Source organism: Sorex araneus, chromosome 2 (assembly GCF_027595985.1).
Source record: "Sorex araneus isolate mSorAra2 chromosome 2, mSorAra2.pri, whole genome shotgun sequence".
Classification (NCBI taxonomy): Eukaryota; Metazoa; Chordata; class Mammalia; order Eulipotyphla; family Soricidae; genus Sorex; species Sorex araneus.
Window position 1 is genome coordinate 37089930 of NC_073303.1, and position 71237 is coordinate 37161166.

Consider the following 71237-nt stretch of genomic DNA (forward strand, 5'->3'; position numbering starts at 1 on the left):
CACAGTTATTTTCCCCTTTCCCAGCACTCTGGACTCAAATCTCAATCTCCATTTGTTGATAATCATCTCTCTCAATGTCAATGGTCTGAATGCACCAATTAAGAGACACAGAATGGCAAACTGGATTCAGAAACTGAACCCAACATTCTGCTGCCTACCAGAAACACATGTGAGCAGTCGGAGCAAACAGAGACTCAAAGTCAAAGGGTGGAAAACAATCCTGCAAGCAAACAACTACCTCAAAAAAGTTGGGGTGGCCATACTAGTATCAGACAATATAGGCTTCAGGTTGAAAAAGATTAGAAGGGACAGCAAAGGCAATTTTTTAATAATCAAGGGATATGTACGGCAGGAATTAATCACACTTCTTTTTTTTTTCCTTTTTGGGTTACACCTGGCGATGCACAGGGGTTACTCCGGCTCTGCACTCAGGAGTTACTCCTGGCGGTGCTCAGGGGACCATATGGGATGCTGGGAATCGAGCCCAGGTCGGCCACGTGCAAGGCAAACACCCTACACGCTGTGTTATTGCTCCAGCCCCTCACACTTCTAAACATATATGCACCCAATGTTTTAAGCTAAGTACTTAAAACAACTGCTAATAGATTTTATGAAGGACATTGGTAGCAACACAATGCTACTTGGAGACTTCAACACCACCAAATCTGTTGAGTGAACGTTTGTTCAGTCGGAGGGTCTGAGACAAGCGACGCGAGAGAAATGATATTTCATGTATGGCCAGGAGTTGCTCAGATCCTGTGACAAAAGGTAGATCATCCTGAGATCTTCTTTTATTACCATTCTACCTCTAAAAGGCTCAATACAGTGACGTCATTAAAGAAGTTACAGAAAGAACATTGAGGTAGCAAGGCATGTATTATTTCCTTGTGTCTGCAAATCAGTGAATTTAGGGTTCTGGAAAGAGATACAGAACAAAAACTGTAACCAAAACCTTTCCAGGACTACAAGCATCTGGGTTTGCATCTGGAAGAAAGCCAGGCAAGCATTTGGAATATATCTCCCAAAGACTAGGCTGGGCTAGCATCTGAAATATGCATGTCAAAGACAAACCAGGCTTCTGTGAAAAAAGAAAAACTGACTCTTTCAATAAACAAATTATTTACTGAAGACAGCTTAAAGGAAAAGATGTTCTGCTTCATCCAAACCAGTCAGGACACAGGAATAATCTCACCCATTTTCATGGAGCCTATGTTCCTGCCTGTGTGTAGTGCCGTCTACATGGGCTCATTCTGATGGCTCAGTCCAGCGCCCACACTTACCATCTCTGGATAGATCAACAAGATTAAAACTCAGCAAGGAAACGCTGAAGGAAGAAGGAATGAAGAAATAGAAGTGAGAGGGCTAATAGATGTATACAGGACTTCACATCCCCTACCCCCCAAACAAATACACATTCTTTTTCAGTGCACACAGGACATTCTCCAAAATAAACCACTTCCTAGGTCACAAAACATACCTCAATAGCATCAGGAAGATAAAAATTGTATCAGCTATCTTCTCAGACCACAATGCACTGAAGATAGAAGTTTATCACACACAGACTAGAAGAACCAAATGAAACACCTGCAAATTAAACATCCCAATGTTGAACAACAAATGGGTCAGAGAGGAAATCAAGGGAAAAATCAAAAGACACCTGAAAACAAGTGAAAATGAGACATGGGCTATCAGAACCTGTGGGATGCAGCTAAAGCTGTGTTAAGAGGAAAATTTATAGCTCTGCAAGCATTTCTGCAAGGAAGGAAGAAAGCGCCCAGATAGATAACTTCACAGCTCAAGATCTTAGAGAAGGACCTACAAAAGGAGTTCAAATCAGGCAGAAGTAAAGAAATAATAAAACTTACAGAAGAAATTAATGACATGGAAACTCAAAAACAATCCTAATGAGCTGGTTCTTTGAGAAAATAAAAAGATTCATTAACCATGGGCAAGACTCACAAAGAAAGAAAGAGAGAGAACCCAAATAAATTGAATTGGAAATGAAAAGGGGGACAGGAACATCACAACAGACACAAAGAAATTAAAAGGATTATCAGAGACTACTTTGAACATCTCTGTGCCACGAAACAAGAGAACCTAATAGAAATGGATAAATTCCTGGATTCCTATAATCTTCCAAGACTGGACTAAGAAGCTTTGGAATACCTGAACAGCCCTATTGCTATCAAGGAAATTGAAACTGTAATCAAAAGTCTTCCCAAAAACAAAAGCCCAGGCCCGGATTGATTCACTAGCAAATTCTTCCAAACATTTAAAGAGGACCAATTGCCAGTTCTTCTCAAGCTTTTCCAGGAAAGTGAAGAAAAAGAAAATTTCCCAAACAGTTTCTATGAGGAACATATCTCCCTAATGCCAAAAGCGAACAGAGAAACCACAAAAAAGAAAACTACAGGCATATCCCTGATGAACATGGATGCAAAGATCCTCAACAAAACATTAGCAAATAGAATCCAACAACTCATCAAAAAGATCATACACCACAACAAGTGGGATTCATCCCAGGGATGCAAGGATGGTTTAACATTCGAATATCAGTCAACATAATTGATCATATCAACAAAAGAAAAAATAACAATAGGATCATATCAATAAATGCAGAGAAAGCATTTGACAAGATCCAGCACCAGTTTAAGATGAAAACTCTCACCAAAATGGGTATTGAAGGAACTTTCCTCAATATAGTCAAAACAATCTGCCACAAGCCTATGCAAGCATTATCTTCAATGTGGAAAAACTAAAAGCCTTCCCTCTAAGATCAGGGACAAGACAAGGATGCCCGCTCTCACCACTTCTGTTCAATATAATACTGGAAAAACTTGCAATAGCAGTTATGCAAGAAAAGAGATATTAAGGGCATGCAGATAGGAAAGGAAGAAATCAAGCTCTCAGTATTTGCAGATGATATGATACTATATTTGGAGAACCCTAAAGCCTCTACCAAGAAGCTCCTAGAAACAATAGACTTGTATAGTAAAGTCGCAGGCCATAAAATCAATACCCAAAAGTCCTTGGCTTTCCTACACACAAATAATGAGAGAGAAGAAAGCGAGATGAAAAAAGCAATCCCATTCACAATCATGCCTCTGAAAATGAAGTACCTCAGAATCAGCTTAACTAATGAGGAAAAGGACCTGTACAAAGGAAACTACAAAATGTTACTTCACAAAATTATGAAAGGGGATACAAGTAAATCAAAACATATCCTCTGCTCATAGATTGGGAGAAATAACATTCTCAAAATGGCAATACTCCCCAAAACATTGTACAGATTCCATGCTATCCCTATAAGGATACCCGTGAAATTCTTCAAAGAAGTGGATCAAACACTCCTGAAATTCATATGGAACAGTAAACCTCCATGAAGAGCTAAAGCAATTCTTGGGAAAAAGAAGATGGGAGGCATCAACTTCCCCAACCTCAAGCTCTAGTACAAAGTGGTAATAGTTAAAACAGTATGGAGTTGGAACAAAGGCAGAGCAGCAGACCATTGAAACAGGGTTGAATATCCTTACACACACCCTCAAATATATGATCATCTAATCTTTGATAAGGAGCAAGTAATGTGAAGTGGAGTAAGGAAAGCCTCATTAACAAATGGTGCTGGCAAAACTGGACAACTACATGCAAAAAAAAATGGACTCAGGATTCTACCTAACACCACGCACAAAAGTCAGATGAAAATGGATTAAAGACCTCACATCAGACCAGAATCTGTGACATGGAAGTTAAAGGTATCTTCAAAGATGACATGCTACTGACCAAGCAAGTGGAGCAGAGATAAACAAATGGGACTATCTTAAAACTAAGAAACTTCTGTACCTCAAAAGAAAAAATGAGCAGGAGAAGGAGCAATAGTACAGTAGGTAAGGCATTTGCCTTGCACAAAGCCGATCCAGATTCAATTCCCAGCATCCTATATGGTACCTCAAAGATCGCCAGGAGGAATTTCGAAATGCAGAGACAGGAGTAGCTACTGAGCATCGCGGGTGTGACCCAAAAACCCATTAAAAATATATGTTAAAAAAAAACAGTGAACAGAATACAAAGACAGTCTACAGAATGCGGAAGTATATTCACCCAATACCTATTTAATAATGATTAATATCAAGGATATACAAGGCATTGGTTGAACTACACAAGAAGAAAACATCCAATCCCATCCGAAACTGGGGCTATGAAATGAACAGAAACTTTCTCAAAGTAGAAATCCCAATGGCCAATAGGCATGTGGAAAAATGCTTTTTATCACTAATCATCAGCGAGATGCAGATCAAAACAACAGTGATATACTATCTCACACCACAGAGACTGGCCCACATCCAAAAAAACAAAAGCAACTGGTCTTGGCATGGATGGGGGGATAAGGGGATTCTCCTCCACTGCTGGTGGGAATGCCAACTGATTCAGCCCTTTTGGAACACAGTATGGACATTTCTCAAAAAATTAGAAATTGAACTCCCATTTGACCCAGTGATACCACTTCTGGGAATATATCCTAGAAACGCAAAAAAGGTATAGTAGAAATGACATCTGCACTTGTATGTTTATTGCAGCACTGTTTACAATAGCGAGTGCACAAGAACAGATGACTGGTTAAAGAAACTCTGTTACATCTACACAATGGAATACTATGCAACTGTGAGAAAAGATGAAGTTATGAAATTTGCATATAAGTGGATCGACATAGAGAGTATCATGCTAAGTGAAATGAGTTAGAAAGAGAGGAACAAGTCTTTCTGGAAAACAATATGGACAGTCCTTCAAAAACTAGAAATTGAGCTCCCACTTGACCCAGCAATACCACTTCTGGGAATATATCCTGAGGATGCAAAAAAGCACAGTAGAAATGACATCTGTACCTATATATTCATTGCAGCACTGTTCACCATATCCAAAATCTGGAAACAACCCGAGTGCCCTAAAACAGATGACTGGGTAAAGAAACTTTGGTACATCTACACAATGGAATACTATGCAGCTGTTAGGAGAGATGAAGTCATAAAATTTGCTTATAAATGGATAAACATGAAGAGTAACTTGCTAAGTGAAATGAATCAGAAAGAGAAGGGCAGACATAGAGGGACTGCACTCATTTGTAGAGTATAAAATAACATCATATGAGGGTTTGGAGAGATAGCACAGTGGGTAGGGTGTTTGCCTTGCATGCGGCCGACCCGGGTTCAAATCCCAGCATCCCATATGGTCCCCTGAGCACGGCCAGGGGTAATTCCTGAGTGCAGGGCCAGGAGTAACCCCTGTGCATCGCCAGGTGTGACCCAAAAAGCCCCCCCAAAAAAAAAAACCAACAACAAAAAAAATAACATCACATGAGGCTGACACCCAAGGACAGTAGATACAAGAGTGAAGGGGATTGCCCCATAGCTGGAAGACTGCTTCATTCGCAGAAGGGAGAAGGCAGATGGAATAGAGAAAGGATCACTAAGAAAATGATGGCTGGAGGAACCAGTTGGGATGGGAGATGCATGCCGGAAGTAGATAATGAACCAAACATGATGACCTCTTAGTGTCTGTGTTGCAAGCTATAATGCCCCAAAGTAGAGAGAGTATGGGGAATATTGTCTGCTATGGAGGCAGGGGGAGGGTGGGGAAGAGGAGGTATACTGGGGATATTGGTGATGGGGAATGTGCAATGGTGGAGGGATGGGTGTTTGATCATTATGAGATTGTAACACAAACATGAAAGCTTGTAACTATCTCATGGTGATTCAATAAAATTTTAAAAATTAAAAAAAAAAGAAAGAGGGGCCGGAGCGATAGCACAGCGGGTAGGGCGTTTGCTTTGCATGAGGCCGACCCGGGTTCGATCCCCGGCATCCCATATGGTCCCCCAAGCACTGCCAGGAGTAATTCCTGAGTGCAAAACCAGGAGTAACCCCTGAACATCGCTGGGTGTGACCCAAAAAGCAAAAAAAAAAAAAAAAAAAAAAAGAAAGAGAGGGACAGACATAGAAGGACTGCGCGCATTTGTGGAATATAAAGTAACATAATGGGAGACTGACACGCAAAATTTTTTTTCTTTTGGGGTCACACCTGGTGATGCACAGAGATTACTCCTGGCTCTGCACTCAGGAATCACCCCGGCGGTGCTCAGGGGACCATATGGGATGCTGGGAATCGAACCTGGGTCAGCCGTGTGCAAAGCAAACGCCCTGCCCGCTGTGCTATCACTTGAGCCCCACCCAAGGATATTCTTTTTTAAAAAAAATTTTTTATTGAATCACCATGTGAAAAGTTACAAAGCTTTCAGGCTTAAGTCTCAGTCACACAATTATCAAATACCCATCCCTTCACCAGTGCACATGTCCCACCATCAAGAACCCTAGTATACTTCCCATCCCACCCTTCCCCATCTGTGCAGCTGGTGATTTTCATTTTACTTTCTCTTTACTTTGATTACATTCAATATTTCAACAGAAAACTCACAATTATCATTTGGAATTTTCCCCCAAAATCATACCTGCCGAAAAGGCAGCATTTGATAATTTGTTTTCCATTGCTGAGAATGAAGAGTATATGAAGTTTAGGATTTCTGGTATTTTAGTAACTAAGTCCATAGAAATTTCTGCCAGAAATTGCATCATTGCAAGCTTGTACCTCTGTTTAGTGGACCTTATAAGATGGCGTTTGCCACAACGCCACCAGAGAAAGAAAAGGCTGAGAGAGAAAAATCTTTCCACTCCGGGGTGGCATGGGGCTGTAGCTTAGTTCACAGTCTAGAGGCATTTCTGCAGGAAGCTAATGGTGCCGAAAGTAGTTAGTTGGCCTCCGGGATTATGGCTGCCTGCGTGCGGCTGCTCGGGTCACATCTGGGCGGAGATCGGCCCCCACCTAAGAATATTCTTATGCTATACCGAAAGCATAAGAATTAGTATTATTGTAACAATGTTACCTAACTACAGTGAAAACAGACAACAAAAAACTTTATGGGCTCAATGAGCAGCATTTTTGCCCAAAATAGGTTGAACCTAATGCCAGGGCCTCTCACAGCAGATTCATGTCCCTTTTTCCTCTTCACTCTGAACTCTCAGTCCAAAGTGCTGGAAACTCTGTTTCTTCCAGAGGCCAGAACAGTTCAACCACTAGGGATACCTGTGAGTGCTTTAAGCTCCAGGAGAAAGCACCAGGACAGTCCCTGGAGAGCTGGGACACTTGTAGAGAATAAGCTCCCACCTGACATTGGGAGGACCAACGTTTCCTTCCTGCTCTCAGTAAAAATTATGAAAATTTCTTTAGCTACTTCTCTGCTTACTGTGGGGGCTTCTTCATGCTCAGACAAGGTTCTTGTCAGTACAGTTCCTTCCAGTAAACTTTTACTGTCACTCCTGGCAGTTTGCTTCCCTGTTCAGTCCTGAAAAATTAACATTAATAAAGAAGACAGAAAGTCATGGCTGTTAGAAAATATTAGAATTTGAGCTAGCAAATATTTTGCAAATCATTCTAATTATCAGATGAAGAAAAATCAATTGTAAGCTCATTAAGGCCAGTAAGTGGCAAAACATGGATGCAAACCTAGGACTTCTGTCTCTGAGCCAAGTGAACTGTCCAGCATTCCAGGAGCATAAACAGAGGCTGAAAGTGTGGGAGAGCAGCGGGAGTGTTGTCTCTCCCTGACACTTTCCATCACAGACACACAAAGATCAAATGGAGATTCGGGCACTGGAGTGACAGGTCTGACACAGGTGGCTTCATCCTACAGAGCGTGTAAGTGGTTGATCACAAAGTTTAATCTACAAATTGGCAACAACTCTAATAATCTTTCCTCAACAGCTCTTAGCTAGAAATAAAATTAGAACAACATATGTCAGCTAGGACAGGAGTTTGTACGAGGTGATCAGTGCTCTGCCTCTGCCGGGTGTGAGCAGCATAATACTTTGGAGGGTCCCTCCCTGTTCAGCACTGGGAGCTGGTTGGCTGAACCCAGTGTCTTAAGACAGCCCAGAGCTGGCGGTGGAGGTGGGGGGGACTCCCTCACTCAGTGTCACTCAGTCCCCCTTGGTGTGCACGGCTCCTTGGGGTCCCAGAAAATGGCTGGTCATGCATCTCTCCCCTCCGAATCTCAGTCTCCAAGCTCTATCTCAGGGGGCAGAGATCTGACACCCCTCTCACAACAACTCTGCTTTCATCTGACATTTTCTAACACTGGTGAGAGGCTCCAGAATGCTTCACCAAAAAAGTCTTTGTTCATTTCTCGCCTCCTGTCAATATGGTTCTAACAGCAAAAAAGATATATATGATTGGTCATTTATGTTCATATACTGTTACAGATACTTTAATATTAGCATGAAATGGACTGTGTAACATCATTTGGGGGCCAGAGCAGCAGGTAGGGTGTTTGCTCTGCACACAACTTATCCGAGTTCAATCCCTAGCACCCTTATGGTCCCCCAAGCCCACCAGGACTGATTCCTGAGTACAGAAGCAGGAGAAAGTCCGTAGCACCAATGGGTGTGGCAAAGAAAGAAAGAAAGGAAGAAAGAAAGAAAGAAAGAAAGAAAGAAAGAAAGAAAGAAAGAAAGAAAGAAAGAAAGAAAGAAAGAAAGAAAGAAAGAAAGAAAGAAAGGAGGGAGGGAGGGACGGAGGGAGGAAGAAAGGAAGAGAAAGAAAGAAAGAAAGAAAGAAAGAAAGAAAGAAAGAAAGAAAGAAAGAAAGAAAGAAAGAAAGAAAGAAAGAAAGAAAGAAAGAAAGAAAGAAAGAAAGAAAGAAGTATCATTTGAAAGAAAAAAATCAGTATCATTTGAAATTTGAGAAAATAAGCCCCGAACTGCAATTGAGATCCTAGACTGGGCTTGCTGTTCCTGAAGAGATGATACAACTCTAGCTAAGAGGAACCAGTTCACCGTCTCTGATGATTCTCCTTTTAATTTTTTTTCTGTTTATTAAAGAGCCATGATTTATAGTTACTGTAGTTAATATTTCAACACCAATCTTTCTACCAATGTCAGCTATAATTCTCCTTCTTTGGAAACAAGACACTTCTTTCCTTTGGAACCAAAACAACTGAAGATATATTTATTTCACGATCACGATCACAATCATGAAATCCCGTTGGTCATCAATTTCTTTTCTTTTTTTTTTTTTTTTGCTTTTTGGGTCACACCTGGCGATGCACAGGGGTTACTCCTGGCTCTGCACTCAGGAATCACCCCTGGTGGTGCTCAGGGGACCATACGGGATGCTGGGAATCGAACCCGGGTCGGCCGCGTGCAAGGCAAACGCCCTACCCACTGTGCTATCCCTCCAGCCCCAGATCATCAATTTCTTGAGCAGGCTCGGTAATCTCTCCATTCGTCCTATCCCTGAGAATTTAGAGGCCTCTCTCCACTCAGCCTTCCCAAAGGTGCTGCATTGGAGGCTCTTTCAGGGTCAGGGGAATGAGATCCAGTTTGTTTCTGGCTTTAGCATATGAATACACTATGGGAAGCTTGCAAGGCTGTCCCATGTGGCCAGGAAACTCTCAGTAGCTTACTAATTTCTCCCAGAGGGAGAAGTAGGTTATAAAATATCACTTCTGGAGCTTGCTTTTAAGTCTCTGAATGTTGGCCGTTGATGGGATTACACACCCATCATGCATGAGTACCTTCATGCATGAGGCTTGTCTGAACGTGTGGAGAGGAGCCTTGAGCATGGCTGTAGATAGGTTCGGCTGCCGGGAGCTCTGCTCGGGGCAGGAAGGGAAGCTGGAGCCCATCCCGTCCGAGAACCCCCGGGGAAGACAGCCAGGTGTGCGGGCAAGAGAATATGTAAAAATATAAATATAAATTATATTTATTTATAATCTTGAATTTTAAACTGAGATTTTAAAATAGACCCATAGTCATCTTACCATCCCTCGCTCCTTAAGTTATTTTTCTCGTGCCCTTTAGAAAGGGTGCATGGAGAAAGAAACCATAGACCTCCCCTCCCCTTCCCATTCCTCCCCTCCCCTCCCCCACTCCCTTCCCTTCCCTTCCTTTCCCTTCCCTTCCCTTCCCTTCACTTCCCTTCCCTTCCCTTCCCTTCCCTTCCCTTCCCTATCCTTCCCTTCCCTTCCCTTCCCTTCCCTTCCCTTCCCTTCCCTTCCCTTCCCTTCCCTTCCCTTCCCTTCCCTTCCCATCCCATCCCATCCCATCCCTATCCTTCCCTTCCCTTCCCTTCCTCTCCTTTCCTCTATCCTCTACTCTTCCCTGTGTGTGTGAGTTATCTGACATAACTCAAACTATGGGGAATCGAAGTGTGGGAAATGCCTGAAAGTTAACTGTAGTTTTCCAGTCAATTACCAAGCGAACTCCTGCTCTAATAATTACCCTCCAGGCAACAAATTTTCCCCTACCCATTGCTCCCTGTGCCTGATCCTCACAAACCCATCCCTTACTACAGGCGTCCACTAACCAGCCCTGCCCTGCCCCTTCCCTCTGCTTCTTCCCTCTCCACTTTATTTGGCCTCCATACCCTAGAGTCACTATTTCCTCCCTCCTTCACTTTTTTTTAATGAAACACTCCCTGTATATTCCCAGTCCAGGGCCCTGGGGCTTTTAACCTCCTTTATCCTCCACTTCATCCAGGGATGGAAATTTAGGATTTAGAATTGATTCCCGTGGAATCAGCAGCAGCAGGAGTAAGTGACAGAGATTGGAGGCCAATATCTCATCTCAGCACAGTGAGGGCTCCGGTATGCTTCTGGGCCTGACTTTGGTCTGGGTAGCAGCAGTTATGAACTGAAGTTGTTGTTGTTATTGTTGTTGTATTTTTTTAATTAAAAAATACTGATTAAGATTTGCCGTTTACAATATTAACAAAGGTCTGTCATGTACATGTTGCTTAATCACACGTGAAGCCAGTGCTCACAGTTATATGTGAGTATGTTTAGGGAAACTATTCAGACACAGCACCTGACGCCGGATAGGGCGCCCCCTAGTGTGTACAGCTTGTCCTGTTGCTGGGAGCCCTGGAGAGCAACCTGCTAGGAAGCACAATTTGGACTGAGTTGTCTTTCAGCGCTATGGCCACACGGGGGCGCTGCTGCTCTGCTCGCTCCTACTTTGCAGGGGCGGGACTATGGTCTGACTCAGGCTGAGATGCTGACCTGGAGGAGGACATCCATGGGATGAAGGTGACTTCAGAGCGGTCCTGGGGTCAGGCTCGGGAGCCGGGCAGAGAGTTGCAGAAGGGAAACCTCTGGGGCCTTGTGCTGGGTCTGAGGTTCCATCATGGTCCCACGGCCTCTTGATGCCAAACCTAGAAACTGCAAGGTAATTTTCCTTCTACTCCCTGTTCCTTTTCTTAGGAACATTCTTCATCTTTTATCGCTACCACATTTCTACAGCTAATAAGTCCATGTCAGGACAGTATCACGAATCTCCCCACACTGTATTTGGCTGTTGCTGTTATCTTTTCTCTCCTAGGATCCCACCCCAGGATCATGCACCCCGAGTGAGGTCCCAGTCATGTCTCCCGAAGGCGCCTCCAGCTGAATCGGGTCTCGGACTCTCCTTGTCTTGGAATTGTAAGGAATCTGCTCTGCTATACATCGGAGAAAGCCCCTCAGTTGTGGTGGCCAAGGCTAGGGATGTGGGGACCCCACAGACACACAGTGTCATTCTCAACAGCACTTCAGGGAGTGAAGGGGCCACTTCACTTGAACCTGCCAAGCCCCATGGCGTATTCGATATGCCAAAAACAGTAACAACAAGTTTCACAATGGAAACATTACTAGTGCCCGCTCAAGCAAATTGATGAGCAACGAGATGACAGTAATACAGTTTTACTGCATTACTGACAGAAATACAGTAAAATAAAATCCTAAAATACTTATGAAGAAATCTAAGTGAAAGAAAGAAATCTGGAAGTGAAAGATGTATAATGAAAAGTATAGAACACAGATAAAAGAAACTAGGCCCCATTCTGTATTTTTGAGAATTTAAAAATAAAACAATAAAGATGGTTATGAATGTTCAAAATATTTTCTTCCAGTCTTCAGTAGTGTATGCTGAGAAGAAAAAGTTCAGGGGCTCGAGGAGAGAACAGCAGGAAGGGCACTGGCTTTGCTAACCAAGGTTCAACCTCTGGGCACCCCAGACAGTTTCCCCTTGCCCTGCAAGAAGTGTCCCCAAGCACAGAGCCAGGAGTAAGCCCTGATCACTGCTGAGTGTGGTCCAAAATAAAAACATAAAATAAATTAGAAGGTACAAAAATTTTAATTTATAGGGAAAAAAACAAAATGAAGTTAAACTAAAAACATTCAAACTAAGAGTGGTATTTTATATTAAGGGCGTAAAACCTGAAGTTTCTATGTTGCTCCACTGTTGCTACACTTTAAAATATCTTTAGATAGATTTAAAATTAGGCAGATGGAATAGAGAAGGGATCACTAAGAAAATGATGGCTGGAGGAACCAGTCGGGATGGGAGATGCATGCAGAAAGTAGATAATGGACCAAACATGATGACCTCCCAGTGTCTGTGTTGCAAGCCATAATGTTCAAAAGTCGAGAGAGAGTATGGGGAACATTATCTACCATGGAGGCAGGGGTAGGGTGGGAAAAGGGGGGTATACCCAGGATATCAGTGTTGGGGAATGTGCACTGGTGGAGGGATGGGTGTTTGATCATTGTGAGATTGCAACCCAAACATGAAAGCTTGTAACTATCTCATAGTGATTCAATAACATTTAAAAAAAAGATTTAAAATTTCTGAGAAAAGATGACCAGGTTTTCATACTGGGGACTGATTACAAAGCTTACCCATTGTGCACTGGAGCTCTCGGATCACTGCTGCTCTTCACTTTGATCATTAGCAGAGAGAGGAGAACATAGAACATGGCCAAGCCAAAGCACAAACGGTAGACAGTTTTATAGCCAACCAGAATGTTACAAGGGGTGACACCTTTCTCATTCTCACAAAATCCAGGCAGCCACGCTCAAGGCCCCTCTCCACATGTTCGGATGAGCCTCACACGTGAAGGAACCAGCAGAGTAACCCAGGTGTGCAGAACCCGGGGCTGAGATCTCGGATCGGGACTGGGCCTCTTTTGCCCAGATTCCCCATTTTCCAGTAACTAGGCGGTCACACCCAGAAATTGCCCCCGGTGCCATATAATCCCACCAACAGCCAACATCCAGAGACTATGAAACCAAGCTCCTGGAAGCAACATCTTATAGCCTAGTTCTCCCTCGGGGAGAACCTGGCAAGCTACCAAGAGTTTCTTGCCCCCATGGGACAACCTGGCAAGCTCCCTGTGGCATATTCATATATGCCAAAATTAGTAACAATGATGGATATCATTCCCCTGAACCTGAAAGAGCCTCCAATGCGGCACCATTGGGAAGGACAAGTAAAGAGACGCTGCTAAAATCTTAGGGCTAGGACAAATGGAGACGTTACTGAGACTGCTCGGGAAAATTGACAATCAATGGGATGATGATGATGATGATGATGATGGATGTGAATAATTTTTAAACATTACTTTAAATACTTTAATTATTCTGATACTTAGAAAACAGTTGCTAGATTATACTCAAATTCTGATACTGCATTCTAGTCTCAGATCATTACCTTTCACTGAACTAAATTTTATTTGTTTTTGCAATGCCAGGATGAATCCTGCCTGCATACATGGGAGGCACATGCTTCACCACTGAGCCACATCCTCAACCTCACGGAACTAGCTTCGCTTTCCTGTCTAGAAGGGGAGGCTAGATTGAATGTCTGGAATGTTGCTCAGTGTAGGCGGCCTGACCTGCAGATACGAGGGCATCCCACATGCCTCATGTGGTCCTGGCGGCGCTGTCTGTGTGATCCCGGCCCCATAACAAAGAAGGGCTCTATCTTTAACACCACAACCAAGTGTGCAGGAGCTCCACAACTAAATGATGTTACCTTCTGAGCACCAAAACTAAAAGTATGTGAGCACTGCAAGTGTGTGACCGAGCAAGCATCACAACCAAGTGTGTGACACCGGTGAAGGCACCGACAACAGTGACAACAAAAGGAAGGAAGGGACAGAAATAAATCAGCAATAAAAGAATCTTTTAAAGCACCTTCTTAAGAGCATCAGCCCTTACAAGACGCCCAGGGGCCAGTGAGGTGCCTTAGCTCAAGGGGCTGGGGCGCAGGCTGTGTGTGCTGCCAGCCCTGGCTCACCCAGACTGCGAGGTCCCCTGAGCACCCCTGGGAGCAGCCCCCAGACACAGTCCCTGGAGTGACCCTGAACACAGCAAGGTGTAGTACCCCCAGCACCAAATGACCAGACGCAGAGAAAGGGAGAGAGATCCCACACCAGCTCCACAGGAAACAGCGACCTGAGACATGAGGGAAAGGTCTGTGTGTCCTAGTGACAGTAACTGTAGCCTCATGTCTGTGGCTACTTTGTCACACTTTCCTCTAGTCTCTTCCATGTCCTCTCCTGCTGCCCCATGTGGGTCTCTAAGCCCAGCAGAGTCCAGCAGTTCAGCATGCTGGAGTCCAAGATGTATGGATGCGAGATTAATTGTGGCTTTTGGTCTCTGTTGAGATTTATCTTGGGTCTCTGAGATAAGGCCAATAAATGAGCTTATATAGCTGAGTGAGAGGTGGTTTGTGCATGTGGCTCCCACATACCTAACTTTTGACTGTATAATTCCTTGGTAAACATGGTCCAAGTTGTTGGGATCCAGCCTAATGCACAACGGCAATTTTAGGGTGTCAGGAAGCCTGAAGACATCATCAGGCTGCTAATGCACTTGCCCCACAGGTACAGGTTGACCTGTTTGTGGCATCATACCCCCCAGGAAAAAAGATACCAAAATTCTTTTTCCAACTAGAATAAGACCCCTTAACACTGATGGGAGAATGAAAAGACCCAGAGAAGGGGAGCAAGGCCTGTGCAGCCTGGTAGCATCAGCCCTTGGCCTTGAGTTTCCAGATTTCCAGATTTGGGAGGTAGCTTGTTGCAACACATATTGTAAAATTTAGTTCAATTTGCTTGTTATAACACCCAGACTGCGGGGACTCCTGAGTACCCCTGGGAGCAGCCCCCAAGCACAGAGTCTGGAGTGACCCTGAGCACAGCAGGGTGTAGTTCCCCCACCCTGCTCCAAAGAGCAGATACCAAGAAAGGGAGAGACCCTGCAGGAGCTCCACAGATAACAGCTCCTGAGACGGGGGGGGGGGGGGGAGGGGGGGAAGGTCTATGTTCCCTTAGTGACAGTAACTGCACCCTCGCACCTTTGCCAGCTTTTCTGCACATTCCACCAGTCTGCTCCAAGCCCTGTCCTGCTGTCCCATGTGGGTCTTTGAGCCCAGCAGAGTCCAGTCCTTCCCAGTCAGTCACTCTCTCACCTCTGAGCGCTGCCCCACTTCCTCCTCCCTCTGCCAACCAGTCAGTCCCTCCCTATCGCCATGCTCAGATGATGAGTTTACCTTATATTCTATTCTGGTTTTTGGAGTTTGGGTAACATCTGTATGTACTCAGGGATTAGTCCTGGTGGGGTTCGACTATATGGAGTGTCAGGGATAGAACTCTGGTCAGTGGTGAGCGAGGAAATCACCTTATTCACTTTCCAATCTGCCTGGTCCCTATATCATTTCCACCCCGTATAAACAGAGCATGAGGAGAGAACAGCTCCATCATCTCCCCACTCTCTCATCAGGACCTGGATGCTCTTTTCCCCCAGGGAGGGGCAGGGCAGCAATGGTCCTGCCCTGTCCCAGGTCCCCTCATCTTTGAACAGGATTGGACCCTTAAAGAGACACTAAATAAATAAAAACAAACGCTTCCAAGTTACCCCACTATAAGCCCCAGGTCCTCTCCCACCTGCTGTCTCATGTCTCCCACACTGGGTGCCCAAAGGGAGCCCCGGGCTCACCCATGGGAGCCTGGATCCCCTCTGACCGCATCCATTTATGATCCTCATTAACACACCAGACTTGAGTCCATATCTCACCTACCAAATTGAAATTTTATTTTTACCAAATGGATATTAAACATGTGATTTCAGAATCCTAATACATCTATAAGGCTTTAGGTTCCAATATTCATGTATCCCCATTTCTTGAAACAACAGAGTTTTACCCTAATAATTACTGCTCATAACTGATACAATTGTTGCCCTACATATTTGGATAAAGCTTATTATTTCCATATGTCATTTAAATGACATATTAAAGGCAGGAGAAAATATGAAAATTCAGTTAGCTCCTGATGAGACAGAGAAGACACTTTGAGTAATGTCATCCTAAAGTAATGTCATCCTACAACTTTGCATACATAGAATGTAAAGGATTCACTCTTCCACAGCACCATTTATGTTTGAATTAGTTTTGTCCTTTTTCCTTCCTATTTTGGGGTCGGGGCTTCCAAACAGTGCTCAGAAGGCCTCTGAGCAAGCTCCAGGTTCTCCAGTGCCACACCTGTGGTGCTCTGAGGCCCGTGTGTGCCACACAGAACCCGGCTGCCTGGACCTCTTAACCTCTGAAGCACTTTTTTTGAGGGGAGACTTTCTGCAAGCACCATGGTTTACAAAGTTGTTTGTTTCACAGTTGCTTCAGGAAGTTCATGTTCCAAAGCCAATTCCACCACCAGTGTGACCGTCCCTTCACCAAAGTCCCCAGTTTCCCACCTAGCCCCTCAGCCAGACTCGTAAGCAGACACAAAGAAATTTAGTTCAACACATGCTTGTTACAACACATGCTACAACATAAAATTATTCCAGCATTAAATAATTTCATTATAGTGGCATTTCTTGCTGGGATGAACAAGATGGCACTGGAGTTCTAGCTCTTTGAGTTTGCACAGGGGAACTTGCTCTGATGTCGTACAGATGGACTGGCTCCCTGAGATTGAACCGGTGGCCTCGCTCTCTGAGGCTGCACACACGCTCTGTCTCTGAGGTTGCACATGCAGCTGTGGTCTGAGAACACTTGGCTGCGCTGCTCATTATTTTGGTCACACACACTGGCATTTCCTGTCCACTCACAAGCCTGACCCCGTAGGGGGCACACAATAATTTATTTTTTTACAGGAAAAATTATCAGGAAATACAACAATAGGAATCAATCTGTGATCATTGTTCTATCTCACAATGCTGCGTGTCTGAGTGTTTCCTGGGTGTTTGTGCCTCTGAGCTTCAGTGTTACTATCTTTGCTCACTGAGCTTGGGGGGCTTCGACTCGACAATTTGTTTATGTTTTTATTGCATCACTGTGAGATAGTCCCTGACAAAGCTGTTCATGACTGGATTTTAGTCACACAGTATTCCCACACCATCCCTGCACCAGTGCACATTTCCAGCACCAGTGTCCCCAGGGTCCCTCCCACCACCCCCCACTCCCCACCCCCTTCCTGCCACTATGGCAGGTGCTTTGCTTCTCTCTCTCTCTCTCTCTCTCTCTCTCTCTCTCTCTCTCTCTCTTTCTCTCTCTCTCTCTCTCACACACACACACACACACTCCTTTTGGACACTATGGTTTGCAATATCCTATGCAACATTTTTGTCAAATCTACTGTTTTCCTACTGGGCTGAGTCAGGTGGCTCAAACTACTCTGAAAGTTGGTGTCGCTCCAGAAGCTGGAAGCATTTAGTGGCTTGGCAGCTTGATGAGGTTCAGGTGTGGAGCTGGGCCATTTCTATGCCTGAAACTTTGGGTGTGGGTGGGCGCTGTTGGCCCTGGGCAGGGGAGGGTGGCTGGGGTGTTCGGGGGAATCTGCCCAACCCCATTCTGAGGAGGGCCCAGAGCCCAGCCCTGACTGGTCTACATGGAAGATTTAGAGCTTGGCGTTCCTCTCAAGATTACATAAAGAACTGGACCATTTCTATTCTTATGAAAAAAAAACTGTTGGGGACTAGATAAATAAAGGAGATGGAGAAGAGGTTCTTGTGGGACCCCTTGGTTCTTTATGGGAACTTTATGGGACCTTAATGGAACCTTTCAACCCAGAACACTTGCACCAGAGATGGAATATTGCATTGGCAAGTGGGGAGGGTAGGGGAGGGTTATGTATCTGCTCTATCTCTACATCCACTCCGGAAAGAATCATCCCTTGAGAAAGCCCATTACAAAGATGTTTTTCCCCATGAACTAAGGCCCTTGGATGTGTAAAAGTCTATCTTTATATTATATATAAATATTATATTACATATAATTCTTGGCATTTGCACAAATAATGTTCTGATGATTATGGATCTTAAGTAATAAATTTGATTCACGGAGAAGAGTCAGGCCTCAGTCCACAGGCTGTGAGCCCCTCACTGCATGCTTTTCACTCCCATTCCTGCCTCTTTCTTAGTCCTCATGGCTTCCATGGATCAGGCCTGCTCAGCTGGGGCTGGTCCCTGTCAAAAATCCAATATGACTTTTCTTCAAAAAACTTTCTAGGGCTGGTGAGATAGTATAGCAGGTAAGGACCTTGCCTTCCACCTTGCCAGAAATAGGTTCTTCTTCTTCTTCTTCTTCTTCTTCTTTTTTTTTTTTTTAGAAATAGGTTCTGTTGCCTGCATCCCATATGTTCCCCAGAGCGCTGCCCAGAGTAATTCCTGAGTACAGAGCCAGTGAGCATCACTGGGTGTGACCCCTTGCCCTCTCACAAAAGACTTCTTGTTAGCATTAACCTGTTGTTGATATTATCCCGTTGAAGTCATTTTCAGGCTTTAACTCTGCAGGAGAGATAGTACAGAAGGTAAGGTGCTTGCCTTGCATGTGGCCACCACGGGTTTGATCCAGGGCACCACATATGGTCCAATGAACCTGCCAAGAGTGATCCCTGAGCACAGAGTCAGGAGTTACTCCTGGGAGCTGCCTGGTGCGGCAAAAAGAAAAAAAAAGTCACAACCAACAATAAAGGGTCTCTAACTCAGATTCCTCACAAGGCAAACACTGACAGGCATAACCTGAAGGCACAGAAGCATCTCTGGGTCCTCAGGAACTTGTAAGATTGTGGCGAGATGAAAACCATGGAAAATCGAAAAGTCTCAGCCCAGGACACGAGACACAGTGAGACAAAGATCAGGTGAGGGAGCAGGTGAGAGGGCGAAGTCCCAGGTCCCAGGTGTGGCTCTCAGTGTCCCCAGGGTGGTATTGGGGGCGGGAGATCAGGCCTGGGGATTCCTCATCTCCCCAGAGTTTCACTTCTCCCTCTGCAACCTGTGTCAACGCCTTCTGCCCGGATACTTCTGACGCGTCCCCAATCCTCACTCCCATTGGGCATCGCTGTCTAGATCAGCCAATCAGTGTCCGCGACCCTTCCGGTTATAAACTGAGGGAACTCGCGAGGGAGTCCGAACCCGCCTGCCTCCTTCAGTATGTGGCAGCTGCGACCCCTCCTGCTGCTGCTCTCGGGGGCCCTGGACCTGACCCAGACCCGGGCGGGTGAGTGCGGGGTCGGGAGGGGAGTTCGTTGCGGGGGGAAGGGTGGGGACTGCCGGGCACTGATGTGCAGGACCCCTGAGAAGGAGTTTCTCCAGTTCCCTGCCCAGATGTCCCCAAATGTTCCTCCTTGTCCCCCAACCACCAACTCCCCCCGCGCCCCTAAGTCTCGCCCTTCTCGGACCCTTCCCCCTTCCCGTCTCCCGAGCCCCCTCTATTTCCCTCACCCTGGCCCCGGGGCGCGCGGGGTGGCCGGTCTGGCCGGGTCTCACCCCTTCCCCTCCCCCAGGCCCCCACTCCCTGCGGTATTTCCACACCGCCGTGTCCCGGCCCGGCGGGGAGCCCCGCTTCATCCAAGTCGGCTACGTGGACGACACGCAGTTCGTGCGCTTCGACAGCGACTCGGCGAGTCCGAGGATGGAGCCGCGGGCGCCGTGGGTGGAGCAGGAGGGACCCGAGTACTGGGAGCGGGAGACGCGGAACGCCAAGGGCTCCGCACAGACTTACCGAGTGGGCTTGAACACCCTGCGCGGCTACTACAACCAGAGCGAGGCGGGTGAGCGCGGCCGGGCAGGGACGAGCCAACACGGGGACGGGCCGGGTCGCCCCGAGGCGGGTCCGAGCGTCCCCGAGGCTGAGGGACCCGCCCCGGACCCTTGACCGGGAGGCGCCGCGGGGACCGGGCCCCGGTTTCGTTTTCGGTTCGGGGTTAATCTGTGCGGGCGGGTCAGACTCTCACACCCTCCAGGAGATGTACGGCTGCAACGTGGGGTCCGACGGGCGCCTCCTGCGCGGGTACAGTCAAGACGCCTACGACGGCGCCGACTACCTCGCCCTGAACGAGGACCTGCGCTCCTGGACGGCGGCGGCGGGCACGCAGGCTTGGAGAACCCAGCGCAAGTGGGAGCAGGAGGGTGGGGCTGAGTATGAGAGGAACTACCTGGAGAACCTCTGCGTGCCTTGGCTCCTCAGATACTTGGAGCACGGGAAGGACACGCTGCTGCGCGCAGGTACCGGGTCCCGGTGTAGATGACCCCTGACCACCCGGGGGAGGGTCGACTCCCCACAACGGGGTACAAAGTGGGGTTCAGTGTCCGAACAGCGCCCCTTCTTCAGTCAGGAGAGGGACGGACCCGCCTGCTTTCCACGTTCTGTACCACAGAGACCCGCCCTCCCCTCAGGCCACGCTGTGTCCACAGGGCTGAGAAGTTTCTCAGTGTGGGAGCATGGGGGGAGGGGCGAACTTGTCTGAAATAACGTATATGGCTTCCCTGGGACCCAGCAGCCATCTGTGAACTCTCTCAGGTCTCAGCTCTGACTCCTGCTTCTCTCAGTCACTCACCCTCCACCCAGGGCAGGACAGAGTCAGTGTCTCCTGAGAGACCCTAACCTCCTTCCCAAACCCTGTTCTAGAAGTTTCCAAGGAATTAGCATTTTATCCAGTTTCTCCAGCCAACTTTGTGTCTGAATTTTTACCTTCTGTTCGAAACCAATTATCCTGTTCAACCTATCGTGGAAGTGACGCAAGTTTTGAATTTTCTCATTGTTTCTCCTCAGAAGCCCCCAGAAGCCACATCACCCACCACCCCTTCTCTGACCAGGAGGTCACCCTGAGGTGCTGGGCCCTGGGCTTCTACCCTGCCGAGATCACCCTGACCTGGCAGCGTGATGGGGAGGACCTGACCCAGGACACAGAGCTGGTGGAGACTAGGCCGTCAGGGGATGGAACTTTCCAGAAGTGGGCGGCTGTGCTGGTGCCTTCTGGAGAGGAGCAGAGATACACGTGCCGTGTGCAGCACCAGGGGCTGCCGGAGCCTGTCACCCTGAGATGGGGTGAGGAGGGGGACAGGGCACAGAGCCTGTTCTCAGGGAATCAGGGTTGGCCCCTCTGGGGAACTGTGGAGGGTCAGGCTGGGGCTGGGGTCAGACCCTCTCCTTCCTCCCTTCCCAGAGCCCCCTTCTCAGCCCACCATCCTCACTGTGGGCATCATTGTCGGCCTGGCTGTCCTCGGGGCTGTGGTCACTGGAGCTGTGGTGGCAGCTGTGATCAGCAGGAGGAAGCGCTCAGGTAAGATGGGGGTGGGGAGGGGTCTCTGTTCACCATGGCAAGTCTTGAGTCTTGTCCCACTCTGGGGGTGTCCCCCGTATTAGCTCTTCTGCCTCATTAGCAGGAGCACCACCCCCACCCTTTGTGCTGTTGCTCACACTCCCCTGTGTGTGCCGCTCTCAGGCTTGCTCAGGAAAGACACTTTCACCTCCATTAGCTGGGGGTGAACCTGGTTCCCAGGGTCCCAGGTCACAGGGACTGTTCTTGTGAGCACAGAGCGCCATGAGAGTCAGTGTTCAGGGTTCTGAGGCTTCCCGGGGGTCCAGGCCTAGAGAGCTACTTTGTGGGCTCAGGACCCAGTGCTCTCCTCGACCTTCTCTGGATGTTTCCTTCCCGCAGGTGGGAAAGAAGGACAGTACACTCAGTCTGCAAGTAAGTGTGGGCAGGGCTGGGGCCCTGAAATCCTGGGGACAGAGATGGAGCCCACAGGGAGTTCCTGCACCCCTAGGTCCTCCTCTAGTCCCAGTCCCTGGGGCTCTGACCTTGGCTTGTTTGTTCCTCCCCAGACAGCGACAGTGCCAAGGGCTCTGATGAGTCTCTCTCAAACCCTAGAGGTGAGACTCGAGGCTGGAGTGGGTGGGATTGGGCAGAGGGGACAGGACTGGGTTTGGGGGTTCTTTGAGCGGGATGCTGAGAGCTTGCTCAGGATGTCACCACTTCTGTCACTCACCTGGGTCTCTTATCATTCTTTTCTCTCACAGTGTGAGTTAGCTGCCCTGCTGGGTTCATCACATCCCAATGTTCACCCAAATTCACCTCTCCAGCACAAGTTTCCTGGTAGAAATGCCATGGCCTGGGCTGGAGCAGTAGCACAGCGGGGAGGGCGTTTGCCTTGCAAACGGCCCACCCAGAACCGATTCCCAGCATCCCATATGGTCCCCTGAGCACCACCAGGGGTGATTCCTGAATCCAAAGCCAGGAACAACCTCTTTGCATCGCTTGGTGTGACCCAAAAAGGCAAAAATAAGAAAGAAATGCCACGGCCTAGAGCTGTTGGTCTCACATGCTGTGGAAACCTGGAAACCCAAGAACCAGAGCCCAGGGTTGAAGCCTCCAGGCTCCAAGGACTTACATCCCTTCTCTGGGTCTTTTCATTCTCCCTCAGTGTTAGGGGGCTTATTCTAGATGGAAAATATCTTTTCTCCTGGAGGGTATGATGCCGCCAACCTGTACCTGTGGGGCAAGTGCCTCAGCAGCCTGATGGTGTCCTCAGGCTTCCTGACACCCTAAAATTGCCACTGTGCCTTTGGCAGAACCCCAACAACTTGGGACCAAGTTTACCAAGAAATTAAACAGCCAAAATTTAGGTATGTGGGAGCAATGCCCATAAACCCCTTCACACTCAGCTATATAAGCTCATTTATTGGCCTTATCTCAGAGACCCAGGAGAAATCTCAAAAGAGACCAAAATCCGCAATTAATCTCAGACCCATGCATCACTGAACCAACTGGTGGAAATCAGAGGGGACAGGTTGGCCTGTGCCTGCCCAAGCAGAACCCCCAGCAGTCACTTGCTTCCACAACCCAAAATCGCTGCCATATCCCCAGGCTGACTCCACTGTCTCAGGACGGACCTCACCAAGATATAATCTGAAAATTCGGGTATGCGGTTTTTGTGACTAAAATCTCCAGGCTTTCACGGAGTTGGTTTGGGCTACCTCTCCCCACTTCCAAATACACGTGGAAGCACTGGCAGTCACCCCCACAAACCAATTCCAGCCCACCCTGTAAACTCTATTACTGGCCTTGCTTCAGAGACCCAGGAATACATCTCCAAAGACTTTAAAAGCCAGAGATGCATTTGAATTGCTTCATGAGCAGAGGGGAGAAGGGAGAAGGAATAGAGAAGGGATCACTAAGAAAATGATGGCTGGAGGAACCAGTTGGGATGGGAGATGTATGCCGAAAGTAGATAATGGACCAAACATGATGACCTCTCACTGTCTGTGTTGCAAGCCATAATGCCCAAAAGTTGAGAGAGGTTATGGAGAATATTGTCTGCCTTAGAGTCAGGGGGAGGGTGGAAAGGGGGGTATGCCTGGGATACTGGTTGTGGGGAATGTGCACTGGCGGAGGGATGGGTGTTTGATCATTGTGAGATTGTAACCCAAACATGGAAGCTTGTAACTATCTCACGGTGATTCAATAAAATTTAAAAAATTTAAAAAAAGTAATAAGCCTGCTATTGCCGATAAACCACACAGACACCAAAAACAAAAAAAGTAGAGAGAGAGTATGGGGACTATAGTCTGCAATAGAGGCAGGGGGGAGGGTAAGAAAGGGGGGGTATACCTGGGAAATTGGTGATGGGGAATGTGCACTAGCGGAGGGATGGGTGTTTGATCATTGTGAGATTGTAACCCAAACATGAAAGCTTGTAACTATCTCACAGTGATTTAATAAAAAAATTAAAAAAAAAAAAAAAAGCCAGAGATGCAACAGCAAGTTCCATCAGACACCACAGGGCGCCCTCTAGTGTGCACAGCTAGGAGCTCGTGGAGAGCTCCCTGCTAGGAAGCACAATTCAAACTGAGCTGTCTTTCTGCGCTATGGCCACACGGGTGAGCCGCTGCCCTGCTCGCTCCTACTTTGCAGGGGCGGGGCTGTGGTCTGACTCAGGATGAGATGCTGACCTGGAGGACGACATCCATGGGATGAAGGTGCCTCCAGAGCAGTCCTGGGTCAGGATCTGGAGCCGGGCAGAGAGTTGCTGAAGGGAAACCTGTGGGGCCTTGTACTGTGTCTGAGGGTCCAAAATGTCCCCAGAACCTCTTTCTCCAGTCCGTGATGCCAAACCTAGAAACTACAAGGGAACTTTCCTTCCACTCCTGTTCCTTTTCTTAGGAACATTCTTCATCTTTTATCGCTACCACATTTCTACAGCTGATAAGTCCACGTCAGGACAGTATCAAGAATCTCTACACTATATTTCCATGTTACTGCTTTCTTTTATCTCCTACGATCCCATCCCAGGGTCATTTACCCTGAGTGAAATCCCAGTCATGTCTCCCAAAGTTTCCTCTGGCTGAGTCTTGTGTGACGTGGCATTGTAAGGAGGCTGCTCTGCTACGCACTAGAGAAAGCCCCTCAGTTTGGGTGTGGTGGCCAAGGCTAGGGGTGTCAGAAGCCCACAGACACAGTGTCATTCTCAACAGCACTTCAGGGAGTGCAGGAGCCATTCGGTCATCAGTAATGATGGTCACCCTCACCCCCTGATGACACACGTTCATCAGTTTCTCTATTTCATGACATGTGCTTTATTTTGTACAACAAATATATCTATTGTTGTAATTAAGGTGACATGTACAGTGTTCATGCAGTTTCTGCATCTGACCACCACCAAAGTGCCCAATACCATCCACCATCTCCTTTTGTTGTCACTGTCACTGTCATCCCGTTGCTCATTGATTTGCTCAAGCGGGCACCAGTAATGTCTCTCATTGAGAGGCTTATTGTTACTGTTTTTTTGGCACATCTAATATGCACAGGTAGCTTGCCAGGCTCTGCCGTTCGGGTTCCATACTCTCGGTAGCTTGTCAGGCTCTCCGAGAGGGGTGGAGGTATTGAACAAGGGTTGGCAGCATGAAAGGCGAACGCCCAACCGCTGTGCTATCGCTCCAGCCCTCCTTGTGCTACTTATGTTATTAACATTAATTCTCCTCGTTCACCTAACCCCCTCCCAAAGAGTACCAATGCTCTTGTCCTCTTTCCCACGCTGTTTCTTTAGAATGAATCTCTCTGTAACTCTCACGCTAAGAACTGTTCTTCAGGTTGTATGAAACTTTCAGTTTTGTTTGTTCTTTTTTTTAGGTCTCACCCAGCAGTGCTCAGGGGTTACTCCTAGGGGTACTCAGGGAACCATATGTGGTGCCAGGGATTGAACCCCAGTCAGCTGTGTGTCAGGTAAACACCCTTCCTGCTGCACTCTGGCCCTGGCCTTAAGAATATTTTTAATTCTTCTGGATGTGACCAGTTTTTAAACATTACTTTAAAAACTTAAAATTTTATGACACTTATAAAATATTTTCACATCATACTCAAAGTATAAATTCCTTTCTAGTCCAGGGCCAATACTTTTTTTACTGAACAAAACTTTTATTTGTTTCTGCACAGCCAGGATGGACCCTGCCTCCATACGTGGAAGGCCTGTGCCCTACCGCTGAGCCTTATCCCCAACTCACAGAACTAGCTTAGCTTTCCTGACTGGGAGAGGAGGCTAGATTGAATGTCTGGAATATTGCTCAGTGTAGACATTCTAAGGCCTGGGAATGTTGTTCAGTGTAGACTGTCTTTCCTGCAGATAAAAGAGCATGAGTTTGACCCCGGGCACCATCCCACATGCCTCGTCTGATCCTGGTGACAATGTCTTGTATGATCCCCGGCCCCAAAACAAAAAACAGTTCTGTCTTTGACACCACAACCAAGTGTTCAGGAGCGCCACAAATAAATGATGTTACCTAAGTGATGTTACAACTGAAAGGTGTGTGAGCACTGCGAGCAAGTGTGCGACCCTGGCAAGCACCACAACCAAGTGTGTGAGCACTGGTGAAGGCACCTACTGGAGCGAAAACAAAGGGAAGGAAAGGGACAGAGATAAATCAGCAATAAAAGAATCTTTTAAACCGCCTTCTTACAAACATCAGACATCACAAGACAGTGAACCATACCCAGGGGCCAGTGAGATGCCTTAGCTCAAAGGGCCGGGGCGCAGGCTGTGTGTGCAGCAAGGCCAGCACAGGGCCCCAGGGGTTTCCCTTCGCAACTCTCCATCCGGCTCCAGATCCTGACCCTAGGACAGCTCTGAAGGCACCTTCATCCCATGGCAATCTACTTTCGGCCAACCTTCTACCTGGGCCAAACTAATTTGGGCAGATCTATATTGGACCTATCATCTATCTTGGGCCAATCTATCTTGGACCCATAACTCCTCCTCCTCCGGGTCAGCATCTCAGCCTGAGTCAGACCACCGCCGGACCCCTGCAAAGTAGGAGCGAGCAGGGCAGCGGCGCCCCCGTGTGGCCATAGCGCAGAAAAACAACTCAGTCGGAATTGCGCTTTCTAGCAGGGAGCTCTCCATAAGCTCTTACCTGTGCACACTAGGGGGCGCCCTGTGGTATCTGCTGAAACTCACTGTGGCATCTGGCTTTTGATGTCTTTGGAGATGTGTTCCTGAGTCTCTGAAGCAAGGCCAATAAGAGTTTACAGGGTGGGCTGGAATTGGTTTGTGGGGGTGACTGCCAGTGCTTCCACGTGGTGGGAAGCAGGCCAAACCAACTCCGTGAAAGCCTGAAGATTTTAGTCACAAAACCCACATACCCGAATTTTACCACAATCTGTTCAGCATGCGGGAGTTCAAGATTTTCCATGGCTTTTGGTCTCTGTTGAGATTTATATTGGGTCTCTGAGATAAGGCCAATAAATGAGTTTATATAGCTGAGTCAGAGGTGGTTTGTGGGCATGGCTCCCACATACCTAAATTTTGACTGTTTAATATCTTGGTAAACATGGTCCAATTTGTTGGGATCCAGCCAAATGCACAACGGCAATTTTAGGGTGTCAGGAAGCCTGAAGACACCGCCAGGTTGCTGATGCCCTAGCCCTGCAGGTACAGGTTGACCCATTGTCGGCATCATACCCCCCAGGAGAAAAGATACCAAAATTCTTTTTCCATCTAGAATAAGACCCCTTAACACTGATGGGAGAATGAAAAGACCCAGAGAAGGGGAGCAAGGCCTGTGCAGCCTGGTGGCATCAGCCCTGGGCCTTGAGTTTTCAGATTTCCAGATTTGGGAGGTAGCTTGTTATAACACATATTGTAAAATTTAGTTCAATTTGCTTGTTACAACACCCAGACTGTGAGGACCCCTGAGCACCCCTGGGGGCAGTCCTGAAGCACAGAGTCTGGGGTAACCCTGAGCACAGCAGGGTGTAGTTCCCCCGCCTGCCCCAAATGAGCAGATACCAAGAAAGGGAGAGACCCTGCAGGAGCTCCACAGATAACAGCTCCTGAGACATGGGGAAGGTCTGTGTGTCCTTAGTGACAGTAACCGCACCCTTGCGCCTCTGCCAGCTTTTCTGTACTTTCCACTGGTCTGCTCCATGCCCTGTCCTGCTGCCCCACGTGGGTCTCTAAGCCCAGCAGAGTCCAGTCCTTCCCAGTCACTCTCTCACCTCTGAGCGCTGCCCCACTGTCTCCTCCCTCTGCCAACCAGTCAGTCCCTCCCCATCGCCATGCTCAGATGATGAGTTTATCTTATGTTCTATTCTGATTTGGGGGTTTTGGGTGACATCTGGCTGTACTCAGGGATTAGTCCTGGTGGGGTTCAGGGGACCATATGGGGTGTCAGGGATAGAACCCTGGTCAGTGGTGAACAAGGCAATCACCTTATTCACTTTCCAATCTGTCTGGTCCCTATATCACTTTCACCCCGTATAAACAGAGTCTGAGGAGGGAACAGCTCCGTAATCTCCCCACTCTCTCATCTGGACCTGGATGCTCTTCCCCCCCAGGGAGGGCAGGACAGCAATGGTCCTGCCCTGTCCAAGGTCCCCTCAGCTTTGAACAGGATTAGACCCTTAAAGAGATACTAAATAAATCAAAACAAACGCTTCCACGTTACCTCACTGTCAGCCCCATGTCCTCTCCCACCTGCTGTCTCATGTCTCCCACACTGGGTGCCCAAAGGGAGCCCCGGGCTCACCCATGGGAGCCTGGATCCCCGCTTACTGCATCCACTTATGATCCTCATTAACACTCCAGACTTGAGTCCATATCTCACTAACAAAATTGATATTTTATTTTTACCAAATGGATACTAAACACATGATTTCAGAATCCTAATATGTGTATAAGGCTTTAGGTCCCAATATTCATGCATCCCCTTTTCCTGAAACAACAGAGTTTTACCCTCATAATTACTGCTCATAATTAACTGATACAATTGTTGCAAATATCAGCCCTACATATTTGGATAAAGCTTATTATTTCCACATATGTGACTTAAATAACAGATTAAAGGCAAGAAAAATATGACAATTCAGCTAGCATCTGATGAGACAGAGAAGACGCTTTGAATACATACAATGTAAAGGATTCACTCTTCCACAACACCATTGATGTTCTGAATTAGTTTTGTCCTTTTTCCTTCCTATTTTGGGGTGGGGACTTCCAAACAGTGCTCAGAAGGCCTCTGAGCGAGCTTCAGGTTCTCCAGTGCCACACCAGTGGTGCTCTGAGGCCCGTGTGTGCCACACAGAACCAGCTGCTTGTGCCCCTTAGCCCCTGAAGCACTTTTTTTGAGGGGAGACTTTCTGCAAGCACCATAATTTACAAAGTTCTTTATTATACAGTTGTTTCAGGAAGTCCATGTTCCAAAGCCAATTCCACCACCAGTGTGACCTGCCCTTCACCAAAGTCCCCAGTTTCCCACCCAGCCCCTCAGCCAACCTCGTAAGCAGACACAAAGAAATTTAGTTCAACACATGCTTGTTACAACACATGCTACAACATAAAATTGGTCCAGCATTAAATAATTTCATTACAGTGGCATTTCTAGCTGGGATGAACAAGGTGGCGCTTGAGTTCTAGCTCTCTGAGGTTGCACAGGTGACCTAGCTCTGATGGACACTGTGGTTTGCAATATCCTACACAACGTTTTGTCAAACCTGCTGTTTTCCTACTGGGCTGGGGTCAGGTGGCTCAAATTACTATGGAATGTGGTGTCGCTCCAGAAGCTGGAAGCATTTGGTGGCTTGGCAGCTTGATGAGGTTCAGGTGTGGAGCTGGGCCATTTCTATGCCTGAAACTTTGGGTGTGGGTGGGAGCTGTTGGCCCTGGGCAGGGGAGGGTGGCTGGGGTGTTCGGGGAATCTGCCCAACCCCGTTCTGAGGAGGGCCCAGAGCCCAGCCCTGACTGGTCTACATGGAAGATTTAGAGCTTGGCATTTTTCTCAAGATTACACGAAGAACTGGGCCATTTCTCTGCTGAAAAAACAAAAACTGTTGGGGACTAGATAAATAAAGGAGATGGACAAGAGGTTCTTGTGGGATCACTTGGAACTTTATTGGAACTTTATGGGACCTTTATGGAACATTTCAACCCAGAATACTTGCAATAGATGTGAAATATGGCCCTGGCAAGGGGGGAGGTTAGGGGTGGGCCCTTTATCTGCTCTGTCTCTACTTCCACTCCTTAAAGAATCTCCCCTTGAGAAAGCCCATTACAAAGATGTTTATCCCCATGAACTAAGGCCCTTGCATGTGTAAAAGTCTATCTTTATATTATATATAAATATTATATTATATTATATATAATTCTTGGTATTTGCACAAAGAATGATGTTCTGGTGATTATGGATCCTAAGTAATAAATTTGATTCACAGAGAAGAGTCAGGACTAGTCCACAGGCTGTGAGCCCCTCACCGCATGCTTTTTGCTCACATTTCTGTCTCTTTCTTAGTTCGCATGGCTCCATGGATCAGGCCTACTCAGCTTGTGCTGGTCCCTGACAAAAATCTAATATGGTTTTTCTTCAAAGGACTTTCTAGGGCTAGTGAGATAGTATAACAGGTAAGGAGCTTGCCTTGCACCTTGCCAGAAATAGGTCCTATTGTCTGCATCCCATATGTTCCCCTGAGCGCTGCCAGGAGTGATTCCTGAGTACAGAGACAGTGAGCATCACTGGGTGTGACCGCTTGACCTCCCCCAAAGGACTTCCTGTTAGCATTAATCTGTTGTTGATATTATCCGAGTTGAAGCCATTTTCAGGCTTTAGCTGCAGGAGAGATATGACAGAAGGTAAAGTGCTTGCCTTGCATGTGGCCAACAGGGCTTTGACCCAGGGCACCACATATGGTCCCATGACCCGGCCAAGAGTGATCCCTGAGCACAGAGCCAGGAGTTACTACTGAGCGCTGCCAGGTGTGGCCAAAAGCCAAAAAAAAAAAAAATCGTCACCACCAACAATAAAGGGTCTCTAACTCAAATTCCTAGCAGGCAAACACTGACAGGCATAACCTGAACGCACAGACGCATCTCTGGGGTCCTCACGAACTTGTAAGATTGTAGCGAGATACTGAAATGAAAACCATGGAAAATCGATGAGTCAGTCTCAGCCCTGGACATGGGACACAGTGCGACAAAGATCAGGTGAGGGAGCAGGTGAGAGGGCGAAGACCCAGGTCCCAGGTGTGGTCCAGTGTCCCCAAGGTGGTGTTGGGGGCTGGAGATCAGACCTGGGGATTCCTGATCTCCTGAGTTTCACTTCTCCCTCCGCAACCTGTGTCAGCGCCTTCTGCCCGGATACTCCTGACTCGTCCCCAGTCCTCACTCCCATTGGGCATCGCTGTCTATTTCAGCCAATCAGCGTCCGCGACGCTCCCGTTTATGAACTGAGGGAAATCAGAAGTGAGTCAGAAACCGCCTGCTTCCTCCAGTATGTGGGACCTGCGACCCCTCCTGCTGCTGCTCTCGGGGGCCCTGGCCCTGACCCAGACCCGGGCGGGTGAGTGCGGGGTCGGGAGGGGAGTCGTTGCGGGAGGAAGGGTGGGGACTGCCAGGCACTGATGTGCAGGACCCCTGAGAAGGAGTTTCTCCGGTTCCCTGCCCGGATGCCCCAAATGTTCCTCCTTGTCCCCCCAACCTCAACTCCCCCCGCGCCCCTAAGTCTCGCCCTTCTCGGTCCCTCCCCCCTTCCCGTCTCCCGAGCCCCTCCCTTTCCCTCACCCTGGCCCCGGGGCGCGGGGGTCGGGCCGGGCCTCACCCCTTCCCCTCCCCCAGACCCCCACTCCCTGCGGTATTTCTACACCGCCGTGTCCCGGCCCGGCGGGGGGGGAGCCCCGCTTCATCACCGTCGGCTACGTGGACGACACGCAGTTCGTGCGCTTCGACAGCGACTCGGCGAGTCAGAGGAAAGAGCCGCGGGCGCCGTGGGTGGAGCAGGAGGGACCCGAGTACTGGGAGCGGGAGACGCAAATCTCCAAGAATAACGCACAGACTTTCCGAGTGGACCTGAACACCCTGCGCCGCTACTACAACCAGAGCGAGGCGGGTGAGCGCGGCCGGGCAGGGACGAGCCAACACGGGGACGGGCCGGGTCGCCCCGAGGCGGGTCCGAGCGTCCCCGAGGCTGAGGGACCCGCCCCGGACCCTTGACCGGGAGGCGCCGCGGGGACCGGGCCCCGGTTTCGTTTTCGGTTCTGGGTTAATCTGTGCGGGGGGGTCAGACTCTCACACCCTCCAGTGGATGTACGGCTGCGACGTGGGGTCCGACGGGCGCCTCCTGCGCGGGTATGATCAAGACGCCTACGACGGCGCCGACTACCTCGCCCTGAACGAGGACCTGCGCTCCTGGACGGCGGCGGCGGGCACGCAGGCTTGGAGAACCCAGCGCAAGTGGGAGCAGGCGGGTGGGGCTGAGCACACAAGGAACTACCTGGAGAACATCTGCGTGCCTTGGCTCCTCAGATACCTGGAGCACGGGAAGGACACGCTGCTGCGCGCAGGTACCTGATCCCGGTAGTGACGACCCCTGACCTTCCCTGGGAGGGGCGACTCCCCACAGGGGGCACATAGTGGGGTTCAGTGTCCGAACAGCGCCCCTTCTTCAGTCAGGAGAGGGACGGACCTGCCTGGTTTCCATGTTCTGTACCACAGAGACCCGCCCTCCCCTCAGGTCACCCTGTGTCCACAGGACCCTGAAGTTACTCAGGGTGTGTGTGTGTGGGGGGGGGGGAGCGGCGAGGAGAAGGAGCGATCTTCTCCTTCTTCTTCTCGTTGTTTCAACGAATATGGCTTCCCTGGGACCCGGCAGCCATCTGTGAACTCTCTCAGGTCTCAGCTCTGACTCCTGCTTCTCTCAGTCACTCACCCTCCACCCAGGGCAGGACAGTCACTGTCTCCTGAGAGACCCTAACCTCCTTCCCAAACCCTATTCTAGAACTTTCCAAGGAATTGGATTTTATCCAGTTTCTCAGCCCAGTTTGTGTCTGGATTTTTACCTCCTATTCCAAACCGATTATCCTGTTCGGCCTCATTGTGGAAGTGACCCACAGTGTGAATTTTCTCATTGTTCCTCCTCAGAAGCCCCCAGAAGCCACATCACCCACCACTCCTTCTCTGACCGGGAGGTCACCCTGAGGTGCTGGGCCCTGGGCTTCTACCCTGCCGACATCACCCTGACCTGGCAGCGTGACGGGGAGGACCTGACCCAGGACACAGAGCTGGTGGAGACCAGGCCTTCAGGGGATGGAACCTTCCAGAAGTGGGCGGCTGTGGTGGTGCCTTCTGGAGAGGAGCAGAGATACACGTGCCGTGTGCAGCACGAGGGGCTGCAGGAGCCTGTCACCCTGAGATGGGGTGAGGAGGGGGACGGGGCACAGAGCCTGTTCTCAGGGAATCAAGGTTGGCCCCTCTGGGGAACTGTTGAGGGTCAGGCTGGGGCTGGGGGTCAGACCCTCTCCTTCCTCCCTTCCCAGAGCCCCCTTCTCAGCCCACCATCCTCATTGTGGGCATCATTGTCGGCCTGGCTGTCCTCGTGGCTGTGGTCACTGGAGCTGTGGTGGCAGCTGTGATCAGCAGGAGGAAGCGCTCAGGTAAGATAGGGGTGGGTTGGGGGGAATCTGTCCACCATGGCAGTTCTTGAGTCTTGTCCCACTTTGGGGGTCTCTCCCCATATTAGCTCTCCTGCTTCATTAGCAAAGCACCGCCCGCCCCTGTGCTGTTGCTCACACTCCCCTGTGTGTGCCGCTCTCAGGTTTGCTCAGGAAAGACACTTTCACCTCCATAAGCTGGGGATGAACCTGGTTCCCAGGGTCCCAGGTCACAGGGACTGTCCCTGTGAGCACAAACCGCCAGGAGAGGCTGGTCCTTCCAGGAGCATCTTTTTCCCGCATGTTTCCTGGTCCTGCCCTCAGTCTTCTAGTTCTGATGCTTCTCTGGGGTCCAGGCCTAGAGAGCTGCTCTGTGGGCTCAGGACCCAGTGCTCTCCCCAACCTTCCCTGGATGTTTCCTTCCCGCAGGTGAGAAAGGAGGACAGTACACTCAGGCTGCAAGTAAGTGTGGGCAGGGCTGGGGCCCTGGAATCCTGGGGACAGAGACCGGAGCCCACAGGAGCTCCCGCACCCCTAGTTCCTCCTCTAGTCCCACCCCCTGGGCTCTGACCTTGTCCTGTTTGTTCCTCCCCAGACAGCGACAGTTCCCAGGGCTCGGATGAGTCTCTCACAAAACCTAGAGGTGAGACTCGAGGCTGGAGTGGGCGGGATTGGGCAGAAGGGACAGGACTGGGTTGGGGGGGTTCTTTGAGTGGGATGCTGGGAGCTTGCTCAGGATGTCACCACTTCTGTCACTCACCTAAGTCTACTCATTCTTTTCTCTCACAGTGTGAGACAGCTGACCCGCTGGGTTTCCTCTCAACCCAAAGTTGTGACTCAAGAACTGCTGATTCTCCTTCTGCCCTGGGACCTGAGAGTGTGTGTGTGTCCTGTCACATACTGTGATGGGGGAGACTGACCCACCCCTGCCCACTGGGCCCTCCGCACTGGCCTGCGTTTTCTTCCCTGATGCTCTGGGCTGTGCCAGCAGAGACAGGACTCAGCTGTCTCCATCTGTGTGAGCTTCTTTTTTTTTTTTTTTTTTTTTTTTTTTTTCTTTTTGGGTCACACCTGGCGATGCACAGGGGTTACTCCTGGCTCTGCACTCAGGAATTACCCCTGGCTGTGCTCAGGGGACCATATGGGATGCTGGGATTTGAACCCGGGTCGGCCGCGTGCAAGGCAAACGCCCTACCCGCTGTGCTATCTCTCCAGCCCCCTGTGTGAGCTTCTTGTTTTCCTGAATAATGTTTCTCCCTTACTGAAATCAGCATCTGGTTTGCATTTTTCTAATTCCTGTTTTGTGGGGTTGAGGGTTAATAAAGAAAATCCCTGAAATTTGAGAAGAAAAAAATTAAAATCTTGAGACCTTCCATGTGTTTTCTGTTTTGATTTGAGTCTGTCCCACCTGTGACCAGAAAGGCTGTGAGGGAAAGGGAGGGGACAGAGGTGTGCCCAGTCTGTCTCTGTCTCAGTCATTGTGGGCTTTGATGCACCTCTAACTCCTTTGTTGCTTTCTGGGGAGGCGGGCACAATCCTGGTTCTGCACTCACGGGTCACTCCTGGCAGGCCCAGGGAACCATATGGGATCAGATCCAGGTTGGCCACATGCAAGGTAAGCGCCTCCCCCTGCACTGTCGCTCAAGGTCACTCTAACCCCTGTGTTTTTCCCTAAAATCCCAGTGTGTTACTCTATTTAAAAAATTTCTACATTCTATATCCCAGAGATTGTGTGACCCACAACAAACCCCAACACATGACAACATAATATCTTATTGTAAATTTTAACTTCAGTTTACACACAAGTGTCAATTGCCTCACACTGCAAGTGTTTCTCTTGGGCAGAGCCTCACCCATGAGTAAACTTTCTCCTGGACCTGGAGGCTGCATTTGTAGCCGCCCAACATGTCTTACTTCACACCACTAATATTCCAAGAGTAGCGTATTAGTTGGGTTTAAAGTAGAAGGCAACCAATCTTAGAAGGAAAGATATTTTTACAGACATTTATATACATATGGACTGGACTGGGCCTCTTCCGCCCAGATTTCCCATTTTCCAGTAGCTAGGTGGTCACATCCAGGGACTGCCCCCAGCGCCATGTAATCCCACCAACGGCCAACATTCAAAGACTTAAACCAAGCTCCCAGAAGAGAGCAACGCAGAGAGTCTCTTGCCCAAGCGCCTGGCAGTCTTCCCCGTGGCCCCTCGAGAGGATTGGCTTCAGCTTCCCTCCCCGCCCGGAGCAGAGCTCCTGTGGTCGAAGACCCCCAGAGCCTAGCCACAGCCATGCTCAAGGTCCCTCTCCACACGTTCAGATGAGCCTCACGCATGAAGGTACCGGCAGAGGAACCCAGGTGTGTGGGACCCGGGGCTGAGACCTCCAAGCCTGTTTGTATCAGGACTGGGCCTCTTCTGCCCAGATTTCCCATTTTCTAGTAGTTAGGTGGTCACAACCAGGGACTGCTCCGGGCTCTGTGTAATCCCACCATCAGCCAACATCCAGAGACTATAAAACCAAGCTCCTGGAAGCGCACAGCTGCAAAGTGGCCGTGTAACATCTTATAACCTAGTTCTCCCTCTGGAAGAACCTGGCAAGCTACCGAGAGTTTCCTGCCCTCATGGGAGAGCCTAGCAAACTCCCCATGGTGTATTCATATGCCAAAACCAATAACATGATGGGTCTCATTCACCTGACCCTGAAAGAGCCTCCAATGCGATATAGTAGGGAAGGTCGAGTAAAGAGAGGCTTCTAAAATCTCAGGGCTAGGACAAATGGAGACGTTACTGAGACCACTCAAGAAATTCGATGATTGATGGGATGATAGAGATGATGATATATACATATATGTCCATATATAAAATATTAGAGAAGTGCTTACTTAATGGCCCCTCTGTGAAATGCAATAATCTTCACACATGTTCCTCTAAGGAAACTTTCTTGGAACATTTTCAGCAGTTTATTCATAACAAATAATACAAAATGTATTATTTCGATTCTACTTTGAGGCAGGGGTTCTGGTCCATATGGAAACATCTAAAATATGGTAGTAGGAACGTGTTATGGTGGTAGGATTGGTGTTCCAATATTAAATGTAATAACTATTTTTATTTGGACTACTTTATAAAAATAAAATAAAATAATTTTTATTAAAAATAAATTTTGGGGCTGGAGTGATAGTACAGCGGGTAGGGCATTTGCACGCGGCCGACCCGGGTTCGATTCACAGCATCCCTTATGGTCCCCTGAGCACCGCCAGGGATAATGCCTGAGTGCAGAGCCAGGAATAATCCCTGTGCATCGCCGGGTGTGACCCAAAAAGCAAAAAAGAAAATAAATAAATTAAACATAAATTTTAAAAAGCTGTGTTTGATGCAGTCAAAATGCCCTTCACTGCTCATGCGTGGCCTGTGTTTATGAAATGCATGGCTTAGTTATTTTTATCTTATTAAGTTTATTTCCTCTCCTTCTCTTCATTGTTGTTCTTAGTGATGCTGTGATGTCCGGAGGCTGGGCACATGCCTGACTGGTGTGTGCACGTTTCTAGCTGTGAGGCTCAACACGAGGTTGGTGGGACTTTCCCACGTGCTTGCTGGGGGTAGGGCACACTCCCAATTGAGGCACAAATTATACTTGCGGTCACTGTGGTGCCCACCACATGCCCACCAGAGGCCACAGCTCCTGTTCCTGGTATCCTACTCAATATGCTTCAACCCTGACACCATCTGCTAGAGATAAAAGACTCCATCTATGAAACTCTGCCACTCTGCCTTAGATGCCAGTCTCAAGTCCAGATTATTTCCTGTTTTACAACCAATCAGGAATAAATCTGAGGTTGCTATAGTTACCTCCTCAGGCTCAATTTTCTACAGTGACTCTAAGTACTTAGGAAACTTCTATGCCCACCACTTTGGCGACATGATAGAGTACAGAGGAAGATCCTGATAAAGAGATAGAGATGGTAAACCGCAGAAACAAAGGAGCTTCTGTTCCATAGAATGGGGGTTTACACCATCCAGTGTGTGGATCACTAACTGGCAGCACTCTGAACTGGATGCTAATGGAATGGAGTCTTCATCTCATAGGCATTTGCTCTATTTTCAGCTCTTCTCCATTTTCAAGAGGTGGAGTGGGGGCAGTGCACAGTATTCTTCGACCTTGATTCCCGGTGACCAGCTCTATTCAGGAGGCCATCCAGTGTTGCCTCATTAGAATAAAGATGCTCCTAATCCTCTCATCCCACTAAATTCATGAAGTTTCAGGAGCCCTGTGTCAGGAGCCACAGGCAATGGCCATATATTAGAACTGAATATGTATCTAAAGCTCTGACCACTGAGGAAATCCCAAGAGTTTTAAAGACTCTCCGTCAGAAATGGAAATGAAGCAAAAATGTGTGTGTCACTATAAACTTCAAAATCACAACCTCAGTTGAGATAATTGTGCAGAATATCAAGCTTACCCTCCACATCCCCTGTGTAAACACACAAAAGAGGAAGGGAAGAGAGGGCACCAGACCGGGCACAGGGCAATGGCGCTCTATCTCTCCTGTCACCCGCGTTCAGTAGTCTCCAGCCACTTCCCCCACCCCGGGGAGGTTTATGGCGATGATGAGGCAGGCGAAGGAAGGAACAAGGGCCAGGCTGGTTGGTCTCAGTTGCAGTTTATTCCAATCTCCTCTCTATACACTCCCGTCTCTCTCTTTTCTTCTTCCTCCCCCATGTTACTTCATTCTCCTTTTCCTCTGAATCTGTATCTTGATCTAGCTTTTCAAGATCTGACACTGGTCACTGGCCCCAGCTCACTCTTTCAGCCTAGTTAAATCCCCAAGAATGAGGGGTTGGGGCTTACACATAAGTGTAGTCACAATCAATAGGGGTAAAGTTCTTTCCCTCAGGGGATGCTTCTTCTAGGACAGATTCTCTTTCAGCAGGACACCCCACCCAAGAGCGGAATCCCATGGGTGTGTTTCTCCTCTCCTTGTCCAACTAACATACAAGTATTCATAATATCAATCATTTTGTATGCACACGGCAAGAGATACATTAAGCTTATAGAATTCTCTCCTGGGATCACCTAGATCTCAGACTACAGTGCTCAGGCCAGATTAGTCTTTCCTATCCCTAGCAGGGTCCTAGTCTCATTGTTGCTTTTTGATCATGACAATATTTGTCCATGACCAAGCTTTTAACTTATAGTTAAGCATGAGGCACTTTGGCCAGGCCCATCTTGACACCAGGGTAGCACATAACTCACCGCTTGCCCTGGGTCAGTCCCGTCCCTCATCGGGACCCTGCTTTTGGGGGTGCTAGGAAGTAAGGGCAGCTGAGGCTTAAATCGAGAAAGCAGATGCCCAGGAGTGAATAATATTCAAAGCCAATTAAATCCCATATTACAAAAGCACATTAACGACTGTCATTCTTTGTCCATACAAAAAAGGGCATTGCTTTAAAGTAAACTATTCAAAAGACATAAGGAGAGGAGAAAGACAATATGAACTTACAACATAAGTTCAGTGTCCTAGAAAGGTCTGACCTTACAAATTAACAGAGTCTGATTAGGGGAAAAGCTAATTAACTGGTTAGGGAAGAGAGCATAGAAGTGGTTACAGATAAACAAAGGAATGGGAGTGACTGGGGACCATCTTGATGGGCGAGACCTGATATACCTAAGCTCCTTGTGGCAAGGGGAACAGGACATACCAATGTTGTCTAAAATTGTTTAGAGATTATTACCAGATAAAGCTAAAGTCTTTATAGCAAGGGAGAAAGGACAAACCAATGATATCCTACAATCCCCCACTTTCACATAAAATTTCTGCCTTGGCTAAGTCCACACATTTCTGGAGTGACCCACTCAATTGTATTTGCAACTGCCCTTCAGTTCTCTCTGCCCATCCTCTAAAATTATTTTTAGAATATACTTTAAAAAGCTAATATATAAAGCCATTATCTGCTGGTTAATAATCCTAGGACTCATACTTTTATAGGGAATCTATGATAAAATTCCCTTCTTAGGGCTCCCCCTAAAAAATTCCCTCTGAGTGTGACTTCATCTTGGCTTCTACTTAGAGGATGTAGACTGGACTACCAAAGCTATTTCTGTTGCTACACCAACACCAATGGTTGATTCAATGCTTTAACTCCTTGTTCCCCTAGATTCTTCCATCACCATCTGATTTCACTTGGTTTTGGTTTTATCTCTTTGAGCTAATAGACAATTGTTCTCCCAAGCCACCAATTTTAGGATTATTTGTTACAAAGTAATAAGTATTAATAAAGTTTTCCTGTTTCTGCTGTTCTATAGGTATTACTTACATCGACTTTGTTTCCAGAGCTTTGTCACTGTTATTCATATCAGCTTTAGATTCTTCTCTACTACTTCTTCCTTTTACTTTTTTAAATGTATTTTTCACTCTTCCCTTCATTGACATTATAATGACGGGTGAGAAGTGTGTGCCTGTAAGTGTGTGTGTATGTGTGTGTATCTTGGATACAACTGTCAGAAACATACTGTTAACATGTGATGTAAAAGGGGATATATTTTGAGGAAATAAATAATACACGAGTGACAGAAATGTAAATTTACCAGTAAAAGAGAAATAAGAGGCTGGAGCAATAGCACAGCCGGTAAGGCATTTGCCTCACACGCTGCTGACCCAATTTCAATTCCTAACATCCCAATGGTTCCAGAACACTGCCAGGAAAATTCCTGTGAATGAGCCAGGAGTAGCCCCTGTGCAACGCCGGATGTGACCCAAAAAGAAAAAAAAAGGGAATACATGGTAATCTTTGCAAATTTTTCTCCTTTCATACTAAAATAACAGAGGGCATATTTCACATTTTTAAAATATTTTCCCTTCATTCAATAAAAAATTAGTTCAGTGTATTATAAAAAATTAATACTAGCATCTTTACTCTCAAGAATGGCTTATAAAATAGTAAAGAGTGATTTAATTGGGCTAAACATAAAAATTGTGTTCTAGTCAAGTCTTTTTTTTTTTACTGAATCATCATGAGAAAAGTTACAAAGCTTTCAGGTTTAAATCTCAGTCATACAATGATCAAAAACTCATCCCTTCACCAGTGCACATGTTCCATCACCAAGAACCCCAGTATACCTCCCATCCCACCCCAACCCCCCCCGTGTGATTTTCACTTTAATTCTCTTTACTTTGATTACATTCAATATTTCAACAGAAAACTCGCTATTAATATTTGGATTTTACCCCAACAATCAAACCTGCTGAAAAGGTATCATTTGATAATATGTTTTCCATTGCTGAGAATGAAGAGCATATGAGGTTTGGGATTTCTGGTATTTTAGTAATTAAGTCCATCAAAAGAAGTTACAGAAAGAACATTGAGGTAGCAAGGCATGTACTGTTTCCTTGTGTCTGTAAATCAGTGGATTTAGGATTCTGGAAAGAGATACAGAACCAAAACTGTAACCAAAACCTTTCCTGGAATAAGAGCATCTGGGTTTGCATCCCAAAGACAAGCTGGGCAAGATTCTGGAATCTACATCCCAAAGACTAGGCTGGGCTAGCACCTGGAATATGCATGTCAAAGACCAGGCTGGGCTAGCACCTGAAATCTGGATGTCAAAGACAAGCCAGGCTTCTGTGAGAAAGGAAAACTAGCTATTTCAGTAAACAAAGTATTTACTGAAGGCAGCTTAAAGGAAAAGATGTTTTGCTTCATCCAAGCCAGTCAGGACACATGAGAAATCTCACCCATTTTCATGGGCCTTATGTTCCTGCCCTTGTGAGGTGCAGTTTACATAGGCTCATGCTGATGGCTCAGTCCCAGCCCAACACTTATCACCTGTGGATAGATCAACAAGATTAAAACTCAGCAAGGAAACACTGGCTTTGAAGGAAAAAATAGAAGAGAGAGGGTCAATAGATGTGTACAGGGCTTTACATCCCCCCAAAACAAATACTCATTCTTTTCCAGTGCACACAGAACATTTTACAAAATAGATCACTTTCTGGGTCACAAAACATACCTTGAAAGAATCAGGAAGATAGAAATTGTATCAACTGTCTCCTCAGACCATAATGCAATGAAGATAGAAGTTAATCACACACAGACTGTGAGAACCAAATCACACACCTGGAAATTAAACAACTCAGTGTTGAACAATGAGTGGGTCAGAGAGGAAATCAAGGAAGAAACCAAAAGATACCTGAAAGCATATGAAAATGAAGTCACGAACTACCAGAACCTTGGGACAAAGCTAAAGCCATGTGAAGGGGAAAATTTATAGCTCTGCAAGCATTTCTCAGGAAGAAAGAAAGGGCCCTTATAGATAACTTCACAGCTAAAGATCTTAGAAAAGGACCAACAAAAGGAGCCCAAATCAGGCAGAAGGAAAGAAATAATGAAACTTAGAGCAGAAATGGAAACCCAAAAAACAATCCTAAAGATTAAGGAAACCAAGGACTGGTTGTTTGAGAAAATAAACAAGATTGATAAACCACAAGCAAGACTCACAAAGAAAGAAAAAGAAGCCTAATAAATATAATCAAAAATGAAAAGGGGGACATCACAAGAGACACCAAAGAAATTCAAAGGATTATCAGAGACTACTTTGAAAGTCTGTACGCCATGAAATAGCAGAACCTAGAAGAAATGGATAAATTCCTGGATTCCTATAATCTCCCAAGGCTGAACCAAGAAGATTTGGAATACTTGAAGAGACCTATTACTGTCAAGGAAATTGAAACTGTAATCAAAAGTCTTCCCAAAAACATAAGCCCAAGTCCAGATGGATTCACTAGCATATTCTCCCAAACATTTAAAGAGAACCAATTGCCAGTTTTTCTCAAGCTTAGTCAGGAAATTGAAGAAACAGAAGTTCTCCAAACAGTTTCTATGAGGCACATATCTCCCTAATACCAATAGCAAACAGAGAGACCACAAAAAAGAAATCTACAGGCTGATATCCCTGATGAACATGGATGCGAAGATCCTCAACAAAATATTAGCAAATAGAATCCAACAACTCATCAAAAAGATCATAAACCATGACCAAGTAAGATTCATCCCGGAGATGCAAGGATGGTTTAACATTTGGAAATCAATCAACATAATCCATCATATCATCAAAAGAAAAGGTAACAACCATATGATCATATCAAAAGCTGCAGAGAAAGCATTTGACAAGATCCAGTACCCATTTATGATGAAAACTCTCATTAAAATGGGGATTGAAGGAACTTTCCTCAAGATACTCAAAACTATCTACCACAAGCCTATGGCAAGCATTATATTCAATGTGGAAAGACTAAAAGCTTTCCCTCTAAGATCAGGGACAAGACAAGGATGCCCCCTCTCACCACTTCTATTCAGTCTAGTACTGGAAGAACTTGCAATAGCAGTTAGACAAGAAAAAGATATTAAGGGCATACAAATAGGAAAGGAAGAAATCAAGCTCTTACTATTTGCAGATGATATGATACTATATTTAGAGAACCCTAAAGCCTCTACCAAGAAGCTCCTAGAAACAATAGCCTTGTATAGTAAAGTCACAGGCTATAAAATCAATACCCAAAAGCCCATGGCTTTCCTACACACAAATAATGAGAGAGAAAAAAGTGACATGATAAAAGCAATCCCGTTCATAATCATGCCTCTGAAAATCAAGTACCTCAGAATCAGTTTAACTAAGGAGGCAAAGGACTTGTAAAAAGAAAACTACAAAATTCTACTTCACAAAATAATGAAAGAGAACACAAGTAAATGAAATCATATCCCGTGCTCATGGATTGGGAGAATTAGCATTGTCAAAATGGCAATACTCCCCAAAGCATTGTACAGATTCAATGTGATCCCTATAAGGATCACTGTATCACCCAAAGCATTGTACAGATTCAATGTGATCCCTATAAGGATACCCATGAAATTCTTCAAATAAATGGATCAAACACTCCTGAAATTCATATGGAACAACAAACCCCCAGGAATAACTAAAGCAATTCTTGGAAAAATGAAGACGGGAGGCACCAACTTCCCCGACCTCAAGATCTATTACAAAGTGTTAATAATTAAAACACAGGGAATTGGAACAAAGGCAGAGCAGCAGACCTATGGAACAGGGTTCAATATCCTTACACACACCCTCAACATATGATCATCTAATCTTTGATAAGGGAGCAAGTAATGTGAAGTGGAGTAAGGAAAGTTTCTCTAACAAATGGTGCTGGCAATACTGGACAGCTACATGTCAAAAAATGGGCTCAGGCTTCTACCTAACACCATGTACAAAGTCAGATCAAAATGGATTAAAACCCTCAATATGAGACCAGAATCCATTAGGAACATTGAAGAAAACCCTCTACGACATTGAAGTTAAAGGTATCTTCAAAGATGACACGCCACTGACCTAGCAACTGGAAACAGAGATAAGCAAATGGGACTATCTTAAACTCTAAACTACCTTCTTAAAAGCATCAGCCCTTACAAGACGCCCAAGGGCCAGTGAGGTGCCTTAGCTCAAGGGGCTGGGGCGAAGGCTGTGTGTGCTGCCAGCCCCGGCTCACCCAGACTGCGAGGTCCCCAAAGCACCCCTGGAAGCAGCCCCCAAACACAGAGCCTGGAGTGACCCTGAACACAGCAGGGTGTAGTACCCCCAGCACCAGACGACCAGACACAGAGAAAGGGAGAGAGATCCCACACCAGTTCCACAGGAAACAGCGACCTGAGACATGAGGGAAAGGTCTGTGTGTCCTAGTGACAGTAACTGTAGCCTCATGTCTATGGCTACTTTGTTGCACTTTCCTCTGGTCGCTTACATGTCCTCTCCTGCTGCCCCATGTGGGTCTCTGAGCCCAGCAGAGTCCAGCCCTGCCCTCCCACAGGCCACTTCCCAGTCAGTTCATTCTCCACTTTCTGAGAACTGAGTCCCACGACCTCCTCCCTGTGCCAACCAGTAAGCTCCTTCCCTATCCCCACACTCAGGGGGTGGGTTCATTTCACTTTGTATTTACTTCTTTGGTTTTGGGGCTCACCTGGATGTGCTCAAGGATGAGTCCAGTCAGTGCTCAGGTGACCATACAGAGTGTCAGGGATAAAGCCCTGGTGAGTAGTATGCGAGGTAAGTGCCTTACCCACTAGCCCTATAGCGCTTTTTCTGTCTGGTCCCTATAGCGCTTTCCCCAGAGTAAACAGGGTTTCAGGAGAGAACAGCCCCATCACCTCCCCACTCCCCACACCAGGCCCTAGATGCTCTTTCCCCCAGTGAGGGGCAGGACAGCAATGGCCTGGCCCTGTCTAAAGGCCCCTCTGCTTGCACAGGATTGGGGCCTGGAAAAGATGCTAAATAAGTCTAAATAAAAGCTTCCAAGATGCCCCAATGCCAGTCCCATGTCTCCCACCTGCTGTCACAAGTCTCTCACACTGGGTGCCCAGATGAAGCCCAGGGTTCACCCAAGGGAGCCTGAATCACTGCTGACTATGTCCACCCTTTAATTCATCCCAACACCAGCAGTTTTGAGTTCATATCTATTTTCCAAACTGGTGTTTAATTTTTACCAAATGGAAAAAAATGTAGATTCAAAAGTCTAATACAAGGTTTAAGGTCACAAATATTCTTGGACCCCATTTCCTGAGACAACCAGTGTTTTCCTTTTAAGTGACTCTCTCATTGTTATCATAGATGACTGTTCACAACTATCTGTCACAATTGTTAAAAATATCATTCCTATGTATTTGCATAAAGTTTAATATTTTTCCATTACATCAAACCAAACAACAGATTAAAGGCAGGAGAAAAAGAAACTCAGCTATCTTCTGATGAGAAAGAGAAGATAAATACTTGAAAAGTGTAAAGGTAAAGGATCTACTCTTTCACAGCACCATTTATTGTTGGAATCATTTTTTCCCCTTTCCCTTCTAATTTTGGGGTGGAGACTCTGAGCAGTGCTCAGGAGGCCTCTGAGAGAGCTCTGGGGTCTCCTGGGCCACACCTGGAGGTGCTCTGAGGACCATGTGGTGTCAGATTGAATCCGGTTCTATGTACCAGTTAATCCCTGGAATAATTTTTATTTTTTTAAACTTTACACACTTTATATTTTTGTACACCATGATTTCCAAAGTTGTTCATCATACAGTTGTTTCAATAGTTGTTTCAATACAATGTTCCACACCAATTCTACCACCAGAGTAACCTTCCCTCCACCAAAGTCCCCAGTTTCCCACCCATCCCTTAAGCATGCCTACTTAGCAGCACCAAGCAGTTTATTTCATATTTCTTCTTACAACACATGCTAATACATAAAATTTTTCCTGCATTAAGAATTCCCTTTGTGGGGCTGGAGCGATAGCACAGCGGGTAGGGCGTTTGCCTTGCACGCAGCCGGCCCGGGTTCAATTCCCAGCATCCCATATGGTCCTCTGAGCACCGCCAGGGGTGATTCCTGGGTGCAGAGCCAGGAGTAACCCTGTTGGGGACTGCTCAGGACCCTGAACGAAAGAGGACCCTGAAACCTTTACCCTGGACAAACTGGAAAATTCCATTACCAGCTTTGCTTGACCTGAGGCAAAGGTGCCCTTGTGACAAAGGAAATAGCCAAACTCAAGAGGTAAAAGTAGCCCAGGGCAGTTAACTAAGAGAAGCCATTAAGCCCCCCATTAAGTAGAATACCTTCCTCTACCTTGTGCATTCCTCCTGCCAGATGCTCCTGCCAGATAAACCCTTGCCTTCCCCTCCCCACTATTTCTCAATCTACTCTTGAAGAATGTTGTAAGCCCACCTAATACACCCCGAACCTTTCCTTATTTGGTCTGAGAAGACACTTCCCTGATGATTGACAACTTATGTACCAACCCCCTGCTAAGAAAAGTATAAAGCCAGTGTGGCAGTTAATAAAGTTGCCCTTGATCGGCATGTGTCGTCTTGGGCCCCCTGTTTATTAACCTCACTAGTCTTATTTCAGATCGGGACCCTCACAGAATCCACCTAATTAGGAGCGCTTTCCACTGTTGTCTCTCCGCGGGCCGGAGAGATCTCCAGGGGAACGCGCATAACCCCTGTGCATTGCTGGGTGTGACCCAAAAAGAAAAAAAAAGAATTCACTTTGTAAGGCAATCTACAGAATGGGAAAGGATATTCACCCAATACCCGTCTGATAAGGGGTTGATATCAAGGTGGGGAGATGGGGTGGAGGGGTGGGAGGGATGATGATGGGTCATCAGTGGAGAACGGGCACTGGTGGAGGGATGGGTACTCAAGCTGTGTATGACTGAAACACAAGCACAAGAATATGTAAATCTGTATCTGTACCCCCACGGTGATTCTTTAATAAAAAAAAGATTAAACTAAAAAAATAAAATAAAGTTAATCCCTTCAACAATGAAAAAAAATTTCCCTTTGTAGAGACAGTTTTTACTGAGGTGAATGGTGTGGCACAGACGTGCTAGCTCTCGGCGGTTGCACAGGCATGTTGGCTCTCCGCGGTTGCACAGGCATGCTGGCTCTCTGAGGTTGCACAGGCATGCTGGCTCTCTGAGGTTGCACAGGCATGCTGGCTCTCTGAGGTTGCACAGGCATGCTGGCTCTCTGAGGTTGCACAGGCATGCTGGCTCTCTGAGGTTGCACAGGCATGCTGGCTCTCTGAGGTTGCACAGGCATGCTGGCTCTCTGAGGTTGCACAGGCATGCTGGCTCTCTGAGGTTGCACAGGCATGCTGGCTCTCTGAGGTTGCACAGGCATGCTGGCTCTCTGAGGTTGCACAGGCATGCTGGCTCTCTGAGGTTGCACAGGCATGCTGGCTCTCGGCGGTTGCACAGGCATGCTGGCTCTCAGCGGTTGCACAGGCATGCTGGCTCTCTGAGGTTGCACAGGCATGCTGGCTCTCTGAGGTTGCACAGGCATGCTGGCTCTCTGAGGTTGCACACATGCTCTGGCACTCTCAGGTTGCACATATGCTCCGCACACAGGGTGTCATGTGGCATCGGAAGGTGGCAGGGCTCAGAGGGACCAGGGCTTGTTTGGATCTTGCAGCAATAAATGGCAGGGCGTGCAGGTACCCCAGGTTCTGACCCACAGTCTCCCCTCACCTGCTGTCCAGCATTTGGTTCAGGGCGAGCCATTGTCTCCCTCAGCCCGGCCGGTGCACTTCAAGGAAAGCTGCCCAGACTCCTCCTGCCTTTGCTGACCCGAGCCCCAGGACACCCCCAGGACCCCAGAGACCAGAAGCTGGCCCCATGGCTGGCGGGAGGCTGGCCTCATAGCCCAGCCGTGCCTCTCTCCGCCCCCCCCACTTTGGTCATCAGCCCCTGTGTCCACCCCCTTGTCACTGTGGCCAAGAAAATAGGAAGTGTCTGAGTCAGTCGCTGTCCCCTGGGTGAGTTCTGGAGTCGGGAAGGACATGGAGGAGAGGGTGTTGGCTGCCTTCCACTGGGGGACCCCAAAGAGCCAGTGGGCCAGGAAATGCCCCTCCCCCACATACTTGAGATTATAGGAGTTCCGGGAAGAGCCACAGGCCCAGATTTGGAGCACTGGAGGCGGCCCAATCCCTGCTGGCTGCCGGGTTGGGCTTGTCCAGCAGCTCTGGGGCCCGTTTCCATCTTAGAGTCTCCTGGAGGGGGCAGAGAGCTGATGCCAAGGGCTGGAGCACAGGCCCCTCCTGTGGGAGATTCGGGTTCGATCCCTGGCCTGCTGTGGTCTCAGCATGGCTGGATGTGGCCCCCAAACCACAGCAGGAGCGACTAATAGCGTCCCCTGGAGAAGTTTTTTGTGGGAGGGGGGCACACCTGGCTCTGCCCTCAGGGATCACTCCTGGCACAGTGCTCCCCGAGGTCCGTGCTCCCTTAGTGGTGGTGCTCACACTTGCACTTGTCAGGGGTTTCGCTCCTAGCTGCGGAGGCCTGTGTCATGCTCCCACATCTTTTTTTTTTCCTTTTAGAGTCACACCCAGCGATGCTCAGGGGTTACTCCTGCCTCTGCACTCAGTAATTACTTCTGGCGGTGCTCAGGGGACCATACAAGATGCTGGGAATCAAACCCGGGCCAGCCGCGTGCAAGGCAAATGCCCTACCCTCTGTGCTATCGCTCCAGCCCCTCCCACATCTTCTTTCGCCCGTTCTCACAGGGGTCAGGCCTCTCTTGTGGCCCTCGGTGCCCCTGGCAGTGTGGGATCTGACCCCAGCCCCTCCAGCGCTGTGTTCTGTGCGTGTGCGGCCCTCTGGGCTCGTGGCGCATGCTCACAGGCTGGCCTCTGCGTCCAGCTCAGGCTGAGCCTCCACAGCCTTGAGGATTTGCTGTCTGACACTGCGGCTCCTGTTTGGGGGACCCTGCCAGTCCCCGGGAGGTGGAGGAGCGCCGGGTCTTTTTTCAGTCGCATCTCTGTGGTCCTCAATAGCTAGGAGGGGAGGGACACACAGGCAGGGAAGCTGCCCATTCCCCAGTGCTCGGCCCCTGCTGGCCACCTGCAGAGAAGCGGGGTGGGATCGCACTGGCAGCCTGGTTGTTGGGAGGCCAGCCCAGAGGCCAGGGCAGTGCTCAGCATCCCCCCCCCGCCAGGGGCGCCCTTGAGCACCACCCCTCCCAGTGGAGATGGTGCAGGTGGTTCATGGTGGTGGCCTGGGGAGACCTGCCTGCAAAGGGACAGCTGGACAGGAAGGGCAGAGGGAGGCAAGAAGCGGGAGGAGGGGCTGGAGCCATAATACAGCGGGTAGGGCGTTTGCCTTGGCACGCGGCCGCCCGGGTTCGGTTCCCAGCATCCCATACGGTTCCCTGAGCACCGCCAGGAGTAATTCCTGAGTGCAGAGCGTGCGGGAATGCCCAGAGCACCTGCCGTGGAAACATAAGTCCAGAATTGCAGAGAACCCTTAAGGTTCCCCTGTCCGCACCGTCCCGCAGCCCCCCCCCCCCCCCCCCGCTGCCCGCTGCCGGCCCTCCTGCCGCCCCCGCAGCGCCCCTCTCCCCCAGGTCCTGCCCTGCCTGGCCTCAGCCAGGAGTGTGTGAGCTGCATGGCGGGAGTGCGCCCCCTAGTGAGCATGTGGAGGCACCGCAGCGACCCTCGCGAGGTGCGCAGGCGAGCTGGGCCAGGGCGCAGGGCACTGGGGCAGGGACTGGACGATGCAGGATTCGATGGTCGCAGCTCCCAGCGGCAGCCCACATCACAGCAGCAGTGCAGGAAGGCGATCAGGGAGGGAATCTTAAATACAGTGTATAGGGGCCGGCCTTGTCCGCAGCTGACATCCCCTAGGGTCCCCTGAGCCCCATCAGGAGTTACCCCGGAGCACAGAGTCTGGAGTAAGCCTGAGGAGCGCCAAGTGTGGCCCCCAAACGGAAACCAAGAAAACAAAATATCTGAGTTTGATTCCCAGTGACCGAAACCAAAGCGACCCTCCCCCACCACACACACAATACTGCAACACACTTTGCCCATCAATTCTACTTCTAGGAATCTAGTCTACTGGGTGTGTGTGTGTGTGTGTGTGTGTGTGTGTGTGTGTGTGTGTGTGTGTGAGCACGCGCAAGGGCAGCATTGTTCTGTAATAGCAGAAATTTGAAAACTGCCAAGTGCCCATTAGCAAGGTTCCACCACTATCTAAAAGTAGGTCTTTGCAATTTGACATGATTTGACAAATAACATAGCTGATTTGCGGTTCTAGAAATGCTAAAAAAAATCTAACAAATGATGACAGCAAAAGATTTTTTAAATATTTTGTTGGTGATTCCCCCATGGCAGAGCGTGGCAAGCTACCCATGGTGTACTTGATATGCCAAAAACAGTAACAATAAGTCTCAAAATGGAGATGTTACTGGTGCCTGCTCGAGCAAATCGATGAGCAACGGGATGACAGTGACAGTGACAGTTGGTGATTCAAGCAGGTCACAGTGCTGTAGCCTGTCGGCATTTGAGTAGAGAGTGGAGGGCAGGGTACCCCTGGGAGGGGGGGTCTGTGCAGAGTTCCCCTTTGCCTTGCAGATTGGGGAGGAGGCCCATGTGCCTCTTAGAAGGACCCGTGGCCAGTTGCTCCCAGGGTGAGGAGCCTGGTCGGGAGGGGGTTCACTGTGCTCTCTGCTGTGCTGTAACTTCAGAGCCTTCGGACTTTCCCGTCCTGCCATGCTGCGGCTGTGCAGCATTCGACCGGGCCCTTAACTGCTCTTGTCTCCTCTGGAAAGAAGGGTGATGCCCCCCACTCTCTGTCACCCAGCTGAGCCTCCCTGGCTCACCCCTCACAGACGTGAGCTACCATGCAGACCTGCTGGAGTTTGGGGGTCACTAGTGAGCTGTAGCCTGATGCCCTGACTCCCTGGGTGAGACGGGCATGAGAGAGGAGAACGGGACGGTGCTTGCATCTGAGTGAGGCCATAGAGAGAGCTCTGCCTCGCATGCAGTGGCGGGGGGTCGGGGGGTGCTGGTTGCATCCCAGGACGACCAGGAATGACCCCTGAGCACTGTCGGGTGCAGTCTCACACCAGTAAGTGCAGAGCGTGTGGAGGGTGCAGGTGTGCTACAGTTGCAGTTGGAGCCTCACTGGACCCCCTGGCCTCAAAGACCCCACTGGGAGCTCTAGGTAGGATCTTGGGGGGGGGCAGTGGTGCCCAGGGCTTACTCCTGGTTCTTTGCTCAGGGGTCACTCCTGGCAGGTTTGGGGGACCATATAGGGAGCCGGGGATCAAATCTGGGTCAGCCGTGTCCAAGGCAATGCTGTGACCCCTCAGGCTGCAGCTAACCCAGGTCTGCCTGACCAGGACTGAGCACCCAGATTTAAGGCAGATCCGCAAATTCAGTAACTGTGGGGCCGCCTGCTGTTTCCTCCCGTCCCTCCTATCCTCCCTTCATTTTTGGGCCACACCCATCTGTGCTCAGGGATGTTTCCTGGCTCTGTGCTCAGGAGTGACCCCTGGTGGTCCTGTTTGTGTTGCTGGGGGCTCGAACCAGGGTTATGGCCACTGTCCCTGCGAGCAAGGTCAGCACCTTAACCCCTGTCCCATCTCTCTGCCCAGCTGCTGATTTCAGTCTTGGCCTGTGCGCTGACCACCACCTGCTGCCCAGGAGCAGTGACAGCTGCTGAGATGACCCCCCAGAACACTGGACTTGGAACTGCACAGGATTCTCATGTGTTGCAAACTTCTGATTTTTTTAGTTTTGTCCCTGACTTCTCTGGTTTGAAGACCACACTCTGCTGGGGTGGGGGTTTACTGCCGCAAGTGCTGGGGGGCCCTACAGCGTGAGATTGAACCTGGACCCAGCACACAGCCTGGCGGAGTCAGGCGACCCTGTGTGGTGTGGGTTCTGAATCCAGTGTGACCAACCTGCAAGGCAAGTGCCCTCTACACTGTCCCATCCTCCTGGCAACGTGGCGGTGAGACACGCTGTCCATCAGGAAGGAGAGTCTGCCCCCCAGCAGGGCCCGGCCTGGGCCCCTCCAGCAGAGCCCTTTCCTCACGGATTTCCAGGCAGGAGTGGGTGGAAACGGGTTTCCTGAGCAGGGGCCCGGGCACGTGCGGCGCTGCAGAGGAGGAGTCTCAGGGGCTCTCAGGGTTGGGCCCCTCTCGGTGTGAGGCTGAAGTGGAGCTATGACAGGCTCCTCCTTAAGACGAAACTCAGCAGGCCTGAGTCTCGGTTTCCCCCATCAGAAAGTCCCGACTTCTCAGGACACAGTATCATCCTGGGCAGGTAAACCGCTCCATGGCAATAACCTATCAGAGTAGGGGGCACGGGCAGTGGCGCCCAGCCCATCAGAGAGGGCCGAGGGAGTGGAGTTTCAGAACAGGACAGGGACCAGAATTGGAAACATATTGCCAGTTCCTGCAGGAATGCTGTTATGTAACCAAACCCTATAGAAACTGCTCAGAATTCAGAGGTGGGGTCCTTGTCAAGACTCCACTGCGTTGGATGGGACTCGGACCCTACCTCGAGCTAGCAATAAAGGGTCACTGGCAATTTACATTTGCATCCTGCGTCTGGTCTGGTTAATGTGCAAGTGAAACTCCCTTCCCAGGACAGAACACTAGAATCCTTTCTGAACACAGAACACCAGATTTGGTAGCTTCCAGGTTGTCAGGTGTCTCGGCCTGGCTGGGGAGATCTGTCTGATGTGACTGTTTGCACCTTTTGGTGGCCCGTATCTGTGACTCACTGTGTTGGCAGGAACACACTCTGTGCTCTGTGTCAGGGGTTACAAGGAAAAACCTCATCAAAGACAGCAACTGATGGAGCACGAGAAGGGAGTCTTAGGACAGAGGACAACCATCCCGCCCCTGCTCTAAGACAGAGATTTGCAGGGGACTGGAGAGAGAGCACAGTGGGCAGGGCACTTGCTTCACAAGTGGCTAACCCAGGTTTGATCCCCAGCACCCCACGGGGTCCCCCGAGCACTGCCAGAAGTGAATCTGAGTGGCCGGAGAGCCAGGAGTCGGCCCTGAGCACCGCCAGGTGTGGCCCCGAAATACAAAAAAGTCAGCAGAGAAGAGTGTCCATGTCTGCATGGGGTCTTCTCCCCTGAGGGACAGTCTTCCACTCGCCACAGTCACACGGCGACTGACCGTCTCCTGCTGGGCACCCAGGCCGACTCATGGCCAAGCCTGGACTCTGGTTGAAAGTGATTTTAGGGTTTATGGATTGGTCAGTAGGGCACGGCCTGGAACTCCAGGGGTCCATCCTCAGATGTGAAATGAAGAATATGATGCAGAGGGTCTTTGAATCCCCTCAGCTCTTAAAATTAACTGTTTAAGTCCACAGACGAGACCCTGGTTCTCCTTTCGGCCCCTTGGAAGCCTAGTGGAGACTCAAGGTTGGAGCAGTTTCGGGAAGAGCCAGCGGGGGGCGCTGCACCACCTGACTGGGCACAGGAAGCATCACGCCTCAAAGATGCCAGCCCTTCCCTCTCTAGAAGCAAACAGGCTCAGGGAGGGGAAGTGAAGGTCGCACAGCTACTGGGTACGGGCTCCAGACGTGGCTCTTGTGGCCCTGCATTTGGCGCCCTCTGGGGGTCACTGACATGCCCTCTGCCCAGCCTTCCTGACACACCGCACTGACCTCCACCCTCAGACTGGCAGGACCTCACAGTGCTCAGGGGAGGGGTGTGACTCAAGATCCTTTTGGTTATCAAGAGCCATGATCCAGGTGGTGGACATTGGTATGGGTGGTGGACAGTGGTCTGGGTAGTGGACGGTGTTTTGATTGGTGAACGGTGCTGTGGATGGTGGTCTAGGTGGTGGACAGTGGTCTGGGCATTGGACAGTGGTCTGGACAATGGACGATGGCCTGGATGGTGGACGGTGATCTGGATGGTGGACAGTGGTCTGAGCGTAGGGCAGTGGTCTGGGCAGTGGACGGTGGTCTGGACTGTGAATGGTGGTCTGGGCAGTGGACAGTGGTCTGGGCAGTGAACGGTGGTCTGTGTGTGGTCTGGTGACAATAGAAGCAGAAGAATCCACTGGCTGGGGTCTCCTCTGCTTCTCACTCTCCCCCCATAAAAGAATTGTGCGGGACTGTGCAGGGTTGGAACCACAGGGAGGGCCTGGCTGTGCCCGCCACCAACCCGTGTTTGATCCCCGGCACCCCCCAGGGTCCCTAGAACACCACCAGGAGTGACCCTTGAGTGCAGAGCCAAGAGTGACACCTGAGCACAGCGGGTGTGGCCCCCAAACAAGCAAAACTTTCTAAAGCACTGTGCGGGGGGGTTTACTCAGACCACTGTGCCGCTGAGTGTGGGCCAGCATCAAACACATCCCCTGGGTGGCTGAAGAGAGAGCCTGGGCATCCGGGATGCGAGCGTTAGGTGTGGCCGGGAAGCAGCCCCCAGCCCCACTGAGTCCGGGTGTCGTCTCGGGGTCGGGGGAGGGGGTCACTCTCATGGAGGGAGACTCAGCAAATATGAGAAGGACATAGAACTAGTGTCCTGGCTGAGCCGGGAGGCAGGAAACAACCTGGGTGAGGAAACACATCAGGAGATGCGGTGGGAAGGACCCTGGCCCTGCCTGCCAGTTGGGGGTCCGCTGCTCAGACCTGTCGTTTGCACAGTCTCCCCACTAAGGGCGAGACTGAGGTCAGAGTCCTCACTGTAACACCCACCTGTGGCCATTTGAATCCTAATTCTCTGAATCTCCCCCTTTCTTGCAACCCCTTTAGTTGGGTATTTCCCAAGGCATGTGACAGAGCAACCCCTAGAGGGCGCTCGTGTGCCATGGGGCGTCCTAGTGGCCGGACGCTTCCCAGGAGGTCTGCAGGGCCCCAGTGCCCAGGCTGGAGAGAACTTGCAACCCCTCCCCATCATTCACCCCCACTTTCAGAGTGGTACCCCACCGTCCCCCGGTCCCCGAAGCCAGGGCATGCCCAAGTGATGTGGATTCTGAGAGGCCTCTCAGCTTCCCCTTAGTATCAGGGGCAGGAAAGACTGTACAATCCCAGTCACTCTGTGGTGGGCACCAGAGTCTCAGCTCAGGGGCGCTACCCAGGAATCACGACGCCCCCAAACAGGGCTGGCACCTGGAAGAAAGGCTGGAGAGATGACACAGTGGGGAGGGCGTTTGCCTAACATGCGACCAACCGGGTTTGGATCCCAGCACCCCACATGGCCCCCGGGCACTGCCAGGAGTCATCCGGGAGAACTGCTGGGTGTGGCCCCAAAGACAACAGAGCCCCCTGCCCTCTCCCCAAAGTGGGTGTCCACAGGACGAGCAGGGTTGGGCCCCTGGGGAAGCTGGTCTCATTTCCTGCTCCCAGCAAAGTGCTCCGAGTGCTGTGAGGGACAGAGGGCAACATTTGGTCCATGGCAGACACACCTGGCCCAGGCTCTGCTCTGCAGGAGAGGGTCTGCATACGCTCCCCAAGGGGTCCCCTGCCCTGTGTGGCCGTGGTCCCAGCTACTGCTAACCGTTTACTGTCACATTGTACCCATTCCTGTAATCCCATGGATGGACAAACCACACAGGCATTCGTGTCATGTTCATGCACACAGTATCACCACCCCAGTGGTGTGCAGCATGCAGACCCCCGGGGAGCACTGAGGAGCCCCCTCTCCATTTGAACCTATGCTGACGAGCGTTGGGTCATGCCCAGCTTTCCAAACACTGGCTCTCAGTCTGAATGTGTTTCCAGGTCAACAGACATGACAGATGTAAAGGATGCCTGGCTCTGAAGGGTACAGCCGGAGTACTGCTGTACAACAGACAAACGACAAAGCTTACACCGTCACATGTGCCCACCTTGATGCTTCCGTAACCTGGACCTGCTCCCCTACACCATGGGCAGGCCCAGTGGTGCTCAGGCCTGACTCCTGGCTCAGTGTCAGAGGATCCCTCCTGGTAGGGCTCTGGGGGACCCCTGGGGTGCTGGGGGTTGCACCTGGGTCTGCCGTGTGTAGGCCAGCGCCCTCCCCGCCGCACTATTTCTCAGACTCCTTTTCTACTCGTCTTTTTGGCCCAAGATGGGGAAGCAGGAGCCTCTGGCAGCTCTCAGCGTGAGATCTCTGCAGTGCAGGGAACTGGCCCATCCTGGGGGCACCTGCCCCTCCTCGGCAGGGCTGGGGGTCTCCCAGCCTGCTTTCCTGTGGGGGCTCCAGTGGGTGGGGTGCCAGGCCACACCGGACCGACGTGGAGAACCTGTAGCAGGGGACCTGGGGCATTCTTGGGGCAGCGGGGCCTTGGCAAGGACAGAGGTGTCCCCCCTCACTCTGAAGTGGACAGGAGGTTCCTGTGCCCTGGACAAGCGAGGACCCCGGTGGCCCCCTGTCATTCTGACACTGGGGTGCAGCCCAAGGCACAGAGGGGAAGGGGAGAGGCAGCGAGAGATGCCAGGCCGGAAATGTGCGCGGCCGCCAGTGGGCACTGCCAAGCGGGTGGGCGAGTTTCCTGTGGCCCTGCACGGCCTGGTGACCTCACCCCTTAGGCATCCTGGGACAGTCCCCCAGCCACGAGGCCATCCCATTGTCCCGGGAATGGCACCCGGGTGGCAGTGCCAGCCTGTCGGCGTCTGACAGTGCCCTCCCACTACCACTGTCCACCGAGCACCCACACTCTGTGGGCTCCGTGCCAGGCCCCAGCTTCCTGAGAGACTCGTGAGCAGTGCTCAGCGCTGGGGCAGGTCCCTATGCACATTCTCCTGGGGTGCTGAGCCAATCAGACAGGAAGGACCCCGGGGGCACATCACCCCCAGGCCCCCAGTTTTGCCCCTGTGATTGCCCCGTCCCTGTGGACCCCCCACTTTGCTCCCGTGATGCCGGCGTGTCAGGATTCAGACCCAGGACGTGGCCGCTCAGGGCTGGGAGAGGGCTGTCCAGCCAGGTCCGGGTCCCACACCCCACCAGGAGGGACCCCTGAGCAAGGCCGAGTATCCCCCCAACAGAGCAAAAGAAAAGAAAAAAATCCGATTTTAACTCTGCGCATCAGAAATGTGCCGAGGCGTGAGGACGGGAAGGAAGTCTGAGTCAGGGGTCTCCGTGCCCCCGCGCAGCCAGGTCCCCTCTCCTCCCTGTCCCCCTGCCGTCCCCCAGCCTCCTGTGAACCCCGGAGTCTCGGATGCGAGGGAAGCGGCCGGGCGGAAGGCAGGCGTGCTTCCAGCGTGGGGCTGTGGCATGTTTACTCAGCGAGGCTGACAGACAGACAGACGGACTGACCCTCAGGCTTGGCGGCAAACACGCTTCGGCCCCTGAGGACAGAAGGGGCTGGCCGAGGCGGGCCAGGGGAGAGTCGAATGTGAAGTGTTTCTTCCCGCCGGGCGGCCCAGACTTTTGTCTCCAGCCCGTGGGCAGTTCCTCCAGTGATTCATAATCAGCGGGAACTTATAAATAAACCCACCTTGGCCTAGCGCCGCAGCCCGGGCGGGGGGCGGGGGGGCTGCTCGGGCACTCCGGGAGGCTCTGCGCAAGGCTCGGGGGGCCTGGGGCGTGGGCGCCCCTGGGGAGGAGAGAGCTGCTCCTCCAGGAACCCAGTATCTGGGACCAGAAGGCAGAGCGCCTGGTCTTCCATCTGCTACTCTGAGTGCACAGGCCACAAAGTGGTGGCGGGTGGGGAGGGGGTGCTCTTGGCTCTGTGCTCAGGAAGCACTCCTGGGGGGCTCAGGGACCACTCGGGGTGCTGGGGATGGAATCTGGGTTGGCTGCTGCAAGGCTCACACCCTCTTTGCTGTACTATCGCTCCAGCCCCCAAAATCTCTCTCTCTCTCTCTCTCTCTCTCTCTGTGACTATATAAAATTTCAAGTCTATGACCAAGTTGCAGAGCAGAGCAGAGAATACCTGGCAACCCACCATTCACGGCCCCTCCCCTTCCCGTGGCCCCCCCACCATGCTCTCACTCATGCTTTAGGGGTATCCAGGGTCACACCCCGCACTTCCTATGCCTAGGAGGCCTCCCGAGTGCATTTCCCGGAAGAGCCCTCCGTGCTCGTGGGCCACTTAGCCACATGTCTCTCGGGCTGCCCAGACCCTCCTCTTCCTCAGCGCAAGGTGCCCGGAGGCCCCTCGCCACAGTGGACACCCCTGCCCGACCTGGAATGGGGCACAGCCCCCTCCTCCCGCAAGGCTACACACACCAGACATGCGTGCGCTCCCCATATTGCTTCGCGCGGGCACCTGGGGAGGGGGCTTCACTGGGCGCCCCTGGAGGAAGCAGCTTCCCTCATGGAATAGCGCCAAGGCCCCCAGACAGGCTGGTTCCCTGCCTGGACGCTTCCCGCCACCTCCTGCTCTGGGAGCCGCCAGGTCCCTGGGGCGCTGCAATGCCGGGCCCGACCACCAGATGGCGCCACGCAGCCCGCGCCCTGCAGAATCGTTTCCAGCACCAGCCCTGTGAGGCGACCAGTGGGCTTTCTGGCCCAATGTGAGGGTTGAGGGGAATCACCCTCTCTGAGCACGTCACCCTCTGTTTGTGGCTGGGGAAACTGAGTCCAGCCGGCCCATGTGCTCGGCGGGGAGGCCTCAACATTTCGAGGTCTCAGCCTCTTCATTTGGATCCTCGGACACCTGGGGCATCGGCTGGACTTGGGGCGGTAGCCATTGTGTGTTGTGTGTGTCCTGCGCCCAGATCTGTCTCTTCTGGCACTCTGCCTCGGGCCGGGCACACGCATCCACGGCCAGTCGCAGGGGCCTGGGCACGTGGGCATGGTACCCACGGCAACTTAACACTGAGCACCAACAGCAAACCCTCCTTGAAGGCTCTGCAGGGAGAGCGAATGCTTCCCACGGGAGATGGGCACCTCTCGGGTCTTCTGCAGTGACTGCCCTGGCCCAGTGGCTAGGTACCTGTGGCCCTTGGCCTCTGGCCTGTGGCAGGTGCTGTGGCCACCAGGCTGGACAGGGCAGGGCCTTGAATGCCAGAGGGAAGACGTCAGGACTGCTCCTGGCGCTGGAGCTGAGTAGTGGGGGGCAGGCAGTGCTCAGGGAGACTTTTCCCAGGGGTCCCCAGGAGAGCCCAGCCAGTGGGGTCTCAGCGACTGGCCGGGCCCCCCAGCCCTCCTTCTGCCTCTGCTGCCCACCCTCAGGTTTATGCACGGGAATTGGAGGATTTGGAGAGGCAGCAGCAAGCGAGACCAGGAGGACCCTGCTGGCCCTGGGTGGGGGCAGCCCCGTGTGACGGGCAGTGAAGGGCAGCGGGGAAGGCACTGATGCTTCAGGACAGACGGTCCCCCGGCTCCTTCCCCTCGCAGGCAGCGCTGTCCCCACCCGCCCCGTTTCTGTCCTTCGGGGAGAGGGCCCTGCCCACAGCAGGAGGGGCCACCCGAGAGCTCTGACAGGGCAGACCCACGGTTGGCCAGGCCAGGCATGGAGCAGCAGCAGCATCAGCTGAAGGTGTTTCTGGGTTTGGGGACTGTCAGCCCACAGTCCCTCTCTGCCCCCACCGGCCCCGGGCTGCTCCCGTCTAACTGCCAGTCTGCTGGGGCCCCCTGTCCTGCTGTCCAAGGCTGGCACCTACCCACCTGCACACGGGGGTCCCTGCCCTTCGGTCCAACACTGGCACCCACCTGCCTGCATACGGGGGGGGCTGCCCTGCCCTCCAACGCTGACACCCACCTGCTCTGTACATGGGGGTCCTGCCCATGTCCCCAGAGCTGGCACAGCCCCTGCTCCTGTGGGCTTAAGGGTGGCACCTCCTGGATTCTTTACTTGACCATAAACCACGAGCTGGGGCAGAGCCCGGGGTGAAGCCTTCGTCCTGGCGGTCTGGCAGGGTGGATGGGAAGCTGGAAGGCCTCGTGCCCTCCCGTCAGTCACCGCACGCTGGGAATGTGTCCCGAGGAAAGGGTTTAGCAGCAGCAAATAAAAAAGGGGGGGGGGTGAGGAGATAAGGAAGGAAAAAAGAAAGAGCCAACTATGTATTCATCAATAGTATTTTTGGCATTTGGGGGGTGTGTGCACCTGGCTGTGCTCAGGGCTCACTCCCGGCTCTGTGCTCAGGGCTCATTCCTGGCTCTGTGTTCAGGGCTCACTCCTGGCTCTGTGCTCAGGGCTCACTCCCGGCTCTGTGTTCAGGGCTCACTCCTGGCTCTGTGCTCAGGGCTCACTCCTGCGGATGGGACTCTGTGTGGTGAAGGGGACTGAACCCAGTTCAGCCACTGTAAGGCAGACGCCTTGTCTCTGTACTCTGCCTCTGGCCCCTCCAGCAGAGCCTTTTGTGAAATTGATGAGCATACCTTTCTGTTTTGGTTCTGTGATTCCTGGAACCAAGCCCAGGCCATCTCAGGTGCAAGGCCAGAGCTCTACATCTGAACCACAATGAGCACATCTAGGTGGAAAACCCACTAGTCACGTGAAACTGTGGAAACTGGAAACACACATACTTGAAATGTGGTTTTAACCCCTCAGATTTTCGCTTTTGTATCTGGGTAATAGTCTGTTTGATGGATTTTACTTGGAGTCTAGGAAATAAATGATGGAAGTTTCTAGTTCAGGGTTTGGGGTAGGGACAAAGAGTTAAGAAATAGAACATAGAATGTCCAGACCCCGCGTCAGGCTGTCTTCACTGAGGCAACTCGGAGGGGCCAGGTTGAGTTTCCTTCCCCGCCCCAACAGGGCCTCGGCAGCTGAAAACCTCCAGAAGCCAACCACCACCATACTCACAGCTGCTCTCCACAGCTTAAGGAGTCCACAGAAAAACCCAGGTATGTGGGACCCGTGACTGAAATATCCAAGCATGCTCAGAACAAGAATGAGCCTCCTCCCCCCAGCTCCCCAGTTTTCCGGTAGCTTGGCAGTCACACCCACAAACTGACCCCAGAACCATAGAATCTCATCAATGGCCAAGACCCAGCGACTCAGAAATAAAGCTCCCGGGAGAGAGCAGCATAGGCCTCACCCATGAGTCAATCTGCTCTATAATTGCACTCTAAATTTTAGAATTCCTGGAACTCTCATACTCTACCCCACTGATGTACCAAGCTTTGGGGGTCACAGTTTGTAATTTGGGGTGGAAACATTTGAAATATAGCAGTGGGAAGGGCCAATGGTGGTGGGATTGGTGTTTGAATATTAAATGTAATGAATTATTGTGAACAACTTTATAAAAATAGAATAAAATTTAGGGGGAAAAAGCTAATAAATATTTGTTTCACCCTCTTTTTTCTTCTGGAAATGAAAATCTGAGCATTTCAGAGCATTTGTAAATGCTAGAGCAAGTGCATTTGGTGGGGGGGAACTTGATTCCTTTCACCTGTACCAACTCAGAAGCCTGGACTGCCCACTTAGCCCTAACTGTGGGGTATTTAGAGAAGACCATGGGGTCTGCCCTGTGGGCTGTCCTGAGTGTGGGTGGGCCACGATGGGCCTGGCATGAGTGAGCATCTGGGGGCAGCTTTCCTTATTAAGATTAGAAACAGTGTGGGTTGAGGGGGGCGGAGAAGGCTGGAATAGAGAAGAGATCAATAAGAAAATGAGGGTTGGAGGAATCAGTCAGGACGAGAGATGTGTGCTGAAAGTAGATAAAGGAGAAGCATAATAACGTCTCAGTGTCTGCATTGCAAACCATAATGCCCCAAAGTAGAGAGAGAGTATGGGGTAAATTGTCTGCCATGGAGGCAGGGGGAGGGTGGGAAAGGGGGGTATACTGGGGAGATTAGTGGTGGGGAACGTGCACTGGTGGAGGGATGGGTGTTTGATCATTGTGTGATTGTAACCCAAACATGAAAGCTTGTAACTGTATCTCACAGTGATTCAATTAAAAAAAAAAGATTGGAAACTGTTACACAAGAGGACTAAGCTGATCTTTCTCCCTCCCCTCCCCTCTCCTCCCCAGATGGGAAAAATCAATATTGTCAAAATGGCCATCCTACCTAAATTATGATGAAGTCTAATGTAGTCTGCATTCAGATTCCAATATTCTTCAAAGACTAAGTTTGTGTGGGATCATAAGGCAGCCCGAATAGCTAAAGACATACTGAGAAATAAGAAATCGGGAGGTGTCTCATTACCTAACTTGAAACCGTACTATAAGGCGTCGAAACAGCATGGTATTGGAGTAATGGGTTAATTTTTTTTAACCATTATTGGGTTAAAATCAAGTCCGCAGAGACCAGTGCCCAGATTCTCAGCAGAGGACCTGGGTGTGAGGCAGAGTGATGACAGAGGGTGTTGGGAAACCGGACAGCTGCAGGTGAGAAGAAAAAGCTGGATCTGCATCTCGCTCCTTACACAAAAGCCAACACAACGTAGACCAGAGACTTTGAGATCAGGCCAGAATTTATTAAATGCACCGAGGAAAATAAAGAAAGAATGCTGCAAGGCCTGGACCTCAGAGGTGTCTTCAATGATAGGATTCTTTCAGCAAAAGCAAGAGAAACAAAAATAAGCAAATGGGACTATGTCAAATCCAAAATTTCTGATGGCTAAAGTAACATGGGCTTAAACTAAGACACCCAGCTGAGGGTCAGAGCAATAGCACAGCAGGTAGAGCAATTTGCCTTGCATGTGGCATACTAGGTTCGATTCCCAGCATCTCATATGGTCCCCCGAGCACCTCCAGGAGTAATTCCTGAGTGTAGAGCCAGGAGTAACACCTGAGCATCACTGGGTGTAACCCATAAAGCTAAAATTTTTTTAATTAAAATAGATAAAAGACATCCAGCCGAATGGGAGAAAGCATTTACGTTCAGCACACTAGATAAAGTCTAATATATATCCAAGGTATATAAATAACTCATAAACATGAACAAAAATAATTCTAAAACCCTATCAAAAAATGGGGAGAGGAACCAAACAGCCATTTCTCTGAAGAAGGCAGAGGGCCAGTAAGGCGCATGAAACAATTCTCATCATCACTCATTATCAAGGAACTACAAACGAATGAGATGTCATCTCACACCAGTGAGCATGGCAGGGCGAAAAACCTGGAAACTATCGATGTTGGTGGGGATGTCGTGGGAAAGGAATGCTCGTGCCCACTGGTGGGAATGTGTGGCTCAGCCCTGTGGAGGACAGGACGGGGATTTCTCAGGAAGAACAGAGCTGCCGCAACACAGCGATTCCTCTTGTTGGTATCTACCCCCAGGACACAGAATCATTCATTCAGGAGGACGTGTGCACCGCTCCTCACAGCGGCACTCGGCACCATCGCTAGGTGTCCAGCGTCCACCACATGAAGGATGTTTGCGCTGCCGGCCCCGACGCAGTTAGCTGTGACCTTGATGCAAAGGAGCATCTCGTGAAGTGTGTCAGAAGGACAAACACCAGATGATCTCACTTACCTGTGGGTGTAGAATTAACAGGTCCAGGGAATGCGAGGAATCAGAGGGGCACTAAGATGACCCTGATCCCTGGATTATAGAACTGAGAACAGGGAAGGAAGGAAACTGAGGGAAAGAGGCAGCGGGAGGTAACGGGCGGGGCGGGCCCGTGCATGTGTGGGCGGGAAAGAGCTGTGGTACCTCTCACCCACGGGACCAACGCACTAGGAGCACAAGAGCCAAACTACGAGAACTCACCTTTTAAGTGTGCCTGTCGGGGAGGCAAGCTGTGGAATGGGCAGGAACCCGGGACTCAGGTGGAGGGAAGGGACACTGGGATGGTGTTGGAACCTTGTGTGCCCAGAACTCTCTTATGAACAACTCTGTACACCACAGTGACTTAATCAAACCCCATAAAGGGGGGCAGGAAGGATAGGAAAGCGGGGAAGGTGTCTGGCTTGCACATGGCCGACCTGGGTTCGATCCCCAGCACCCCAAGGGTCCTCTGAGCACCACCAAGAGTGATTCCTGAGCACAGAGCCAGGAGTGAGCCCTGAGCACAGAGCCAGGAGTGAGTCCAGAGCACAGAGCTGGGAGTGAGGCCTGACTCAGCTGGGTCTAGCCCCAAAGCCAGAGATAAATAATAAACAACAGCAACAGGAAAACTGGAAGCCTGCACTTTGGACACTGTGCCCCCATTTTTGTCTGACTCTATGTCCAATTCAGCAATTGCGAGCTGCCATTTTTCTAGACTGGGACCTTGGAATCCTTCCTCGGAGGGCTGCAAGCACTTCCTTCCCAGCCCAGGAGACACGGTAGCTTCCTGCCTCTTCTGGGTCAGTCCTGGGCACTTGCTGGGAGAGCAGAGTGGGGCGGCATCTTTTAGCTGCCCCGGGACCTGGGACCTGTCGCAGCATCATTTCATATCACTGTAGTCTTGGAAAAGAGATGACTTGATACATCTGATGCCAAAGCAGAAGAGCAGGGCAAGCGTAGGACTCAAAGACTGAGGCTGCACATGTGTGTGTGTGTGTGTGTGTGTGTGTGTGCGTGCATATGCCTATATGCCTGTGTGTGCTTGTGTGTATGCATGGGTATGTGTGGGTATGCTATGTATTTGTATGTGTGCGTGTGTGTGTTCGTGTACCTGTGTGCATATGTCTGTGTGCCTGTGTGTGCATGTGCCTGTATGTGGACTTGTGTGTGCATGCCTATGCATGCACCTGTGTGTACATGTGTATGTGTATGTGCATGTGTGTGTGTCTGTGCCTGTTTTCATATACACACATATTGTGCACATATGAATGTATGTATCTGTATCTGTGCATGCATATTTGTGCATGTGTATGTATACATGTGTGCCTATGTGAGTGTGTACATGCATGCACATGTGTCTGTGTGAGTGTGTACATGCATGTGTGTGCATGCACGTGTGTGAGTATTGTGTGTGAGTAGTAGCCGGGAGAGGATGTGGCCTCTTTTGAGGTCACTTCTGAGCAGTGGGAGCACAGAAGGCAGCTTTAATTCCGTGTCTCAATTGTTTGCAGTTTTGACAATGGGCTGTTTAACCTTCAAGGGACAAACAATAGGACCCCGCCCCTCCCCCCACCTCCCAAGGATATGGAGATATTTGTGAACTGGGCTTGCAAGGACGAAGTGTGGACCCGAGCCAGAACTTGGCTTAGAACAGTGGAATCCACTCCTTATTATTATTGTTTTTAAATTGGGGACATTGTTGTTGTTTTCTGGAGTTTGGAGGCCGCACCTGGCTGTGCTCACGGCCGCCACCAAGCCCTCATGCGCCCACTTTCACTCCCCTCCCTCCATTGTGGCAGCGATTCCAGGTCCCACCCCCTCGGTGCAGTACATCCCTGGGCCCAAACTGGACACACTGGTCCTGGCCATGCCACCGTCCATCTTAACTGCACTTGCCTGTTGATCCACCGCCCACAGCTGGACTTTCTGCCCCTCCTGGCAGGGCTGGCCACTGTCCCAGCTGCAGCTTCTGACCTTCTCCCAGCCCCTGCACATCTGTTCAATTGCAGTGCGGGAACTTTCTGGAGTGCCGGGTGGGGGGGAAGGAGGGCAGCCATGCGGGGCAGAGCCGTCCTGTGCTGGCGGCAGCTGTGAGGTGCTCGGGTCACAGTGCATGGGCTCTGGGCACCGGACTTGTGACCTCATGCTCTCAGGATGGGCACTCGACCCACTGTGCTGTTTCCATGAGCTCCTATTTTCTGTTTTTTTTTCCCTCTTGGATGGGGGGGAACATCTGGCAGTGTTCAGGGGCCGTATGGTGCTGGGGACCGAACCTGGGGCTCCCACGTACAAGACATTTGGCCGGTGGGCTCCGGCCTGAGCCCTTCCCCCCTTTCCCTCTGTTGTCTCTTCTGCTGCGGGGGGCTTGTAAATCTGGGGTAGCCCATTGGCTTCTTTTTGCCTTTGCTGCCCACACTGTTGTGCCGTGGCCAAGAAATCATCTCCCAATACGCCATGAGGAAATTCTTTTTTTGGGGTATTTGGGTTTTTTTTTAATTTCAAATTTTATTTTATTTTTATAAGGTAATTCACAACATGTGATTGCATTTAATATTCAAATATCAACCCCACCACCATTAAACCTTCCCACCACCATATTTCAGATGTTTCCATCCGGAACCCCAGCCCCTGCCCCAAAGCAGAACCGAAATAATTTATTTTGTATTTTTTGTTATGGATAAGCTGCTGAAAATTGTCCAAAAAAGTTACCTTAGAGGAAAGTGTGTGAAGATTGTTATATTTCACCAAGGGGCTACTAAGGCCTTCTATAAGAGATTACACTCATATTGTTAAAGGTTGAGTCTTGTGTGACTATACACATATATATGTACAAATATATTTTCCCCTAAGGTTGGTTGCCTTCAACTTTAAACCCCATCAAATGTGGCATGCTACTCTTGGAGTATGAATGGTGTGAGGCATGAGATGTCTCGTGGCCACAAATGCAGCCATGCAGTCCAGGGATAGGTCACTCATGGGTGAGGCTCGGCCCCAGTGTGTGGAGAGCGGCCATGAGCATGGCAGCGGTTGAGTTCTGGAGGTTTTGGGCTGCCGGGGCTGGATCCCCTGGGACCCGTGTCCCCTCCAGGTTGTCCTGAATGATGCAGCCTGGTGCGGGGTCCAGTGCGATGGCTACAGCATGTCGTTTTATGCTCTCTTGCTAGAGATTTATCATAAGTCTCTGGATCACGGCTGTTGATGAGATTACGTGGCGCCAGCCAACGGTGGCTTGTGGGTGTGACTGCCAAGTTGCCAGAAGCAGGGGTAGACGGGGGAAGGTCACCCATTCCTGGTTCCATTGAACCTGGAGTTTTCAGTCACAAGCCCCGCATGTCTGGCTTTGCTGTGGATTCCCACCATGAGGAAGTTCTTGCCCTCTATTTCCTGAGAGAAGCCTGTAGAGTTAGGGCTTCCGCCCTGGCCTAGCTGATTTCTGTCTGTGCTGTAAGAGATCTCGTTCCATTCCTTCCTTCCCCTTGTCATGATTGTTGGGGTGCTGGGGGTCACCCACCTGGTCGTCATGCTTGGAAGTACACCCGGCAGTGTCCCGGGCTCACACCGGCTGCTGTGGGCTGGGCCTGGGAGCCAGCTCCAGGCCACACCCCAGGGCCCCTCCTTTCATTCCTGGGCATGTGTTCCCAGCACTATCTTTCTCTCTCTCTCTCTTTTTTTTTTTTTTGCAAACGATATTTTTTCAAGGTATTAACAAAACCAAACTTCCTTGAATATATGGAACTGGATATTTCCCCAGAGCTATATCCAAAGTGGGTTTGTGGTTTGGGGGCTACACCCAGCATGCTCAGAGCCTACTCTGGGTCTGTGCTTATGGATTCCTGGCAATGAAGTTGTCTATTTTGTTGTTGTTTTGGGGTCACGCCTGGCCATGCTCAGGTCACACCTGGCAGGACTTGGGGACCATATGAAATGCCAGGGGTTGAACCTGGGTTGGCCGTGTGCAAGACAAGCACCCTGCCCGCTGTACTATCTCTCCAGACCCTAGCTTATATATAAGGGTTTAGTTCTGGTCTCTCATTTCTGTTCCATTAGCTTGATGCCTGGGATTTATGCCAGTGCCATATTATTTTAATTAGCATAGCCTTGTAATATAGTTTGAAATCAGTAAGTATGAGGCTCCCAGTTTTGTTCTTCTAACCCAGGTTCTAGTTCAATGTGACAAATTTCTGCCAGGTAAAACTTTATCTGATAACCCTAGGTAACCTAGAGTGACCAGCTGGGACAGTCCATTCCCTTGGCAGGTGTCAATTGGATGGGTGATGTTTTGCCTACATGACTGTCACTGCAACCTCACCTAGTCTGCATCCTGCTCTGGCCCTAGGTTGCAGAAGTCATCCTCCCCCTCCTCCCTCCCTCTGCCTCCCTCCTCTCTCACTCCCTCACACCCTACCCCCTCCCTTCCTTCCTTCCTTCCTCACACCCCTAATTCAGGAGCTGGGGACCCTGTGGCTGTCAGAGCCCCTGAGCGTGCATCCTGCCCTGCCCCAAGTTGTTCCGCCAGTCCTGCCACGCAGTCGGATTGGTGAGTCTCCCGTCAGTTCTTGCTGAGTTACAGCACCAACTCCATTTGGCATGCAGTAACAGATGACACTGCAGCTCGAGTGGCTGTGGCTGATTCCAGACGCAGGGAGGTGTTACAGCCTGGCCCATCCAGAGGAGCCCCACGCCTCATGCTGTGAGGAAGGACAAAGCAGCTGGAACATTCCTGCCTGCAGTGCCTGCGCTTCTAGCCCGTCGAGCCCATAAGCAGTGAACCCCGAGATGCGGGAACTGTAACTCTCTGAGTTGGCAGATGAGAAGGGAGATGGAACATTCTCTGAAGGCTGCCCCAGGGACCAGAGAGGTCAGACAGTGGACGGGGGCTTGCTTTGCACAAGGCCGACCCGGATTTGGTGCCCAGCACCACAGAGGGTCCCCGAGCCCTGCCAGGGGTAGGCCAGGAGCACCAGAGGGTAGGGCCCCCAAACAAACAAAAAACAACAGTGACAGGGAAGATAAAATCATCCCAGCCAGCCTCGCCTCTGCTTGCCACCCAGCCGGTCCCTCCCCGCCGGGACAGCCCCCCTGGCCTAGCTGCCCAGGGTCCCCCACGCTGGTCCGGAAGGGGAAGAGGCCGTAGCCGTGCTGTCGGCCCCAGCCTGCAGACAGAGCTAAACATGCCTTATCCGCTGTCGCCACCGTGTCCCTCCCGGCTGAGCTCACTGGGAAAGCAGCCCCCATCCTTTTGCCAGTGACAGCCCTGGCCGGGGGGGGGGGGTTGGGGCGGCGCTCTCAGAGGTAGTTGTGAGGTGTCTGCGAGCAAGCAGACTGTTGGGGTACGAGGATGAATTTCTGATGTCTTCTACAGTGACACGGTGGTCCCCAAATGCTTCCTCCATTAGAACCAGGGCACTTGGCACACCCCCAGGGGAGGCCGGACCCCACCCTGCTATCCCTTTGGGGCTGGGACAGGGGGGCAGTTTCCACTGCTGGGGGTAGCTTGGAGGCTGGGGGAAGGGGGCAGGGCAGAGGGGAGAGCTCAGTGGGGGAGGGGGACTTAGTCCCATGAGCCCCAGGGCCCCCCTAGTCTGGACTCCCCGAGTCTTTCCACACCTGCACTAGATCTCGGGGCTTGGAGCAGGTAGGGCGCCTTCACAGGGCCCAGGCCAGAGCCTCCTCACGCCCGAGGGCTCGCACTCCTGCCCCCCTGCACCTCCTGCAGGCGCTGCCTCCTCAGGGCTCCCCGACTCCCTCTCCTTCCTGTCTCCTGCCTGCAGCCCCCACCAAGTTGCTGTGGTCCAGCCCGTCCTGCTCACACACACTTACAGATACACACAAGCACACACCCATTCATATACACACATTCACTCATTCACACACCGCCAACACACCGTCACACAGTGTGTGTTCGCACACACTCACACACACACACACACACACACACACACTCATTCTCACATGCCTGCAGTTTCCCCCCCCCTCCCCTAGGCCCTGCACGACCCTGTGAGGCACCTGGAGACGCCTTGTCCTGTCCCCTTGCTCAGCTGCCCTCTTGTCCCCTCTGCTCCAGTCCCCAGAGGGTCTCTGATGTGGGGCTTTGGCCTCTGCTCTCTGCCCTGTGGTCCCTCCCGGCTGCCCCCCTCTCTAGGGCCAGGGCCTGGGGTCCCTCCTGACTGTCCCCCCTCTGGGGCCAGGGCCTGGGTCCCATCAGGCAGCCCCTGTGGTCTGGGTCTGGGCCATTCTGTCTGGTGCACACAGGCACCGGACTGTCCCCAGCCTCCGCCTGTCCACCGCCCAGTGGGGTGGGCCCCGGCCAGCAGGCTGTCCTGGCACTTGTCTTTCTGAGTTGACCTCCATGGGGCCCCTCGTGGTACCTCCCTGGCTCAGATACTGGCCCTTTTGGCCCCTGGACAGTCCCCTGCCTCCCCCACCCCGCCCAGAGCACTGTGCCTCTGAGCCCCGGTTGTACTCTGCGGGCTCACAGCTGGCACCCCGTCCCCTGGGCCAGCACTGGACTCGTTTCTCTGCCTTGGGTCCCGGAGCCCTGGGCATCCTTCGCTTTGCCCCTGGCTTGGAGACAGCAGCATCCCTCCACCACCACCCCCTGACAGACCCCTAAGCTGGCACCCTGGGCATAGGCAGCCAGCTCAGATTCTCTGGGCCCCCCGTGCCCCCTTCTGTGAACAGGAGACAGTGGTGGTTTCTGCCCGTGGGGCGCCTCAGAGCCAGGACTCCCCGGGATGAGTTCATGTCTGGGAGTCGCTGAGAGTGGAGGGAATGTTCCCCCAGCTCCCTCCCTTCCCCAGGGACTTCTGGGGGCCTCTGGGTCTGAGTCTGCAGGAGTGAGCAGCGGGGCGTGGGGCGGACACCCCAGTTCCAGAGCGGAGCTGAGAGCTGCTTGCAGCCTCCATCATCCTTCAGGGGCTCCTGCTCAAGGCGGGAGGCAGGGTGCAGGACCCTGGTTTGATGGAAACCTATCAGGTATCAAAGGATGATCAGGGAGTCTTTTTCTTTTCTTTTTTCTCTTTTTTTTCTTTTCTTTTTTCTTTTTGCATTTGGGGTGATCCTCAGGGTTTCCTCCTGACTCTGCACTCAGGAATTACTCCCGGTGGTGCTCAGGGGATCATATGGGATGCTGGGAACCAAACCCAGGTTGGCTGCGTGCAAGGCAAACACCCTATCCACTGTGCTATCACTCCAGGGGGTCATGCATCCCCCCTTGCTGAGACACCTGGGCTCCCCAAGGTACAATGTGAGGCTTCCAGGGGAGGTGGCTAGTGTTGGAGACCCTTGGCTCGGCCCCAGTAACCTGGACCCCCGGAACCACGTGAGGGATGAACCACAGGGAGGTTCATCTGGGTCCCAGAGCGATCCACCGGGTCCAGGAGAGTTGGACCAGTGCCTTCTGCTCAAAGCCCCTGGCTTCAGACCGGAGGGCCCAGTGGAGACAGGGGGGACACACTGCACCCCACAGGAGCACTTTGAAACCAGCGGAGCACATCTCTAGCCGTGGGTCCCGCCCCTTACAGCCAGTGTGGTGTGACCGGGGGCCTCCGCCAGCCGTGAGACGGGAAACTTCTCACTGATTTTGACCCAGCACGGGCTCCTTTCCACTCGACTTTCCCTGTTTCCTTCTATGATCGTTGTTTATAGCTCCCAGGCCCGGGGAAGGAACAGAGCCTATTCTCAGGGAATCAAGGCTGGCCCCACTGGATAACTGTGGAGGGTCATGCTGGGGCTGGGGTCAGACCCTCTCCTTCCTCCCTTCCCAGAGCCCCCTTCTCAGCCCACCCTCCTCACTGTGGGCATCATTGTCGGCCTGGCTCTCCTCGGGGCTGTGGTCACTGGGGCTGTGGTGGCAGCTGTGATCAGCAGGAGGAAGCGCTCAGGTAAGATGGGGGTGGGTTGGGGGGAATCTGTCCAACACGGAAAGTCTTCAGTCTTGCCCCACTTTGGGGGTCTCCCCCCATATTAGCTCTCCTGCTTCATTAGCGAAGCACCACCCGCACCTGTGCTGTTGCTCACACTCCCCTGTGTGTGCCGCTCTCAGGTTTGCTCAGGAAAGACACTTTCACCCCCATAAGCTGGGGATGAACCTGGTTCCCAGGGTCCCAGGTCACTGGGACTGTCCCTGTGAACACAGACCGCCAGGAGAGGCTGGTCAGTCCAGGAGTGTCCTTTCCCCGCATGTTTCCTGGTCCTTCTCTCAGTCTTCTAGTTCTGATGCTTCCTGGAGGTCCGGGCCTAGAGAGCTGCCCTGTGGGCTCAGGACCCAGTGCTCTCCCCGAACTTCCCTGGGCTGTTTCCTTCCCGCAGGTGAGAAAGGAGGACAGTACACTCAGGCTGCAAGTAAGTGTAGGCAGGGATGGGGCCCTGAAATCCTGGGGATAGAGACCGTAGCCCACGGGAGCTCCTGCACCCCTAGATTCTCCTCTAGTCCCACCCGCTGGGGCTCTGACCTAGCCCTGTTTGTTCCTCCCCAGACAGCGACAGTTCCCAGGGCTCTGATGAGTCTCTCTCAAACCCTAGAGGTAAGACT

The 71237-nt window shown here is 50.6% G+C and overlaps 1 protein-coding gene and 1 pseudogene across 1 annotated transcript; both read left to right on the forward strand.

The window, feature by feature from the left end:
• Positions 1 to 19294: 19294 nt before the first annotated feature.
• LOC129402174 (patr class I histocompatibility antigen, A-108 alpha chain-like) lies at positions 19295 to 23456 on the forward strand. The gene is made up of 8 exons (XM_055127601.1): positions 19295 to 19361; positions 19648 to 19914; positions 20090 to 20368; positions 20916 to 21191; positions 21310 to 21426; positions 21805 to 21837; positions 21972 to 22019; positions 22167 to 23456. The coding sequence occupies exons 1-8, from the start codon at positions 19295 to 19297 to the stop codon at positions 22169 to 22171; spliced, it is 1092 nt and encodes a 363-aa protein (XP_054983576.1). The 3' UTR covers positions 22172 to 23456.
• A 7445-nt stretch (positions 23457 to 30901) lies between these two features.
• LOC129398785 (class I histocompatibility antigen, Gogo-B*0103 alpha chain-like) lies at positions 30902 to 33848 on the forward strand (annotated as a pseudogene).
• Positions 33849 to 71237: the final 37389 nt, after the last annotated feature.

What these genes read in the sequence shown, in the direction of transcription:
- LOC129402174 (XM_055127601.1), top strand. Translation starts at nt 19,295, where the DNA reads ATGTGGCAGCTGCGACCCCTCCTGCTGCTGCTCTCGGGGGCCCTGGAC. An exon ending in CTACAACCAGAGCGAGGCGG is followed by an intron (nt 19,915 to 20,089) that starts GTGAGCGCGGCC and finishes CGGGCGGGTCAG; the next exon opens with ACTCTCACACCCTCCAGGAG. An exon ending in ACAGTACACTCAGTCTGCAA is followed by an intron (nt 21,838 to 21,971) that starts GTAAGTGTGGGC and finishes GTTCCTCCCCAG; the next exon opens with ACAGCGACAGTGCCAAGGGC.